This window comes from Ovis canadensis, chromosome 25, assembly GCF_042477335.2.
Source record: "Ovis canadensis isolate MfBH-ARS-UI-01 breed Bighorn chromosome 25, ARS-UI_OviCan_v2, whole genome shotgun sequence".
NCBI lineage: Eukaryota > Metazoa > Chordata > Mammalia > Artiodactyla > Bovidae > Ovis > Ovis canadensis.
In genome coordinates this window covers 1056894-1126314 of record NC_091269.1, presented here as the reverse complement: position 1 = coordinate 1126314, position 69421 = coordinate 1056894, and the positions used below count along the sequence as shown (strand labels likewise).

The 69421-nt window shown below is 54.1% G+C and overlaps 2 long non-coding RNA genes across 4 annotated transcripts; both read left to right on the top strand.

Annotated features, from left to right (window-relative positions):
• The first annotated feature begins 20310 nt into the window (after nucleotides 1-20310).
• On the top strand, nucleotides 20311-34819 carry LOC138430379 (uncharacterized). 2 transcript variants are annotated; one of them, XR_011253136.1, is made up of 5 exons: nucleotides 20311-20466; nucleotides 21969-22075; nucleotides 23797-23930; nucleotides 25975-26095; nucleotides 32086-34819. It is a non-coding gene; the product is annotated as an uncharacterized lncRNA (long non-coding RNA). The 2 variants fall into 2 exon arrangements; XR_011253137.1 differs by lacking the exon at nucleotides 21969-22075.
• An 11311-nt stretch (nucleotides 34820-46130) lies between these two features.
• LOC138430380 (uncharacterized) lies at nucleotides 46131-60639 on the top strand. 2 transcript variants are annotated; one of them, XR_011253138.1, is made up of 5 exons: nucleotides 46131-46286; nucleotides 47789-47895; nucleotides 49617-49750; nucleotides 51795-51915; nucleotides 57906-60639. It is a non-coding gene; the product is annotated as an uncharacterized lncRNA (long non-coding RNA). The 2 variants fall into 2 exon arrangements; XR_011253139.1 differs by lacking the exon at nucleotides 47789-47895.
• Nucleotides 60640-69421: the final 8782 nt, after the last annotated feature.

Here is a 69421-nt window from a genome sequence, read left to right as displayed (position 1 = left end):
CAAGTCTGGGCAAGGCTCGCCCAGGGCAGAGCAGCCTCGGGCCAGCAACTCTTCCAGATCGGGCCTCTGAGCAGAGCTGGAGCTCTGCCGTCCTGGAGGCGCGCTTGGCTCCACCCAAGTAGGACTTGAGCCAAAAGAGGCTGGGCTGCCTCTTCTTCCCTCGAGGAGGCTCGCCTCCCCGCCAGCTCTTCACACGGCTTCCAGGTGGGGGCGCTCTGCGCCTCCTGCAGGTCTTGGCTCAGGGGCTGCTTGCCCTGAGCTGGGGCTGTGGGCGGGAGCCCAGGCACGCAGGGGCAGGCCCCAACCAGCTGCACACGTCTCTGCTGGGGAGGAGAGCGCTAGGGAAGCTACGTGTGTGAGGGAGCTGCTGGGCGCCCAGGGAGTCAGCCTCCGGGTGTGCAGGGCTGCAGAACCCAGCCAGGGGCCCTGGAAGCCTGGTGCACTCCGTGCAGTGCTGAGTCTGGGCGGCCAAGCAACCGCTGGAGGAGCCCTGCATTGCCCTTCTCTTTCCTCGCACAGAGCTCTTCCTGCTTGAGCCCTTGGCAGTGTGCAAGCCACCGGCCCCTAACCCCTCCCAAAGGAAGCCAGGGGCCTAGGTTCAAAGGCAAGGCAGGAGCGGAGCTGAGGCCAGGAAGGCGCCAGTGGCGTTTCCCAGCCTTGCGCAGCCGGCTCCTTCCTGGGCAGGAAGCCTAGAAGCGAGGCAAGTCTGGGCAAGGCTCGCCCAGGGCAGAGCAGCCTCGCGCCACCACCTCTGCCAGATCGGGCCTATGAGCAGAGCTGGAGCTCTGCCGACCTGGAGGCGCACTCGGCTCCAGCCAAGTAGGGCTTGAGCCAAACGAGGCTGGGCTGCCTCTTCTTCCCTCGAGGAGGCTCGCCTCCCCGCCAGCTGTTCACCCGGCTTCCAGGTGGGGGCGCTCTGGGCCTCCTACAATTCATGGCTCAGGGGCTCCTTACCCTGAGCTGGGGCTGTGGACGGGAGCCCAGGCACGCAGGGGCAGGCCCCAACCAGCTGCACAGGTCTTTGCTGGGGAGGAGAGCGCTAGGGAAGCTACGTGTGTGAGGCAGCTGCTGGGCGCCCATGGAGTCATCCTCCCGGTGTGCGGGGCTGCAGACCCCAGCCAGGGGCCCTGGGAGCCTGGTGCACTCCCTGGGGCGCTGAGTCTGGGCGGCCAAGCAACCGCTGGAGGAGCCCTGCTCTAGCCCTTCCTTTCCCTGGCACAGAGCTCTTCCTGCTGAGGCCCTTGGCAGTGTGCAAGCCACCGGCCCCTAAGCCCTCCCAAAGGACGCCAGGGGCCAAGGTGCAAAGGCAAGGCAAGAGCAGAGATGAGGCCAGGAAGGGGCCAATGGCGTCTCCCAGCCTCGCGCATCCTGCTCCTTCCTGTGCAGGAAGCCTAGCAGCGAGGCAAGTCTGGGCAAGGCTCGCCCAGGGCAGAGCAGCCTCGCGCCAGCAACTTTGCTTGATCGGGCCTCTGAGCAGAGCTGGAGCTCTGCCGTCCTGGAGGCGCACTCGGCTCCAGCCAAGTAGGGCTTGAGCCAAACGAGGCTGGGCTGCCTCTTCTTCCCTCTAGGAGGCTCACCTCCCCGCCAGCTGTTAACTCGGCTTCCAGGTGGGGGCGCTCTGCGCATCCTGCAGGTCTTGGCTCAGGGGCTGTTTGCCCTGAGCTGGGGCTGTGGGCGGGAGCCCAGGCACGCAGTGGCAGGCCCCAACCAGCTGCACACGTCTCTGCTGGGGAGGAGAGCGCTAGGGAAGCTACGTGTGTGAGGCAGCTGCTGGGCGCCCAGGGAGTCAGCCTCCGGGTGTGCGGGGCTGCAGACCCCAGCCAGGGGCCCTGGGAGCCTGGTGCATTCCGTTTGGCGCTGAGTCTGGGCGGCCAAGCAACCGCTGGAGGTGCCCTGCACTAGCCCTTCCTTTCCCTGGCACAGAGCTCTTCCTCCTGGAGCCCTTGGCAGTGTGCAAGCCACCGGCTCCTAAGCCCTCCCTAAGGACGCCTGGGGCCTAGGTGCAAAGGCAAGGCAGGAGCGGAGCTGCGGCCAGGAAGGCGCCAGTGGCGTTTTCCAGCCTCGCGCAGCGGGCTCCTTCCTGGGCAGGAAGCCTAGCAGCGAGGCAAGTCTGGGCAAGGCTCGCCCAGGGCAGAGCAGCCTCGCGCCAGCAACTCTGCCAGATCGGGCCTCTGAGCCGAGCTGCAGCTCTGCCGTCCTGGAGGCGCAATTGGCCCCAGCCAAGTAGGGCTTGAGCCAAACGAGGCTGGGCTGCCTCTTCTTCCCTCTAGGAGGCTCACCTCCCCGCCAGCTGTTCACTCGGCTTCCAGGTGGGGGCGCTCTGCGCCTCCTGCAGGTCTTGGCTCAGGGGATGCTTGCCCTGAGCTGGGCCTGTGGGCGGGAGCCCAGGAACTCAGGGGCAGGCCCCAACCAGCTGCACACGTCTCTGCTGGGGAGGAGAGCGCTAGGGAAGCTACGTGTGTGAGGCAGCTGCTGGGCGCCGAGGGAGTCAGCCTCCGGGTGTGCGGGGTTGCAGACCCCAGCCAGGGGCGCGGGGAGGCTGGTGCACTCCGTGGGTCGCTGAGTCTGGGCGGCCAAGGAACCGCTGGAGGAGCCCTGCTCTAGCCCTTCCTTTCCCTGGCACAGAGCTCTTCCTGCTGAGGCCCTTGGCAGTGTGCAAGCCACTGGCCCCTAAGCCCTCCCAAAGGACACCAGGGGCATAGGTGCAAAGGCAAGGCAAGAGCAGAGATGAGGCCAGGAAGGTGCCAATGGCGTCTCCCAGCCTCGCGCAGCCTGCTCCTTCCTGGGCAGGAAGCCTAGCAGCGAAGCAAGTCTGGGCAAGGCTCGCCCAGGGCAGAGCATCCTCGCGCCAGCAACTCTGCTTGATCGGGCCTCTGAGCAGAGCTGGAGCTCTGCCGTCCTGGAGGCGCACTCGGCTCCAGCCAAATAGGGCTTGAGCCAAACGAGGCTGGGCTGCCTCTTCTTCCCTCGAGGGGGCTCGCCTCCCCGCGAGCTGTTCACTCGGCTTCCAGGTGGGGGCGCTCAGCGACTCATGCAGGTCTTCGCTCAGGGGCTGCTTGCCCTGAGCTGGGGCTGTGGGCGGGAGCCCAGGCACCCAGGGGCAGGCCCCCACCAGCTGCACACGTCTCTGCTGGGGAGGAGAGCGCTAGGGAAGCTACGTGTGTGAGGCAGCTGCTGGGCGCCCATGGAGTCAGCCTCCGGGTGTGCGGGGCTGCAGGCAAGAGTCACGGTCCCTGGGAGGCTGGTGCACTCCGTTCGGCGCTGAGTCTGGGCGGCCAAGCAACCGCTGGAGTTGCCCTGCACTTGCCTTTCATTCCCTCTCACAGAGCTCTCCCTGCTGGAACCCTTGGCAATGTGCAAGCCACCGGCCCTTAAGCCCTCCCTAAGGACGCCTGGGGCCTAGGTGCAAAGGCAAGGCAGGAGCAGAGCTGAGGCCAGGAAGGGGCCAATGGCATCTCCCAGCCTCGCGCAGCCTGCTTCTTCCGGGCAGGAAGCCTAGCAGCGAGGCTAGTCTGGGAAAGGCTCGCCCAGGGCAGAGCAGCCTCGCCAGCAACTCTGCCTTATCGGGCCTCTGAGCAGAGATGGAGCTCTGCCGTCCTGGAGGCGCACTCGGCTCCAGCCAAGTAGGGCTTGAGCCAAACGAGGCTGGGCTGCCTCTTCTTCCCTCGAGGGGGCTCGCCACCCCGCCAGTTGTTCATTCGGCTTCCAGGTGGGGAGGCTCAGCGCCTCGTGCAGGTCTTCGCTCAGAGGCTGCTTGCCCTGAGCTTGGGCTGTGGACGGGAGCCCAGGCACGCAGGGGCAGGCCCCAACCAGCTGCACAGGTCTTTGCTGGGGAGGAGAGCGCTAGGGAATCTACGTGTGTGAGGCAGCTGCTGGGCGCCCATGGAGTCAGCCTCCAGGTGTGCGGGGCTGCAGACCACAGCCGGGGGCCCTGGGTTGCTGGTGCACTCGTTCGGCACTGAGTCTGGGCGGCCAAGCAACCGCTGGAGGTGCCCTGCACTTGCCTTTCCTTCCCTCTCACAGAGCTCTCCCTGCTGGAACCCTTGGCAGTGTGCAAGCCACCGGCTCCTAAGCCCTCCCTAAGGACGCCTGGTACCTAGGTGCAAAGGCAAGGCAGGAGCGGAAATGAAACCAGGAAGGCGCCAGTGGCGTCTCCCAGCCTCACGCAGCAGGCTCCTTCCGGGCAGGAAGCCTAGCAGCGAGGCAAGTCTGGGCAAGGCTCGCCCAGGGCAGAGCAGCCTCGCGCCAGCAACTCTGCCAGATCGGGCCTCTGAGCCGAGCTGGAGCTCTGCCATCCTGGAGGCGCACTCGGCTCCAGCCAAGTAGGGCTTGAGCCAAACGAGGCTGGGCTGCCTCTTCTTCCCTCTAGGAGGCTCACCTCCCCGCCAGCTGTTAACTCGGCTTCCAGGTGGGGGCGCTCTGCGCATCCTGCAGGTCTTGGCTCAGGGGCTGTTTGCCCTGAGCTGGGGCTGTGGGCGGGAGCCCAGGCACGCAGTGGCAGGCCCCAACCAGCTGCACACGTCTCTGCTGGGGAGGAGAGCGCTAGGGAAGCTACGTGTGTGAGGCAGCTGCTGGGCGCCCAGGGAGTCAGCCTCCGGGTGTGCGGGGCTGCAGACCCCAGCCAGGGGCCCTGGGAGCCTGGTGCATTCCGTTTGGCGCTGAGTCTGGGCGGCCAAGCAACCGCTGGAGGTGCCCTGCACTAGCCCTTCCTTTCCCTGGCACAGAGCTCTTCCTCCTGGAGCCCTTGGCAGTGTGCAAGCCACCGGCTCCTAAGCCCTCCCTAAGGACGCCTGGGGCCTAGGTGCAAAGGCAAGGCAGGAGCGGAGCTGCGGCCAGGAAGGCGCCAGTGGCGTTTTCCAGCCTCGCGCAGCGGGCTCCTTCCTGGGCAGGAAGCCTAGAAGCGAGGCAAGTCTGGGCAAGGCTCGCCCAGGGCAGAGCAGCCTCGCGCCAGCAACTCTGCCAGATCGGGCCTCTGAGCCGAGCTGCAACTCTGCCGTCCTGGAGGCGCACTTGGCCCCAGCCAAGTAGGGCTTGAGCCAAACGAGGCTGGGCTGCCTCTTCTTCCCTCTAGGAGGCTCACCTCCCCGCCAGCTGTTCACTCGGCTTCCAGGTGGGGGCGCTCTGCGCCTCCTGCAGGTCTTGGCTCAGGGGCTGCTTGCCCTGAGCTGGGGCTGTGGGCGGGAGCCCAGGAACTCAGGGGCAGGCCCCAACCAGCTGCACACGTCTCTGCTGGGGAGGAGAGCGCTAGGGAAGCTACGTGTGTGAGGCAGCTGCTGGGCGCCGAGGGAGTCAGCCTCCGGGTGTGCGGGGTTGCAGACCCCAGCCAGGGGCGCGGGGAGGCTGGTGCACTCCGTGGGTCGCTGAGTCTGGGCGGCCAAGGAACCGCTGGAAGAGCCCTGCTCTAGCCCTTCCTTTCCCTGGCACAGAGCTCTTCCTGCTGAGGCCCTTGGCAGTGTGCAAGCCACTGGCCCCTAAGCCCTCCCAAAGGACACCAGGGGCATAGGTGCAAAGGCAAGGCAAGAGCAGAGATGAGGCCAGGAAGGGGCCAATGGCGTCTCCCAGCCTCGCGCAGCCTGCTCCTTCCTGGGCAGGAAGCCTAGCAGCGAAGCAAGTCTGGGCAAGGCTCGCCCAGGGCAGAGCAGCCTCGCGCCAGCAACTCTGCTTGATCGGGCCTCTGAGCAGAGCTGGAGCTCTGCCGTCCTGGAGGCGCACTCGGCTCCAGCCAAATAGGGTTTGAGCCAAACGAGGCTGGGCTGCCTCTTCTTCCCTCGAGGGGGCTCGCCTCCCCGCGAGCTGTTCACTCGGCTTCCAGGTGGGGGCGCTCAGCGACTCATGCAGGTCTTCGCTCAGGGGCTGCTTGCCCTGAGCTGGGGCTGTGGGCGGGAGCCCAGGCACTCAGGGGCAGGCCCCAACCAGCTGCACACGTCTCTGCTTGGGAGGAGAGCGCTAGGGAAGCTACGTGTGTGAGGCAGCTGCTGGGAGCCCAGGGAGTCAGCCTCCGGGTGTGCGGGGCTGCAGACCCCAGCCAGGGGCCCTGGGAGCCTGGTGCACACCGTTTGGCGCTGAGTCTGGGCGGCCAAGCAACCGCTGGAGGTGCCCTGCACTAGCCCTTCCTTTCCCTGGCACAGAGCTCTTCCTCCTGGATCCCTTGGCAGTGTGCAAGACACCGGCCCCTAAGCCCTTCCAAAGGAAGCCAGGGGGCTAGGATCAAAGGCAAGGCAGGAGCGGAGCTGCGGCCAGGAAGGCTTCAGTGGCGTTTCCAAGCCTCGCGCAGCCGGCTCCTTCCTGGGCACGAAGCCTAGAAGCGAGGAAAGTCTGGGCAAGGCTCGCCCAGGGCAGAGCAGCCTCGCGCCAGCAACTCTGCCAGATCGGGCCTCTGAGCAGAGCTGGAGCTCTGCCGTCCTGGAGGCGCACTCGGCTCCAGCCAAGTAGGGCTTGAGCCAAACGAGGCTGGGCTGCCTCTTCTTCCCTCGAGGAGGCTCGCCTCCCCGCCAGCTGTTCACTCGGCTTCCAGGTGGGGGCGCTCTGGGCCTCCTACAATTCATGGCTCAGGGGCTCCTTACCCTGAGCTGGGGCTGTGGACGGGAGCCCAGGCACGCAGGGGCAGGCCCCAACCAGCTGCACACGTCTCTGCTGGGGAGGAGAGCGCTAGGGAAGCTACGTGTGTGAGGCAGCTGCTGGGCGCCCAGGGATTCAGCCTCCGGGTGTGCGGGGTTGCAGACCACAGCCAGGGGCCCTGGGAGGCTGGTGAACTCCGTGCGGCGCTGAGTCTGGGCGGCCAAGCAACCGCTGGAGGAGCCCTGCCCTAGCCCTTCCTTTCCCTGGCACAGAGCTCTTCCTGCTGAAGCCCTTCGCAGTGTGCAAGCCACCGGCCCCTAAGGCCTCCCAAAGGATGCCTGGGGCCTAGGTGCAAAGGCACGGAGCGAGGGGAGCTGAGGCCAGGAAGGCACCAGTGGCGTCTCCCAGCCTCGCGCAGCCTGCTTCTTCCGGGCAAGAAGCCTAGCAGCGAGGAAAGTCTGGGCAAGGCTCTCCCAGGTCAGAGCAGCCTCGCGCCAGCAACTCTGCCAGATCGAGCCTCTGAGCAGAGCCGGAGCTCTGCCGTCCTGGAGGCGCACGTGGCTCCAGCCAAGTAGGGCTTGAGCCACACGAGGCTGGGCTGCCTCTTCTTCCCTCGAGGAGGCTCGCCTCCCCGGCAGCTGTTCACTCGGCTTCCAGGTGGAGGCGCTCTGCGCGTCCTGCAGGTCCTGGCTCAGGGGCTGCTTGCCCTGAGCTGGGGCTGTGGGCGGGAGCCCAGACACGCAGGGGCAGGCCCCAACCAGCTGCACACGTCTCTGCTGGGGAGGAGAGCGCTAGGGAAGCTACGTGTGTGAGGCAGCTGCTGGGCGCCCAGGGAGTCAGCTTCCGGGTGTGGGGGGCTGCAGACCCCAGCCAGGGGCCCTGGGAGCCTGGTGCACTCCGTGCGGGGCTGAGTCTGGGCGGCCAAGCCACCGCTGGAGGAGCCCTACACTAAACCTTCCCTTCCCTCGCACAGAGGTCTTCCTGCTGGAGCCCTTGGCAGTGTGCAAGCCACCGGCCCCTAAGCCCTCCCAAAGGACCCCTGGGGCCTAGGTGCAAAGGGGAGGGGGGAGCCGAGCTGAGGCCAGGAAGGCGCCAGTGGCGTTTCCCAGCCTCGCGCAGCCGGCTCCTTCCTGGGCAGGAAGCCTAGAAGCGAGGCAAGTCTGGGCAAGGCTCGCCCAGGGCAGAGCAGCCTCGCACCACCAACTCTGCCAGATCGGGCCTCTGAGCAGAGCTGGAGCTCTGCCGTCCTGGAGGCGCACTCGGCTCCAGCCAAGTAGGGCTTGAGCCAAACGAGGCTGGGCTGCCTCTTCTTCCATCGAGGAGGCTCGCCTCCCCGCCAGCTGTTCACTCGGCTTCCAGGTGGGGGCGCTCTGGGCCTCCTACAAGTCATGGCTCAGGGGCTCCTTACCCTGAGCTGAGGCTGTGGACGGGAGCCCAGGCACGCAGGGGCAGGCCCCAACCAGCTGCACAGGTCTTTGCTGGGGAGGAGAGCGCTAGGGAAGCTACGTGTGTGAGGCAGCTGCTGGGCGCCCATGGAGTCAGCCTCTGGGTGTGCGGGGCTGCAGACCCCAGCCAGGGGCCCTGGGAGCCTGGTGAACTCCGTGCGGCGATGAGTCTGGGGGGCCAAGCAACCGCTGGAGGAGCCCTGCTCTAGCCCTTCCTTTCCCTGGCACAGAGCTCTTCCTGCTGAAGCCCTTGGCAGTGTGCAAGCCACCGGCCCCTAAGCCCTCCCAACGAACGCCTGGGGCCTAGGTGCAAAGGCAAGGCAAGAGCAGAGATGAGGCCAGGAAGGGGCCAATGGCGTCTCCCAGCCTCGCGCAGCCTGCTTCTTCCGGGCAGGAAGCCTAGCAGCGAGGCAAGTCTGGGCAAGGCTCGCCCAGGGCAGAGCAGCCTCGCGCCGGCAACTCTGCTTGATCGGGCCTCTGAGCAGAGCTGGAGCTCTGCCGTCCTGGAGGCGCACTCGGCTCCAGCCAAGTAGGGCTTGAGCCAAACGAGGCTGGGCTGCCTCTTCTTCCCTCGAGGAGGCTCGCCTCCCCGCCAGCTGTTCACTCGGCTTCCAGGTGGAGGCGCTCTGCGCGTCCTGCAGGTCCTGGCTCAGGGGCTGCTTGCCCTGAGCTGGGGCTGTGGGCGGGAGCCCAGGCACGCAGGGGCAGGCCCCAACCTGCTGCACACGTCTCTGCTGGGGAGGAGAGCGCTAGGGAAGCTACGTGTGTGAGGCAGCTGCTGGGCGCCCAGGGTGTCAGCTTCGGGGTGTGCGGGGCTGCAGACCCCAGCCAGGGGCCCTGGGAGCCTGGTGCACTCCGTGCGGGGCTGAGTCTGGGCGGCCAAGCAACCGCTGGAGGAGCACTGCACTGCCCTTCTCTTCCCTCGCACAGAGCTCTTCCTGCTTGAGCCCTTGGCAGTGTGCAAGCCACCGGCCCCTAAGCCCTCCAAAGGACGCCTGGGGCCTAGGTGCAAAGGCAAGGCAGGAGCGGAGCTGGGGCCAGAAAGGCGCCAGTGGCGTCTCCCAGCCTCGCGCAGCCTGCTTCTTCCGGGCAGGAAGCCTAGCAGCGAGGCTAGTCTGGGAAAGGCTCGCCCAGGGCAGAGCAGCCTCGCGCCAGCAACTCTGCCTTATCGGGCCTCTGAGCAGAGCTGGAGCTCTGCCATCCTGGAGGCGCACTCGGCTCCAGCCAAGTAGGGCTTGAGCCAAACGAGGCTGGGCTGCCTCTTCTTCCCTCGAGGGGGCTCGCCTCCCCGCCAGCTGTTCATTCGGCTTCCAGGTGGGGAGGCTCAGCGACTCGTGCAGGTCTTCGCTCAGGGGCTGCTTGCCCTGAGCTGGGGCTGTGGGCGGGAGCCCAGGCACTCAGGGGCAGTCCCCAACCAGCTGCACACGTCTCTGCTGGGGAGGAGAGCGCTAGGGAAGCTACGTGTGTGAGGCAGCTGCTGGGCCCCCAGGGAATCAGCCTCCGGGTGTGCGGGGCTGCAGACCCCAGCCAGGGGCCCTGGGAGCCTGGTGCACTCCGTTTGGCGCTGAGTCTGGGCGGCCAACCAACCACTGGAGGTGCCCTGCACTAGCCCTTCCTTTCCCTAACACAGAGCTCTTCCTGCTTGAGCCCTTGGCAGTGTGCAAGACACCGGCCCCTAAGCCCTTCCAAAGGAAGCCAGGGGCCTAGGTTCAAAGGCAAGGCAGGAGCGGAGCTGCGGCCAGGAAGGCGCCAGTGGCGTTTCCAAGCCTCGCGCAGCCGGCTCCTTCCGGGCAGGAAACCTAGCAGCGAGGCTAGTCTGGGAAAGGCTCGCCCAGGGCAGAGCAGCCTCGCGCCAGCAACTCTGCCAGATCGGGCCTCTGAGCAGAGCTGCAGCTGTGCCGTCCTGGAGGCGCACTCGGCTCCAGCCAAGTAGGGCTTGAGCCAAACGAGGCTGGGCTGCCTCTTCTTCCCTCTAGGAGGCTCACCTCCCCGCCAGCTGTCCACTCGGCTTCCAGGTGGGGGCGCTCTGCGCCTCCTGCAGGTCTTGGCTCAGGGGCTGTTTGCCCTGAGCTGGGGCTGTGAGCGGGAGCCCAGCACGCAGGGGCAGGCCCCAACCAGCTGCACACGTCTCTGCTGGGGAGGAGAGCGCTAGGGAAGCTACGTGTGTGAGGCAGCTGCTGGGCGCCCAGGGGGTCAGCCTCCGTGTGTGCAGGGTTACAGACCCCAGCCAGGGGCCCTGGGAGCCTGGTGCACTCCGTTTGGCGCTGAGTCTGAGCGGCCAAGCAACCGCTGGAGGAACCCTGCTCTAGCCCTTCCTTTCCCTGGCACAGAGCTCTTCCTGCTTGAGCCCTTGGCAGTGTGCAAGCCACCGGCCCCTAAGCCCTCCCAAAGGACGCCTGGGGCCTAGGTGCAAAGGCAAGGCAAGTGCAGAGCTGAGGCCAGGAAGGGGCCAATGGCGTCTCCCAGCCTCGCGCAGCCTGCTTCTTCCGGGCAGGAAGCCTAGCAGCGAGTCAAGTCTGGGCAAGGCTCGCCCAGGGCAGAGCAGCCTCGCGCCAGCAACTCTGCTTGATCGGGCCTCTGAGCAGAGCTGGAGCTCTGCCGTCCTGGAGGCGCACTGGGCTCCAGCCAAGTAGGGCTTAATCCAAACGAGGCTGGGCTGCCTCTTCTTCCCTCGAAGGGGCTCGGCTCCCCGCCAGCTGTTCACTCGGCTTCCAGGTGGGGGCGCTCAGCGACTCATGCAGGTCTTCGCTCAGGGGCTGCTTGCCCTGAGCTGGGACTGTGGGCGGGAGCCCAGGCACCCAGGGGCAGGCCCCCACCAGCTGCACACGTCTCTGCTGGGGAGGAGAGCGCTAGGGAAGCTACGTGTGTGAGGCAGCTGCTGGGCGCCCAGGGAGCCAGCCTCCGGGTGTGCGGGGCTGCAGAGAAGAGCCACGGGCCCTGGGAGGCTGGTGCACTCCGTGCGGCGCTGAGTCTGGGCGGCCAAGCAACCGCTGGAGGTGCCCTGCACTTGCCTTTCCTTCCCTCTCACAGAGCTCTCCCTGCTGGAACCCTTGGCAGTGTGCAAGCCACCGTCCCCTAAGTCCTCCCTAAGGACGCCTGGGGCCTAGGTGCAAAGGCAAGGCAGGGGCAGAGCTGAGGCCAGGAATGGGCCAATGGCGTCTCTCAGCCTCGCGCAGCCTGCTTCTTCCGGGCAGGAAGCCTAGCAGCGAGGAAAGTCTGGGCAAGGCTCGCCCAGGGCAGAGCAGCCTCGCGCCAGCAACTCTGCCAGATAGGGCCTCTGAGCAGAGCTGGAGCTCTGCCGTCCTGGAGGCGCACTGGGCTCCAGCCAAGTAGAGCTTGAGCCAAACGAGGCTGGGCTGCCTCTTCTTCCCTCGAGGAGGCTCGCCTCCCCGCCAGTTCTTCACTCGGCTACCAGGTGGGGGCGCTCTGCGCCTCCTGCAGGTCTTGGCTCAGGGGCTGCTTGTCCTGAGCTGGGGCTGTGGGCGGGTGCCCAGGCACGCAGGGGCAGGACCCAACCAGCCTCACACGTCTCTGCTGGGGAGGAGAGCGCTAGGGAAGCTACCTGTGTGAGGCAGCTGCTGGGCGCCCAGGGAGTCAGCCTCCGGGTGTGCGGGGCTGCAAACAAGAGCCACGGGCCCTGGGAGGCTGGTGCACTCCGTGCGGCGCTGAGTCTGGGCGGCCAAGCAACCGCTGGAGGTGCCCTGCACTTGCCTTTCCTTCCCTCTCACAGAGCTCTCCCTGCTGGAACCCTTGGCAGTGTGCAAGCCACCGGCCCCTAAGCCCTCCCTAAGGACCTGGGGCCTAGGTGCAAAGGCAAGGCAAGAGCAGAGCTGAGGCCAGGAAGGGGCCAATGGCATCTCCCAGCCTCGCGCAGCCTGCTTCTTCCGGGCAGGAAGCCTAGCAGCGAGGAAAGTGTGGGCAAGTCTCGCCCAGGGCAGAGCACCCTCGCGCCAGCAACTCTGCCAGATCGGGCCTCTGAGCAGAGGTGGAGCTCTGCCAACCTGGAGGCGCACTCGGCTCCAGCCAAGTAGGGCTTGAGCCAAACGAGGTTGGGCTGCCTCGTCTTCCCTCGAGGGACTCGCCTCCCCGCCAGCTGTTCATTCGGCTTCCAGGTGGGGAGGCTCAGCGACTCGTGCAGGTCTTCGCTCAGGGGCTGCTTGCCTTGAGCTGGGGCAGTGGGCGGGAGCCCAGGCACTCAGGGGCAGGCCCCAACCAGCTGCACACGTCTCTGCTGGGGAGGAGAGCGCTAGGGAAGCTCCGTGTGTGAGGCAGCTGCTGGGCGCCCAGGGAGTCAGCCTCCGGGTGTGCGGGGCTGCAGACAAGAGCCACGGTCCCTGGGAGGCTGGTGCACTCCGTTTGGCGCTGAGTCTGGGCGGCCAAGCAACCGCTGGAGGAGCCCTGCACTGCCCTTCTATTCCCGCGCAGAGAGCTCTTCCTGCTTGAGCCCTTGGCAGTGTGCAAGCCACCGGCCCCTAAGCCCTCCCAAAGGACTAATGGGGCCTAGGTGCAAAGGCAAGGCAGGAGTGGAGCTGAGGCCAGGAAGGCGCCAGTGGCGTCTCCCAGCCTCGCGAAGCCTGCTTCTTCCGGGCAGGAAGCCTAGCAGCGAGGCAAGTCTGGGCAAGGCTCGCCCAGGGCAGAGCAGCCTCGCGCCAGCAACTCTGCCAGATCGGGCCTCTGAGCAGAGCTGGAGCTCTGCCGTCCTGGAGGCGCACTCAGCTCCAGCCAAGTAGGCCTTGAGCCAAACGAGGCTGGGCTGCCTCTTCTTCCCTCGAGGAGGCTCGCCTCCCAGCAAGTTCTTCACTCGGCTACCAGGTGAGGGCGCTCTGCGCCTCCTGCAGGTCTTGGCTCAGGGGCTGCTTGTCCTGAGCTGGGGCTGTGGGCGGGAGCCCAGGCACTCAGGGGCAGGACCCAACCAGCTGCACACGTCTCTGCTGGGGAGGAGAGTGCTAGGGAAGCTACGTGTGTGAGGCAGCTGCTGGGCGCCCAGCGAGTCAGCCTCCGGGTGTGCGGGGCTGCAGAGAAGAGCCACGGGCCCTGGGAGGCTGGTGCACTCCGTGCGGCGCTGAGTCTGGGCGGCCAAGCAACCGCTGGAGGTGCCCTGCACTTGCCTTTCCTTCCCTCTCACAGAGCTCTCCCTGCTGGAACCCTTGGCAGTGTGCAATCCACCGGCCCCTAAGCCCTCCCTAAGGACGCATGGGGCCTAGGTTCAATGGCAAGGAGCGAGGGGAGCTGAGGCCAGGAAGGCACAAGTGGCGTCTCCCAGCCTCGCGCAGCCTGCTTCTTCCGGGTAAGAAGCCTAGCAGCGAGGAAAGTCTGGGCAAGGCTCGCCCAGGGCAGAGCAGCCTCGCGCCAGCAACTCTGCTTGATCGGGCCTCTGAGCAGAGCTGGAGCTCTGACGTCCTGGAGGCGCACTCGGCTCCAGCCAAATAGGGCTTGAGCCAAACGAGGCCGGGCTGCCTCTTCTTCCCTCGAAGGGGCTCGGCTCCCCGCCAGCTGTTCACTCGGCTTCCAGGTGGGGGCGCTCAGCGACTCATGCAAGTCTTCGCTCAGGGGCTGCTTGGCTGAGCTGGGGCTGAGGGCGGGAGCCCAGGCACCCAGGGCAGGCCCCCACCAGCTGCACACGTCTCTGCTGGGGAGGAGAGCGCTAGGGAAGCTACGTGTGTGAGGCAGCTGCTGGGCGCCCAGGGAGTCAGCCTCCGGGTGGGCGGGGCTGCAGACCCCAGCCAGGGGCCCTGGGAGCCTGGTGCACACCGTGCATCACTGAGTCTGTGCGGCCAAGCAACCTCTGGCGGAGCCCTGCACTAGCCCTTCCTTTCCCTGGCACAGAGTTCTTCCTGCTGAAGCCCTTGGCAGTGTGCAAGCCACCGGCCGGTAAGCCCTCCCAAAGGACGCCTGGGGCCTAGGTGCAAAGGCAAGGAGCGAGGGTAGCTGAGGCCAGGAAGGCGCCAGTGGCGTCTCCCAGCCTCGCGCAGCCTGCTTCTTCCGGGCAAGAAGCCTAGCAGCCAGGAAAGTCTGGGCAAGGCTCGCCCAGGGCAGAGCAGCCTCGGGCCAGCAACTCTGCCAGATCGAGCCTCTGAGCAGAGCTGGAGCTCTGCCGTCCTGGAGGCACACTCGGCTCCAGCCAAGTAGGGCTTGAGCCAAACGAGGCTGGGCTGCCTCTTCTTCCCTCGAGGAGGCTCGCCTCCCCGCCAGCTGTTCACTCGGCTTCCAGGTGGAAGCGCTCTGCGCGTCCTGCAGGTCCTGGCTCAGGGGCTGCTTGCCCTGAGCTGGGGCTGTGGGCGGGAGCCCAGACTCGCAGGGCCAGGCCCCAACCAGCTGCACACGTCTCTGCTGGGGAGGAGAGCGCTAGGGAAGCTCCGTGTGTGAGGCAGCTGCTGGGCGCCCAGGGAGTCAGCCTCCGGGTGTGCGGGGCTGCAGACCCCAGCCAGGGGCCCTGGGAGCCTGGTGCACACCGTGCAGCACTGAGTCTGTGCGGCCAAGCAACCTCTGGCGGAGCCCTGCACTAGCCCTTCCTTTCCCTGGCACAGAGTTCTTCCTGCTGAAGCCCTTGGCAGTGTGCAAGCCACCGGCCGGTAAGCCCTCCCAAAGGACGCCTGGGGCCTAGGTGCAAAGGCAAGGAGCGAGGGTAGCTGAGGCCAGGAAGGCACCAGTGGCGTCTCCCAGCCTCGCGCAGCCTGCTTCTTCCGGGCAAGAAGCCTGGCAGCCATGAAAGTCTGGGCAAGGCTCGCCCAGGGCAGAGCAGCCTCGGGCCAGCAACTCTGCCAGATCGAGCCTCTGAGCAGAGCTGGAGCTCTGCCGTCCTGGAGGCACACTCGGCTGCAGCCAAGTAGGGCTTGAGCCAAACGAGGCTGGGCTGCCTCTTCTTCCCTCGAGGAGGCTCGCCTCCCCGCCAGCTGTTCACTCGGCTTCCAGGTGGAAGCGCTCTGCTCGTCCTGCAGGTCCTGGCTCAGGGGCTACTTGCCCTGAGCTGGGGCTGTGGGCGGGAGCCCAGACACGCAGGGCCAGGCCCCAACCAGCTGCACACGTCTCTACTGGGGAGGAGAGCGCTAGGGAACCTACGTGTGTGAAGCAGCTGCTGGGCGCCCAGGGAGTCAGCCTCCGGGTGTGCGGGGCTGCAGACAAGAGCCACGGTCCCTGGGAGCCTGGTGCACTCCGTGCGGCGCTGAGTCTGGGCGGCCAAGCAACCGCTGGAGGTGCCCTGCACTAGCCCGTCCTTTCCCTGGCACAGAGCTCTTCCTCCTGGAGCCCTTGGCAGTGTGCAAGCCACCGGCCCCTAAGCCCTCCCAAAGGACGCCTGGGGCCTAGGTGCAAAGGCATGGCAAGAGCAGAGATGAGGCCAGGAAGGGGCCAATGGCGTCTCCCAGCCTGGCGCAGCCTGCTTCTTCCGGACAGGAAGCCTAGCAGCGAGGCAAGTCTGGGCAAGGCTCGCCCAGGTCAGAGCAGCCTCGCGCCAGCAACTCTGCTTGATCGGGCCTCTGAGCAGAGCTGGAGCTCTGCCGCCCTTGAGGCGCACTCGGCTCCAGCCAAGTAGGGCTTAAGCCAAACGAGGCTGGGCTGCCTCTTCTTCCCTCGAGGGGGCTCGGCTCCCCGCCAGCTGTTCACTCGGCTTCCAGGTGGGGGCGCTCAGCGACTCATGCAGGTCTTGGCTCAGGGGCTGCTTGCCCTGAGCTGGGGCTGTGGGCGGGAGCCCAGGCACCCAGGGGCAGGCCCCCACCAGCTGCACACGTCTCTGCTGGGGAGGAGAGCGCTAGGGAAGCTACGTGTGTGAGGCACCTGCTGGGCCCCCAGGGAGTCAGCCTCCTGGTGTGCGGGGCTGCAGACCCCAGCCAGAGGCCCTGGGAGCCTGGTGCACTCCGTGCAGCACTGAGTCTGTGCGGCCAAGCAACCTCTGGCGGAGCCCTGCACTAGCCCTTCCTTTCCCTGGCACAGAGTTCTTCCTGCTGAAGCCCTTGGCAGTGTGCAAGCCACCGGCCCCTAAGCCCTCCCAAAGGACGCCTGGGGCCTAGGTGCACAGGCGAGGGGGGAGCCGAGCTGAGGTCAGGCAGGCGCCAGTGGCGACTCCCAGCCTCGCGCAGCCTGCTCCTTCCTGGGCAGGAAGCCTAGCAGCGAGTCAAGTCTGGGCAAGGCTCGCCCAGGGCAGAGCAGCCTCGCGCCAGCAACTCTGCCAGATCGGGCCTCTGAGCAGAGCTGGAGCTCTGCCGTCCTGGAGGCACACTCGGCTCCAGCCAAGTAGGGCTTGAGCCAAACGAGGCTGGGCTGCCTCTTCTTCCCTCGAGGGGGCTCGCCTCCCCGGCAGCTGTTCACTCGGCTTCCAGGTGGGGGCGCTCTTCGCCTCGTGCAGGTCTTGGCTCAGGGGCTGCTTGCCCTGAGCTGGGGCTGTGGGCCGGAGCCCAGGCACCCAGGGGCAGGCCCCCACCAGCTGCACACGTCTCTGCTGGGGAGGAGAGCGCTAGGGAATCCAAGTGTGTGAGGCAGCTGCTAGGCGCCCAGGGAATCAGCCTCCAGGTGTGCGGGGCAGCAGACCCCAGCCAGGGGCCCTGGGAGCCTTGTGCACTCCGGGCGGCACTGAGTCTGGGCGGCCAAGCAACCGCTGGAGGAGCCCTGCACTTGCCCTTCCTTTTCCTGGCACAGAGCTCTCCCTGCTGGAGCCCTTGGCAGTGTGCAAGCCACCGGCCCTTTAGCCCTTCCCAAGGATGCCTGGGGCCTAGGTGCAAAGGCAAGGCAGGAGCGGAGCTGAGGCCAGGAAGGCGCCAGTGCCGTCTCCCAGCCTCGCGCAGCCTGCTTTTACTGCTGGAGCCCTTGCCTCTGCGGCACTCAGTAGCCCCTAATCGCGACTCCAATCCCCGATCTCCACCCTGACCTCAAAACCCTATATCCCAAACCCGTAAACTGAATGCCTAGATCGAATCCCCAAACAGTGAACCTGAAACCTGATACCTTAACCCTAACCCGACCTCAAACCAAAACACCTACCCCTTAATCCCAAACCCAAACTCCAATCTCCAAACCGCAACCCCAAACCGCAAACCTCTAACCCCGAAGCCGAACCCCATACCCCAAACCCCAAGCCCCTATTCAGAACAAGAACCCCCAAACTCCGAACCCCAAACCCCTAACTCGAACACCATACCATGAACCCCAACCCATTTCCCGAATCCAAATCTCTAACCCCAAGCACCGAACTCCAAACCTGAACCCGAATCCCCTAACCCAATCCCCTACCTGAACCCTTTACCATAACCCGAAAACAAAACACCAAACCCCTAACCCATAACCTGAACTGCAACCCCGTACCCTAAAACAGAAGCCCCTGTCACTAACCCCTAACCAGAACAGCGAACCCCTTAACCGAACCTCAAACGCCGAACCCCAAACCCCTAACCTGATCCGTGAACCCCTAACTCGAACCCGAACCCCTAACCCGAGCCCCAAACCCAAACCCCGACCCCCAAACCCCATACCACAAACCCCGAACCATGTTGCCCAAACCCCGAATCCATAACTCAAACTCCGAACCCCAAATCTGGAACCCGAACCCCCAACCCCAAACCGCTAACACGAACCCCACACCCAGACCGCACACCCCTAATGCCTTACCGGAAACGCAAACCCATAAAGTGAACCCCAAACCCTGAACCCAAACCCCTAACCCGTACCCCACACCCCACACCCCCAACCCAAACCCCAAACCCCTAACCCAAACTGCGAACACCTAACCCGAATTCTAAACCCCGAAACCCAAACCCCAAAACCCAACCCTCAAACCCAAACTCCAAACCCCTGATCCGAACCCCAAACCCCAAACCCCTAGCCGGAACCCCAAACCTCAAACCCCAAACCGCACACCCCAAACCCCTAAGCCGAACCCCGAACTCCCAACCCCTAACTCCTAACCTGAACAGCAAAACTCGAAACTGCACCTCACACCCCCATCCCCAAACCCTGAACCCAAACCCCCGAAGCCCAAACCCCAAACCTCAAATCTTGACCCCCGATCCACAAATCTCACTTACTGAACCTCTAATCGGAACCCCCAACCCCAATCCTCGAATCCCAATTCCCGAACCCCAAACCCAAACCCCAAACCCCTAATCCGTAACCCAAACTGCAAACCCAAAAACCGAACCCCAAACCCCCAACCCACAACCCTGAACCCAAACCCCAAACCCATAACTGGAACCCCAAACCACGAACCCCTGACCCAAATCCCAGACTCCAAACCCCAAATCCCTAACCCCTAACCAAATCCGCGAACCCCTATCCCAAACTGCGAACCCCAAACCCCAACCCTCAACCCCTAACCTGAAACACGAACCCCAAACCTCGAACTCCAAACCCCAAACCCGAACCCCGAACCCCTAACCAGAACCCCAAACCCAAACCGCGAACCCCAAAACCCAAACCCATAACCCGAATCCCAAACCCAAAACCCCTAACCCGAATCCCAAACCTCCAACCCAAACCGCGAACCCCAAACCCCAAACCCTTCACCCTAACCTCAAACCCAAACCCGAACTGTGAACCCCTAACCCAATCCGAGAGCCCCTAACCTGATCCCCAAACCCCAAACCCAAACCTCAAACCACAAACCCAAACCGCGAACCCCAAACCCTTTACCTGAACCTCAAACCCCAAACCCAAACTGCGAACCCCGAACCTGAACTGAGAACCCATAACCTGATCCCCAAATCTGAAACGCGAACCCCTAACCCGAACCCCAAACCCCAAACCCAAACCGCGAACCCCTAACCCGAACCCCGAACCCCAAACCCCTAAGCTGAACCTTGAACCCCTAATCGGAACCCCAAACTTCAAACTAGAACCGCGAACCCCTAACCCCAAACGCTGAACCCCAAACCACAAACACGAACCCTGAACCCGAACCCTAAGTAGAGAGGGGATTCCCCGCACCCGAACTCTGAACCTGAACCCTAACAAGTTGGGGGGATGCCAGAACCCTAAACCTAACCCTAACAATAAAACTCTAACATAAACATAAACTTTTCTGGCCTAAGCCCCGCCCCTTGCTGTCCCTCACCCCCTAAAAGCAAACGAGGCAAAACTGGGACTTGAATGCCTGACCTACAGAGCCAAGTTGGATGTTTAACTGGTTGTCAGCCTAACCGCTTCGCTAGAGAGGATTACTGGGTTTTGTCTTGCTCCCAGGCGCTCTTCAAGCCTCACCCCGCCACTGCAGGCTAATAAAGAACTATGGACCCTATTAGCGCTCACTTTAGCTGTAACCCTAGAGCTAATGCCAACCCTAACCGTAACCCGAACCCTGACCCTGACATGAACCCTAACCCAAACCCGAACTCTAAGAAGAGGGGGGTCCCCGAATTCTAACCTGAACCCGAACCCTAACAAGTGGGGGGGGTTGCCCGAACCCTAACCCTAAGCTTAACAATAAACCTCTAAAATAAAAAAATTTTCTGGTCTAAGCCCTGGCTCTTGCAGTCCCCTGCCCCTTAAAAGCGAAAAGGTCAGACTGGAGACTTGAACTCCTGATTTACAGGCCATAGCCTACCTGCCTAGTGGCCCACCTAACCCCTATGCTACAGAGGCTTGCTGCTTTCAGCAGGGCTCCCGAACCCTCTTCAAGCCTCAGCCCGCCAGGGCAGGCTAATAAAGAACTATGGGCCCTATTAGGGCTCACTTTAAGCTGTAACCCCAACACTAATGCTAACCCTAACCGTAACCCGAACCCTGACCCTGACATGAACCCTAACCCAAACCCGAACTCTTAGAAGAGGGGGGATCCCCAAATTCTAACCCTAACCCTGAACCCGAACCTGAACAAGTTGGGGGGTTGCCCGAACCCTAACCCTAAGCTAAACAATAAACCTCTAAAATAAAAATAAACGTTTCTGGTCTAAGTCCCGCCTGTTGCTGTCCCCCGCCCCCTAAGAGCAAAAGAGTTAAGCTGCAGACTTGAACTCCTGACTTACAGACCATCATCTGCCTGCTCACCAGCGCACCTAACCGCTACGCTACAGAGGCTTGCTGTTCTAACAGAGCTCCCGGACCCTCTTCAAGCCTCTGCCCGCCAGGGTCTGGCTCTATAGACTATCATGGCTGTCCTAGGTCATCTTTGCTTTCTATAGTCATAGTTTTATCCCTAAATCATAGACAGATCAGCTGAGAAAAAGCTTGGATTGTCTCGGTGGGGTGGATTTGCTTGTCCTTGTGTTTCACCTGGAGGCAGTCGCGGTCCCGCGGGCCTGTCCTGGAAGGGGGCGTGGGGGTGGGGCGCACCGTGAGCGCGTCGGGGGCGGGGCGAGCCTGGGCTGCTGGTCAGGAGCGCGGCTCACGTGAGCGGGTCTGGGGCGGGATGAACATGGCGGCGCGTCGGGGGCCAGGGCTCTCAGGGCTCGCCATTGCAGCTGGGAATGCTCGTTTCGTGGGCTCCTGGGTCCCCGTCGATTGGCATCCAGCGAGCAGAGCGCAGGGCTGTGGGCCACAGGTAAGGGAACTCGGACTGGGCGGAGCAGGGAACCATGTATTCTGCCCTCTTTGTTTGCAGTCTCGGAGCCGACTAAAATGGCGGTCGCAGAAAAGCCTCGCCTTTGGGGCCAAGGGTTTTACTGCTTTACCCCTTTGCATAAAGCTCAGACCCGCGCGGTTTTCCCAAGCAGCCTAGTGTATTGCTTCCTACAGGCCTGGAGAGGATAACAGGCAGGAAGACCAGGGGTCTCCAGACAGAGAAAATAGACTGCAAGTGTCAGACGTTTTTTTCTCTCTCTTAAGAGGCCGGAGGAGACAAAAGAGTGCTGCATTTTTTTTTCTCCATGTTGATACAAATTTAAAAGGTTTCTCAGAAATTTCTGTGTTGCCATGACCACTCCTGGCTCCACCTGAATTTAACTTTCCTCAAACCTTGAACTAAGCAATGCATTTTTCTTATGGAAATGTTTGTCTTAAGGTATGCTAATGTACTATGTATTTACCCAAGGCTCTGTCTTCAGGTCAGTTTCCCCTAAAGGCTCAGAAAAAACTTGACAAACCAGTATGTTTTACTCATACCTTGTTCTCTTAATCTATGTGAATGAAACTATATATTTGCTTGGAAATCTGCCTTTCTTCAAGATTCATGTCCATCATTTTATGGCCTGGGATGACTCATCTGCTGCCAATGTTATCTCAATGCATGCTGTGGGTGAGGGGCCTGGTGCCATTCTCTGACACATTGTCTTTCTTTCATTAGCAGACTGCTAGTGGCTCTATAACATCTGGCTAAAGACTAGCAGGGGGTACTCTTCCCCCTTTTACTGTCTACGTCAGCAGCTCTCTCGATCTCTTTTATATTTTAATAAAACTTTTTAACAGAAAACCTCTGAGCCATCAAGCTTCGTCACTTGCCCTGGATTGAATTCTCCTCTGGAGTCCAAGAATGCTGGCATCTTTTGTGGTTTAGCAACCACCTTTCAGCCTTTTGAAATTCATATTGAATCTTCATTTCAGATTGAAGATGCATTCCATGGTATTGCCAACTGAAGCCTTTTCATCGCTATGGCATATCTGTCCATGTCTTTAGGGTATTTTTCAGCAATCATGTATCATTTCCAGTGTGCCAGTCTTGTTATCCTCATTCTGTCCATAGCAAAGTCTTTTATTAATGTTGACATGACTGAAAGGGAATCGTTTGTTTAAATTCCTTTTCAGATTGTTATTTGCTGGTGTATACAGATAACACTGTGTCATCATTCATTTGTATCAGTTTGGACAGCTTGATAGTTGTCTTTAGTTTCTTTAATTTCTCATAATTTAAGATGACCCTGTCTCATATATTTACAGTCTCACCCCTAGTCTCAGTCATTTCTTCAAAGAACTGTCCTTTTTTTAAACATTACATTATTTTTGACTGTGCTGGGTCTTTATTGCTCGTTTGTCTAGTTGTAGTGAGCAGAGGCTACCCTCTAGTTGCTGTGCCATGGCTTCTCATTGCAGTGCTTTCTCTGTTTGCAGAACTTGGGCTCTGGAGCATGCAAACTTCAAGAGCTGTTCAAGGGCTTCATTGCCCCTGGGCGTGTGGAATCTCCTACACAGGAATTGAACCCGTGTTCCCTGCATCGGTAGGCAGATTCTTTACCACCGGGCCATTGGAGATGTTTCCTGTTCCCTTTTATTAGAGAATGATATTTAAAACATACATGTAGGAGCTCAATATGCTCAGCTGACAATACATGGATATATATATATATATATATATATATACATGTATTCCAGCTCACCTTTGAACATATTCAGTTAAAGGTAATTTGTGATGTCTCCAACCTGATCCACCACGACATGGACATTGTAACGTTTCCTTTTGTTTATCTGTAACTTTGCATTCCAATGGTAAGATACCTGGCTTCCACCGCTTGTCATACACAGAATTCAGTGCTTGTCCCACGTGGTTACTGAAAAAAAAACTGTCAGATTGTCTTTCAAAGGGGGCTCTGCATGCATTGCACCAGTATCTTGAGTATGTTTTTGTATGATAGTTTACTATCAGTATACCCTCAGTGGCCAGGTGTCTATTTCAGTCGCTACCAATTATGAATGGGCTTGTTTGCTCTAGTGTTCTTGGACAATTCGAATACAGTTTCTTTGTCAGATATGCATTGTTTTAGGAAAACAGTTTTATTGATTGTTGGCTGTGTTGCCTCTTTGTGTGTGGGCTTTTCTCTAGTTTTGGTGAGCATGGGCCATAACTAGTGGTTTGCAGGCTTCTCACTGCAGTGTCTCCTCTTGTTGAGGGGCACAGGCTCACGGGCTTCAGTGGCTGCAGCATGTGAACTCGGCATCGTGGCTTCCAGGATCTAGAGCACAGGCTCGCTCGGCTGTTGTGGCACACGGGCTCCATAGGATGTGGGATCTTCCCATCCTAGGGATCGCACATGCATCTCCAGCACCGGGGGGTGGATTCTTTACTATGGAACCACCAGGGCATATTTTAGACTAGTTTTCCACACATGTATCTAGTGAAAGAGGCCAGGATCAAGAGGCATGGCAGCTGGGAATCCTCAGCCCCAGCTCTGGTGTGCTATCCAAAGCTCTGGGGCCTTTGGTGAGCAGCTCAGCTTCCCTGGGACTGTTTCCTCCCATCAGAAATGCCCTGCTTTTGGACTGTAGCCCACCAAGCTCCTCTGTCCCTGGGATTTCTGAGACCAGAGTACTGCAGGTGGTGCCATTTCCTTCTCTGCTGCTGCTGCTGCTGCTGCTGCTGCTGCTGCTGCTGCTGCTGCTGCTGCTGCTGCTGCGTCGCTTCAGTCGTGCCTGACTCTGCGCGATCCCATAGACAGCAGCCTACCAGGCTCCTCTGTCCCTGGGATTCTCCAGGCAAGAACACTGGAGTGGGTTGCCATGTCCTTCTCCAGTGCATGAAAGTGAAAAGTGAAAGTGAAGCCACTCAGTGAAGTCGTGTCCGTCTCTTAGTGACCCCGGGGTTGCAGCCTACCAGGCTCCTCTGTCCGTGGGATTCTCCAGGCAATGGTACTGGAGTGGGCTGCCATTGCCTTCTCTGATTTCCTTCTCTGCAAGATAGCGTTTTGAAGATATTTTCTCCTGGATATTGCTTTTGATGAAGGAAGGGGGATCCCTTTCAGGGCTTGAGAGTGAGTTCTTGTCTGACACTGGGCAATGAGTTGTCTGAGGAGAGGAGTGCTGTCCAAGCGAGAGGCTTTATTGGGAAGGGCTGCCAGGGTGGAGGGCAGGAGGGTGAGGGAAACGGAGAGAACCACTCTGTCACGTGGCTCACAGTCTCAGGTTTTATGGTCATCGGGCTCATTTCTGGTTTGTCTCTTGCCAGGCATTCTGAATTGGGATCCTTCTTGGGGGCACACGCATCACTCAGCTGAGATGGATTCCAGCGAAGTGGATCCTGGGAGGTTGGTAGGACCTCTGAACTGGAGCCTCCCATCTCCTGACCTCTCCAGAATTCTGGTTGGTGGTAGCTTGTTCGTTCCTTGTTCCTTCCCAGGACCTCCTGTTGTAAGATGATTCCTGCAAGTGTTTTCTTTTCTCTGTTGCCTGGCCAGGGTGGGTGGTCCGTGGTTCATTTAACAGTTTGTTTTTGGTTCTCTCGAGTAAGGTCCTCCACAGGGTAAATGTATGAAATGATAAAAGGCAATGTTTTAAATAATTTATATTCATAATTTGGTAAGTTGGCTTGTTTTGTGTATGTTAGACCTGATCACCAGACCAACGGTCATGTAGAACTTTTGCAGTTTTCTAAAATTCTATAGTTTTTTAAATGGAGTTACCTTGTTGCAAAGTTTGTGTTTATGTTCATATTTTTTTAAAGTTATTTCTTTTAGTTGATTGATCATTGCTTTACAATATTGGTTTGATTTGTCATACATCCACATGAATTAACCATAGGTGTACCTATGTCCTCTTGCTCTTGAATCTCCCTCCCACCTCGCACGCATTCCCACCTCTCCAGGTTACTACTGAGCCCCAGTTTGAGTTCCCTGAATCATACAGCAAATTCCCATTGGTTGTCTATTTACAAATGTAGGTGTACCTGCATCCATGCTGCTCTCTCCATTCATCTCACCCTCTCCCTCTTGTTCCCCACCCTCGTCTGTAAGTCTGTTCTCTATGTCTGCACCTCCATTGCTGCTCTGTGAACAGACTCGTCAGTACCATCCTTCTAGATTCCATGTTTTTCTCTCTTTGACTGACTTCCCTCCCCTTTATTAGAACAAACTCAAATGTGTTCCTTTTTATGGCTGCATTCCATGCAGGCTCTGATTGTTCCTTAGCCATGTTTTGCGGAGGGTCATGGAGCTATTCTGCTCCATTTCAGTTTGGGCTTCCAGTCTGAGTGCTCGCAGCAGAGCTGCTTCTGGGTGAGCCCTCTGAGGTCTGTGAGCACCGGGCTGCCCGCTCTTCTCTTGTGGCCCGCAGGGGGCGCCAAAGGCCCCTCTGACCCGCGGGCGCAGGACGCTTTGCCTTTAGACTCTGCTCCGTGAGCAGCTGGCGGGAGCTTTGTCTCCTCAGGACCATCGGGGCTCAGGCTTCTGGATAACAGGGCTGCATCCAGGCTGAGAGGAGCAGGGTTGCCTCAGTGCCCACCAGCAGGGAGGCGCTGCAAGAGCGAAAAATGAGGATGGAGTAGACGTTTCCTGTGTCCAGCTGAGGGCTGACTGGAGGTCCATCTCAGAGGACTCAGGGGGAAAGAGCTCCGTGTGCAAAGCGGTGGGTTTTCAGTTAGATTTGCCTTAGATGATGTAGAGGATGAACACTGATGTTCTTCCGTGTAGGTGGCCATTTTCCTGTCACTGTTTCTTGAGAAGACTGTCCTTTCCTCTTCGCTCGTTCCTGGTTTGATTTTCAGGAACTGACCATGTACAGGTGGGTTCGTTTCTGGGCTCTCTATTCTCTCCTGGAGTCCATGTGTCTGTGTTCCTGCCAGTTCCTCACTGTGGTGGTCACTACAGCTCCGTGATGTAGTTTGAAGAGGGATAGGAAGATGCCTCCAGCTGTGTTCCTCTTTCTCAGAGTCTTTTTGGCCGTTTAAGGTCCTGTTCAACAGTAGCAGCCTAATATTAGGAATATTTCTATTTCTGTGAAAAATGCCATTGAATATTATTTTGTGATTGCAGTCCGTGTATTTGTTGATGACTTTGGTTGGAATGGACCTTTTAATTCCTCATTGTTCCAGTGCATGAGCGTGGAATAATTTTCTGTGTGTTTGTATTTTCTTTGGTTTCTTTATCAGTGCCTTCTAGTTTTCTGACTACTGGTTTTTTATGTTCTTGATTAAGTTTGTTGCTAGATGTTTTATTTAAGTGGGATTTTCTTAATATTTTTTTCTGATTGTTATTAGTGTATAGAAATGCAAGTGATTTTTGGACTGTAAAGGGTAGTATTTTATGATTGTAAATTAATCCAAAATGATTCAGCTTTACTGAATGTAGTCTAACAACTTTTTGTGAAGTGATGTGGAACATTTTATCTGTAAGATCTGTTTCTCCTGCAGTAGGTCATCCAGAGGACCCAAGACATGGTGGTTACTAATAGACTTCCCACACTACTTCTTCATTCCACGTGGACTCCTTCACGGGCAGTGAGCATCGCAGCTTCCCTTGAACTTCATCTGGGTAAGTCTTGGCCTGTATCAGAAAGTTTCCTGCCTGTCTGCTCTAAATTTCTTTTGTGGTATTGACATGGTTGTTTTGAAACCTAGTATACTTTCCAGTCATTTAAAATGTACAGAAAATGCCTAGCAATGGGAACAAGTGCTAGCATTTGCCACATCATCTAAAATACTCTATGTGTTTTATCCAAAATGGGTACCTTCTGCAGAACCAGCACATAATCTCCAAAATCAGGAAATCATATGGTACCTACATTATAATGTAATCCACTGCCCCACTTCCACTTTTAGCAATTGTTCAAGTGTATGAATATATCTTTTGTTTCCATCGTCATCCTTTTTTCTTTATTTAGAGTGTTACTGAGATTTTCAGTTATTTGGACAAACTTGATGGATTGAAAGCAGACATGGTGAATAAGGGTTCTGGGTGGCCTTTTCTATGTGGATTTCTTTTTCACTGAAGATGGTTTTAATATTTATTCATGTGGTAACATGTATGAATCCTGCATTCTTTCTCCCCCCCCCCCCATAGTAATTAAAAATAAATAATATGCCATTTACCATTTAGATATTTGTAAGCATACAGTGTTGTAGCAGACAACCTTTTCTTGTTTTGCAAACCAGTTTAATAATGTGCACCTTGTGCGTGCTTTGGAGAAACTCAGGAAACTGAGTCAGTGACTGAAATGGCCCAAGATATCACCTTAGATTCCATCTTCATCTGAAAACAAAACAGGCACTTTCTGGTGGTCCAGTGGCTGAGACTGGACACTCCCAAAGAAGGAGGCCCAGGTTCATTCCCTGATCCAAGAGCTAGATCTCCCATGCCACAAAGGAGAATTTGCATGTTGTAGCTAAATATCTGGCTTACCTCAATGAAGGTTGACCTGGCGCAGCCAAATTAAAAAAGAAACAAATATTTTACAGATACAACCAAAGGAAAGGAAGGGTATGGTTGTTGTGCAGATTTACGGCTTAGCTTTCCCTATCGATAGAAAAGAAAAAAGAGTTTCAAAAGACTGTGTCTCATCCTTCTATCTGGCATATAGAGAGGATTCCTTTGAAATGAGATTTCTCTGGTAAATGTGACTCACAGAAGAGCTGTCTTGAACTTGGGTTTCAGAGATGATCATGTGTCCTCTAAAAAAAAAAGTTAATTGGGTCCCACTAATTCTCATGCTGAGGTGGTATATTTTGTGGTAGCATTTGCTCCCCTTCACTTTGGATGTATCCCCATTTGTTTACACTGTCATCTACTGAAGACATCCTGATATTTGAAAGTTTTTAGTTATTACAAGTAGAGCTGTTGTATATAATCATGTGATACTTTTTGTCTGGACGTTTTCAAAGCTGTTTAGTAAGTGCTAGCCATATAGTATTCAGGTCACAGGTGAGCTTTGTTTAGCTGTGGAAAAATCCAGCTATGTTTCTCTGTGGCATGTGGGATCTTCTGGGGTAAGGGATCAAACTAGAGTGTCTTGCATTGTCAGGCAGATTCTTTACCACTGAGCCACCGGAGAAGTTGTGCCCTACCCCCGTTTTTTTTTTTTGAGTTTACTGGATCTAATAGGTGTGCAGTGCTACCTCACTGTTATTTTAGTTTGTAATTTCCTAATGATATGTGATTTTGAGTCTTTTTGATAGGCTTATTTGCTATCTTTATATTTTTGTAGGCCAGGTGTTTAGGTGTATACATTTTTTATGAGATTGTTCTAGATTTTTTGGTATATTTGGAGTACAATCCTTTATCAGATATGTATTTTATAAATATATTTTCCTGTGGCTTGTGTTTAAGTTTTGTGAATAAGGTTTTTCACAGTTTAAATGTCTAATTCTTTAAAGTTAATGTTATATATGTTTTATATCCTTTTTTGGATAGACTTTAGTGTGTTGTTGTTGTTGTTGTTAAATTTTATAAGCAGAAGTGAGGTACTGTAGATACAGTTTTAAGCTAAGCTGAGGTACCATAGATACAGTTTTGCCTTTTGTCTGTTAAGAAGTTTGAGTGAGTTTGGTGTACACTGTATATAACATTATGTCTACATTCATTTGACTGGATATAGCTTCCAATTATTTGTCTAATTGGTTTTGGAGATATCACGGGAAGTCAGTTTTTCCAAGGGAAACTGAGGTCCATGAAACATGAACTCTTTTCGATCGGTCGGAATCACTCTCTGCTATTTCTGACAGATTTGACTTGTTTGGATATCTCATATGAGTGGAATCACAGAACGTTTGTCTTTTCTTGGTCTGGTTTATTTCACATGATCTAATGACCATAAGGTTTGTCCACATTGTCGCATTGTCAGAATTACTGACTTTGAAGGGCCGAATCAGATTCCATTGTGTGTATACCACAGTTTGTTTATGGAATTGGCTGCCATGGACACTTAGATCACTTCTGTTTGTTTGCCAGTGTGAATCATGCTGTTGTGAGTATGACGGAAGAAGTATCCATTTTTTCAGCCCCCTTTCCCAATCCTTTTGGGTACATAGCTTGAATTGGAATCGAACTATGTATTTATTCCATGTGTTTGTTTTGGAGTCATTTCTGTAATGTCTTGCAGAGTGGCAGCACCATTTAATGTACTTTTTCGTATGGTGGAATACCGTTCAAGCTTCTGAATATACCTTGTGTTGCATATTCAGTCTCCCACCAACGGACACTTGAATGAGTTCTACCTTTGAGCTATTGTGAATGTCACTATGAGTATTTGTGTACCAGTTTTTGTTTGAATTATTAACAAGTACATTACTATATATAAAAGAAGCCACAAGGACCTACTGTACAGTTTAGGAAACTATTAAATATCTTATGATAATGTATAATGGAAGAGAATCTCAAAAGGAATATATGAAAAGCACATAGTAACCATGATATTTATTGTGCCAACACTATGAGTTATCATAGCACTACTCAACGTGTATTTATACATGTCAGTAAAATATTCACATCTGTAAGGATATTATAAAAAATTATATAAAAAATCAAGAATTCAAACAGAGATTAAATAAACTTCCTGTCATTGCTCATCATCATTTATACATTCATACTACCTGTAACACTCATTGTATAAGTGCTGGACTAGCAATTGATGTTCTCGTAAACCAAGAGATTGTGAAGGTGTAAGGAAATATAGCTTATTGAATTCCTTAATGAAGGATTATAGAACTCTATGTCCATGAAGTGAATGAAATTCCATTTTATTGAACCACATTCTTACTAGAGTGATGAGCTTCCACCCCACCCAACGTTAGTTCACAATGAAATCCTGCAGTCCTCTGGCCTCAATGTCTGCTTCCTGCTACCGAGAAAGAAAAGATGAGGAAGTCCTGACAAAACCGATGCTATTTTTCTTTTTCTGATTTGTATTTTATCGCAGGGCTTGGCAAAAAGAGGGCCCAACCTGTTTTTAGAGTTCCATCCCAAGGGTCCCTCTGGCATGTTCCCTATGTTGACAAAGTGCTGATTATTTTCAACAAAGGACAATGATCTGCACTTCACTATCTGTTGCTTGAGCTGGAATAGCGGGCATCCCTTGAAGTGCATTCCTTCATGCTGAAGTAGGCATCCCTGAAGCAATAGTATAAGAGGAACACATTTATCACGTAGACATCGCAGCCCATGCATTTGTAATAATTTTTCAGTTATACCCATCATCATCGGAGGAACTGACTTGTCCCAGTAACAACGAGAGTACCCAGTATAACAGTTCCTTGACTTATGAGTACTTCCTATGAGTACCCTTATGAGTACTTCTTCCAATGTTGTTTCTCCTACTTTGGTCATGAACAGTAGAAGCTGATGGCAGTGGTCCTTGAAATGTATGTCGATTCCTAGGTGGCACAGTTGATAAATAAAAAATCTGCCTACCAGTGCAGGAGGGGGAAGTGATGTGGGTTTGATCCCTGGTTCAGGAAGATAACAATTCATACACATGTTTTATGTGAACCAGTTTGATACTCATGAGTTTTTTCTTCTGTATACAGAAAAACAAATGCTGTTCAAGGACACTGAAAGAACCCTGATGTTGAAAATCAGATCTGTATTGTGAGCAATGCTTAGATATCCATGAGTCGAAGCATAGTATTATGCCTATCATCCTTGTATTTCTCTCAGTGAAATATGTTGAGGAAAACTCTTCATTCGTGGTCTAGATTCACGAAGAAGCTAAATAGCATTCATCCTTTATGTTGACAACTGTGAATTTAAATCTCCTGTGAATCCTATGTGACAACCACACATACCAACATGAGTTATCAGTATTATATCAATATTTTTAGTCCTATTGTATGTCAACTAAAAAAATCAGTATATAATTGTACATGAAGTCAAGACATAAAATCAGTGCAAATACAAAATGTTCCATCCTTTGAGAAAGGGAGAAAAACATCTCTGTGCTTAGCCTATTGCATTTTTATGTATTAGACCCTTAAGTAGTTTATTCACCACACCCTGTGAATGATTCACAAATCTTCAGAGAAGAAAGGATCATTTCTCTTGAACAATGAGTAGTTCAACTATTCTCAAAGCAAAGCCATAAGTGAGTCTTATTTTGGGTGAGACCATGAAAACTCAGCGTTTTCATTATGCTTGTGCTTATGATGGGAGGAGGTCTGAGAAAGCACTTCTGAAGGTTTATTCATACCAGTCGTTCTCATATGTATCGAGTCTTTAAAGGTCGAATCACCAAGGTGTTGCTTCTACACTTGTACTAGGCTGAGCAGCAACATTCCCTTTCTCCGTAAGTGCAGTAGACGTGTTCCCAACCTGTCTGTCTTCTGTCCTCTGGAGTATGCATTGCTTGAGCTCATCACAGCCTAGTAGATGGAAATCATCAGGATATTCTGGAAACCCTTTTTATTTCAGTCTGTTCAGGAGGTTACCACTGCTGCAAACCTCTGGATTTTACCAAGCGCTTTTAACAACCTCAGATGAAGGATATAAGTCAACACTGGTGACAGCCACGGGCTTCCATGGCCTATCCATGATTGTTGGCTTTGCTTTCATAATCATCCTGTTTCTTATACCAGCTAAACTGTCAGTGTATTTTTTAATTACCATTTTATCTTTGATGGTTTTTAGAGCTATTATGGATTTTCCTATATATCTTCACTTATCGGTGAGGGTCTTATGTTAGTAGTAGTTATGACAACTGACTTTCTGTCTGTTAGCTGTGGCAGAATAAAAAAAGAATGACCCACTGTATATTATTAATATTATGTATCAATATATTGTTAGTTTTATTGTTTGCAGTCATCCAATTCCAAGTTTCTGAAATAAACTTTCAGAAAAATCACATCCTTTTGAATGCCCATTTGACTGAATAGGAGCACGGAAATGTTCTTCCATAAAATTGTTTACAGTTTCCATTCCGTTTCTCCTGTTTGATGTAGATATTGGCCTTTGGTTCTATCAGTAGCTTTGCAAGTAAAAAAAAAAATTAATTAGAGCTCGTATGGTAATTTTACTGTTAGCAATAAGTTTAGCATAAAATGAACACAGAAGAGGTTACAGTAGACCAAATATGAAAGTCAGTTTAAAAGAAAACATAGTGTTGAATGTTTACAGTAGGAATATAGTTATGAAGTTCCTTTATTATTATTCTATCCTTTCCTTTTGTTTTGCAGGGGTGTTAATGTACAGATTCCAGTACTATGGCTAGAGCGAATAATAGTATCATTATTCTTGAGAGCAACTCTACTAAGTCTTCACGCTCATGTCACTCAAGGTTTTTTAATACCTATTATGTTAGTCGTGTTTGTAGTTTGTGAAGTCACATAAGTTGCATTCATTCAAGCAATAGTATCAAACAGCTATGGCATCAATTATAGATGTGAATCGATATCGAATGTGAATCCATTTCACTGTGACAAGTTATTATTGTAGATATTCTATTCATGCCAGTAACAAAGCTGTGCAGAAATAATACAATGTTTATTAAGAAAATAAGATTTACTAATTTGTTTTATTATTCTATTTCTTTTAAACAGATTTAATGACAACAGGCTCAACTTTTCATTCACTTGTATGACTATGAGCAGTTTGACCAAGTTGAAGAAGATGACTCGTTTGTAGTCTTCCTCATCAGCTCATTCCATCTACTGGCTTTAAAATCATTTAGTACAGAGCTCACCGTCTAGGTGTTCATCCAGTGTTTTGTTTGCTTATCATGCAGGATCATTTTAAAAGGAAAAGTATGTGTGTATGAGTTAGAGCTCTGATCCCAGGAGTCCATGTAGAAGCTTCCCCTGAGAAATGTATCGTTTTTGCACCAATGCTACTGAAATGTGTGAATGTGGTATACCACGCGTCCCAATAAGTGTAAACAGCGTCATAGGCTACTTATTTGAAATGACCAGTACTCATGACATTCCATTCAACTGAGGACTAAATATAGCCAACGTAGGCTGTGTTTGCCAAATAGACTTTGAAGTATTCTTCACACAGTCCTTCATCGATGCCAGTTTTCAGATCGAAGAAACCCTTGCTCCATGAAGTTTGTGAACACATATACTCATGTTTTGTTTGAGATTTTAAAGTCATTCTTCAGTTTTGTTGGAGGAATGGTTCTGTATATGCCCCGTGGATCCCCAAATCCACTGATGTTCATGTGTCTTGGGGCTTCCCAGGTGGTTCTAATGGTAAAGAACATGCAGAACATACCCATGCAGGAGACATGGGAGGTATGGATTCCATCCCTGGGGCAGGAAGATCTCCTGAGGGAGAGCATGGCAACCCCCTCCAGTATCTTTGCCTAGAGAATCTCATGGAGAGAGGAGCCTGGTGGGGCCTAGTCCATATGATCCCAAGGAGTTGGACACAATGTAAGTGACTTCGCACAGCACATGATTCGTTGTCATAGCTAATATAATGGAGATGACATAAAAAGAAGCACCAGCGGGCGAAAGTCAATATCCATCACTTTTAAACTTTGGAATGTATTGTGATATTTTACATCCATATTTGTATGACTTGATAGTTGGAGAATCGATGCATGTGAAGGCCTGGTTGTGTTATATGTATGTTGAGGGAAGATATATTTTTATGTGGTTTGACATATAGGTCCCATTTCATTCGTAGACATATGCATACTCATCACTTATCATCATTTTTTTTTTTTTTGAAAAGACCATTGTTTGGAAAGGTTGTTGTCTAACCATGAAAGATGCTTGAATTCTTGGGCTCCTTAGAGGAAGAATTCAACCCGGGGCCAGTGATGAGGCTTGATCAGTCAGAGCTTTTGTGTCCCAACGTTTTATTAAAGTATAAAAGAGAGAAAGCTTCTGACATAGACATCAGAAGGGGGCAGAAAGAGTGCCCCCCTACTCATCTTTGGCTGGATGTTATCTAGCTACTAGCAGTCTACTCATTAGAGAAAGGAATGGCAGCAGACCCCTCACCCACAAGATATATGGAGATGACCGTGGCACCAGGTGAGTCATCCTGGGCCATAAAACGATTGATATGAGCAAATGGATAGCTTCATTCACATAGATCAGGAGAGCCATGTATGAGTAAAGCATATTGGTTTGTCAAGTCAGTTCTGAGCCTTTAGGCAGAACCTACTTGAAGATAGAGTCTAGGGTAAATACATAGTACATTCACATAGCTTAAGGCAAACCTTTCCATGAGAAAAATGCCTTGGTCAGCTCAAAGTATGAGAAAAGTGAAGTTCAGGCGGAACCAGGTGTCATTATAGCAACACAGAATTGTAAGAGAAAATCTCTGTTTAAATTTGTATCAAGAAGGGGAAAAAAGATAACAGCTTGTTTCCTCCTGCCTCGGAAGTGACAGATAACAACTGTCTGACACTTGCACCCCATTTCCTCCCTTTGGAGACCCCTGGCCTTCCTGGCTGTTACCCTCTCAGTTTCATTCATTGAGCGTTTTCTGCCTTGTGAAACATTGGGCATAGAAGTATGTGTTTATTTAGGGGTATTTCATCCAATTTCATTTAAATGCATATGTGAATTAGAAAGTTTGACATGCTGTTGCTTTGTATACCGATTGGGAAATGTGAGCCTCCAAGCTTAATTTAGTTTTTCATGTTCATTTTTCTTTTTAGGGGTACAAAGAAAAATAATATGACTGTTAAGATCAGCTTTCGTATTTTTTGCCAAATATGAATTGGGATCACATCGATCAGAGATGAGTCTGTGCATGAAAGCCCTAATAACTAATGCTAATTGACTTCACTACCATGGGATGTTTTCATATCTATTGAGGATTTACTTCATGTATTTCGATTTTAACTTTCTGTCTTACAGCCTTGTTTGTAGATCAAAGCTATTTGAAATTGTCATCTGGTTTCAAATGGCTTGTGAGGTTATTCATGAGTGGTTCATAAAACCGAATGGATTGTACGTAGCCATACTTTGTTGTCATTCTATGAATTTGAAGAATGTCTGAAGAATGTCTGCAGTTATGCCTTAAAGATTCATACAATTGATGTCCAATATTTATCTCAATAGACTTGCTTTCAATTTGTAGTTTCCTATGCGTATGTCTTTCTTTATGGATTTGGGTAGAACTTGTATTGGAACACTGAAAAATCTGTGATATCAACCGTGCTGACCTTTCTGGTGGTCATCATTAAGATTTTCACGCTCTATGGATCCTAGTGGAAACAGGTGCTGTTCATCCTACTTTTGTGAAGATTGAACTCATCGTAGAAAGTGGAATTTGTTGAAATATTTATGGTATAAATAAATCTTGTCTCTATAATTACCCAGAGTCCTGGTGCGTATTTGATTGCTAAGTTATAAAATGTATGAGATAGATGTGATCCATCAATGGCGACTGGATAAGTGGTGGAGAGGTATTTTGGTGATGCAAGAGATTTAAATGATATGATCATAGTATTTATATCCCTTTTATGTGGATAATGGGTCTTGGATCCATGTTTGAAACCTTACAACCTCGTCTTTTGTTATGCATGGGAAGTGTCAAAAATGAAGAAGATGCGGGTAGGTACTTCAAGGGTAAGTATAGGGCTGAGGGCGTGACTATGATGTGGGTTAGGGTTAGGATGTGGATGGGGGTCGGGTTAGGGTAGGGTAAAGGTTAGAGTTCGTGGAACAGCCCTCCAAACTTGTTAGGGTGAGGGGTGAGGTGTGAGGGTTCAGGATGAGGGTGAGGGTAAGGATTCAGGGTGAGGGTTAGGATTCAGGATGAGGGTGAGGATTCAGGGAGAGGGTGAGGGTGAGGGTTCAGGGAGAGGGTGAGGGTGAGGGTTCAGGGTGAGGGCGTGGGTGAGGGTAAGGGTTCGGGGTGAGGGTTCAGAGTGAGCGTTCAGGGTGAAGGTGTGGGCCTCACATCTGATACAGGATTGTACTCCAAATATACCCATCCCTTCCCTTGAACAGACCTCTCACTATGGGAGCCCTTGGCAGTGTGGAACCCACCGGCCCCTAAGGCCTCCCAAAGGACGCCTGGGGCCTAGGTGCAAAGGCAATACAGGAGTGGAGCTGAGGCCAGGAAGGCGCCAGTGGCGTCTCCCAACTTCGCAAAGGCTGCTCCTTCCTGGGTAGGAAGCCTAGCAGCGAGGCAAGTCTGGGCAAGGTTTGCCCAGGGCAGAGCAGCCTCGCACCAGGAACTCTGCCAGATCGGGCCTCTGAGCAGAGCTGGAGCTCTGCCATCCTGGAGGCGCACTCGACTCCGCCCAAGCAGGGCTTGCAGCCTAAGGCGGCTGGGCTGCTTCGTCTTCCCCCTAGGAAGCTCGATTCCCGCATGCTGTTCACTCGGCTTCCAGGCGCCGGCTCCCTGCCCCTCCTTACGGTCTAGGATCAGGGGCTGCTTCCCCTGAGCTGGGGCTGTGGGCAGGAGCCCAGACACACAGGTGCAGGACTCAACCACCTGCACACGTCTCTGCTGGAGAGGAGAGCGCTAGGGAACCTACGTGTGTGAGGCAGCTACTGGGCGCCCACGGAGTCAGACTCGAGGTGTGCGGGGCTCCAGAGCCCCGCCAGGGGTCCAAGGAGCCTGGTGCTCACCGTGCGGCGCTGAGTCTGGGCTGTCAAGCAACCGCTGGAGGAGACCTGCACTTGCCCTTCCCTTGCCTCTGACAGAGCTCTCCCTGCTGGAGCCCTTGGCAGTGTGCAACCCACCGGCCCCTAAGCCATCCCCAAGGACGCCTGGTGCAAAGGCAAGGCAGGAGCAGAGCTGAGGTCAGGAAGGCGACAGTGGCATCTCCCAGGCTCAAGGAGCCTGCTCCTTCCATGGCAGGAAGCCTAGCAGCCAGGCAAGTCAGGGCAAGGCTCGGCCAGGGCAGAGCAGCCTCAGACCAGGAACTCTGCCAGATCGGGCCTCTGAGCAGAGCTGGAGATCTGCCATACTGGAGGCGCGCTCAGATCCAGCCAAGCAGGGCTTGAGCCGCACGTGGCTGGGCTGCCTCTTCTTACCTCGAGGAGGCTTGCCACCTTGAATGCTCTTCCTTCGGCTTCCAGGCGCGGAAGCTCTGTGCCTCCTGCAGGTCTTGGCTCAGGGGCTGCTTGCCCTGAGCTGGGGCTGTGGGCGGGAGTCAAGACACGCAGGGGCATACCCCAAACTGCTGCACACTTCTCTGCTGGGGAACAGAGCGCAAGGGAACGACATGTGAGAGGCAGCTGATCGGCACCCACGGAGTCAGCCTCCAGGTATGCCGGGATGGAGACCCCAGCCAAGGCCCTGGGAGGTGCGTTTCTTCGTGCGGCGCTGAGTCTCGGCGACCAAGCAACCGCTGGAGGATCCCTGCACTTGCCCTTCCCTTCCCTCTCACAGAGCTCGCCCTGCCTGAGCTCTTGGCAGTATGCAAGCCACCGGCCCCTAAGCATTACCCACGGACGCCTGGGGTCTAGGTTCAAAGGCAAGGCAGATGCGGAGCTGAGGTCAGGAAGGCGCCAGTGGCGTCTCCCAGGCTCACGCAGCCTGCTCCTTCCTGGGCAGGAAGCCTAGCAGTGAGGTAAGTCTGGGCAAGGCTCGCCCAGGGCAGAGCAGCCTCGCGCCAGCAACTCTGCCAGATCGGGACTCTGAGCAGAGCTGGAGCTCTGCCGTCCTGGAGGCACACTCGGCTCCAGCCAAGTAGGGCTTGAGACAAACGACGCTGGGCTGCCTCTTCTTCCCTCGAGGGCGCTCGCCTCCCCGCCAGCTGTTCACTCGGCTTCCAGGTGGGGGCGCTCAGCGACTCGTGCAAGTCTTGGCTCAGGGGCTGCTTGCCCTGAACTGGGGCTGTGGGCGGGAGCCCAGCCACGCAGGGGCAGGCCCCAACCAGCTGCACACGTCTCTGCTGGGGAGGAGAGCGCTAGGGTAGCTACGTGTGTGAGGCAGCTGCTGGGCGCCCAGTGAGTCAGCCTCCGGGTGTGCGGGGCTGCAGACCCCAGCCAGGGGCCCTGGGAGGCTGCTGCACTCCGTTCGGCGCTGAGACTGGGCGGCCAAGCAACCGCGGGAGGAGCCCGGCACTAGCCCTTCCTTTCCTTCGCACAGAGTTCTTCCTGCTGGAGCCCTTGGCAGTGTGCAAGCCACCGGCCCCTAAGCCCTCCCAATGGACGCCTGGGGACTAGGTGCAAGGGCAAGGCAGGAGCGGAGCTGAGGCCAGGAAGGCGCCAGTGGCGGCTCCCAGCCTCGCGCAGCCGGCTCCTTCCTGGGCAGGAAGCCTAGCAGCGAGGCAAGTCTGGGCAAGGCTCGCCCAGGGCAGAGCAGCCTCGCACCAGCAACTCTGCCAGATCGGGCCTCTGAGGAGAGCTGGAGCTCTGCCGTCCTGGAGGCGCACTCGGCTCCAGCCAAGTAGGCCTTGAGCCAAACGAGGCTGGGCTGCCTCTTCTTCCCTCGAGGAGGCTCGCCTCCCCGCCAGCTGTTCACTCGGCTTCCAGGTGGGGGCGCTCTGCGCCTCCTGCAGGTCTTGGCTCAGGGCTGCTTGCCCTGAGCTGGGGCTGTGGGCGGGTGCCCAGGCACGCAGGTGCAGGCCCCAACCAGCTGCACACGTCTCTGCTGGGGAGCAGAGCGCTAGGGAAGCTACGTGTGTGAGGCAACTGCTGGGCGCCCAGGGAGTCAGCCTCCGGGTGTGCGGGGCTGCAGACCCCAGCCAGGGGCCCTGGGAGCCTGGTGTACTCCGTGTGGCGCTGAGTCTGGGCGGCCAAGTAACCGCTGGAGGAGCCCGGCACTAGCCCTTCCTTTCCTTCGCACAGAGTTCTTCCTGGTGGAGCCCTTGGCAGTGTGCAAGCCACCGGCCCCTAAGCCCTCCCATGGACGCCTGGGGCCTAGGTGCAAAGGCAAGGCAGGAGCAGAGCTGAGGCCAGGAAGGGGCCAATGGCGTCTCCCAGCCTCGCGCAGCCTGCTTCTTCCGGGCAGGAAGCCTAGCAGCGAGGCTAGTCTGGGAAAGGCTCGCCCAGGGCAGAGCAGCCTCGCCAGCAACTCTGCCTTATCGGGCCTCTGAGCAGAGATGAAGCTCTGCCGTCCTGGAGGCGCACTCGGCTCCAGCCAAGTAGGGCTTGAGCCAAACGAGGCTGGGCTGCCTCTTCTTCCCTCGAGGGGGCTCGCCTCCCCGCCAGCTGTTCATTCGGCTTCCAGGTGGGGAGGCTCAGCGACTCGTGCAGGTCTTCGCTCAGGGGCTGCTTGCCCTGAGCTGGGGCTGTGGGCGGGAGCCCAGGCACTCAGGGGCAGTCCCCAACCAGCTGCACACGTCTCTGCTGGGGAGGAGAGCGCTAGGGAAGCTATGTGTGTGAGGCAGCTGCTGAGCGCCCAGGGAGTCAGCCTCCGGGTGTGCGGGGCTGGAGACCCCAGCCAGGGGCCCTAGGAGCCTGGTGCACTCCGTTTGGCGCTGAGTCTGGGCGGCAAAGCAACCGCTGGAGGTGCCCTGCACTAGCCCTTCCTTTCCCTGGCACAGAGCTCTTCCTCCTGGAGCCCTTGGCAGTGTGCAAGACACCGGCCCCTAAGCCCTTCCAAAGGAAGCCAGGGGCCTAGGTTCAAAGGCAAGGCAGGAGCGGAGCTGCGGCCAGGAAGGCGCCAGTGGCGTTTCCCAGCCTCGCGCAGCCGGCTCCTTCCTGGGCAGGAAGCCTAGAAGCGAGGCAAGTCTGGGCAAGGCTCGCCCAGGGCAGAGCAGCCTCGCGCCACCAACTCTGCCAGATCGGGCCTCTGAGCAGAGCTGGAGCTCTGCCGACCTGGAGGCGCACTCGGCTCCAGCCAAGTAGGGCTTGAGCCAAACGAGGCTGGGCTGCCTCTTCTTCCCTCGAGGAGGCTCGCCTCCCCGCCAGCTGTTCACCCGGCTTCCAGGTGGGGGCGCTCTGGGCCTCCTACAATTCATGGCTCAGGGGCTCCTTACCCTGAGCTGGGGCTGTGGACGGGAGCCCAGGCACGCAGGGGCAGGCCCCAACCAGCTGCACAGGTCTTTGCTGGGGAGGAGAGCGCTAGGGAAGCTACGTGTGTGAGGCAGCTGCTGGGCGCCCATGGAGTCAGCCTCCGGGTGTGCGGGGCTGCAGACCCCAGCCAGGGGCCCTGGGAGGCTGGTGCACTCCGTTCGGCACTGAGTCTGGGCGGCCAAGCAACCGCTGGAGGTGCCCTGCACTTGCCTTTCCTTCCCTCTCACAGAGCTCTCCCTGCTGGAACCCTTGGCAATGTGCAAGCCACCGGCTCCTAAGACCTCCCAAAGGACGCCTGGGGCCTAAGTGCAAAGGCAAGGCAGGAGCGGAAATGAGGCCAGGAAGGCGCCAGTGGCGTCTCCCAGCCTCGCGCAGCAGGCTCCTTCCGGGCAGGAACCCGAGCAGCGAGGCAAGTCTGGGCAAGGCTCGCCCAGGGCAGAGCAGGCTCGCACCAGCAACTCTGCCAGATCGGGCCTCTGAGCCGAGCTGGAGCTCTGCCGTCCTGGAGGCGCACTCGGCTCCAGCCAAGCAGGGCTTGAGCCAAACGAGGCTGGGCTGCCTCTTCTTCCCTCGAGGAGGCTCGCCTCCACGCCAGCTCTTCACTCGGCTTCCAGGTGGGGGCGCTCAGCAACTCATGCAGGTCTTCGCTCAGGGGCTGCTTGCCCTGAGCTGGGGCTGTGGGCGGGAGCCCAGGCACCCAGGGGCCGGCCCCCACCAGCTGCACACGTCTCTGCTGGGGAGGAGAGCGCTAGGGAAGCTACGTGTGTGAGGCAGCTGCTGGGCGCCCAGGGAGTCAGCCTCTGGGTGTGCGGGGCTGCAGACCCCAGCCAGGGGCCCTGGGAGCCTGTTGCACTCCGTGCAGCACTGAGTCTGTGCGGCCAAGCAACCTCTGGCGAAGCCCTGCACTAGCCCTTCCTTTCCCTGGCACAGAGTTCTTCCTGCTGAAGCCCTTGGCAGTGTGCAAGCCACCGGCCCGTAAACCCTCCCAAAGGACGCCTGGGGCCTAGGTGCAAATGCGAGGGGGGATCGGAGCTGAGGACAGGAGGGCGCCAGTGGGGACTCCCAGCCTCGCGCAGCCTGCTCCTTCCTGGGCAGGAAGCTTAGCAGAGAGGCAAGTCTGGGCAAAGCTCGCCCAGGGCAGAGCAGCCTCGCGCCAGCAACTCTGCCAGATCGGGCCTCTTAGCAGAGCTGGAGCACTGCCGTCCTGGAGGCGCACTCGGCTCCAGCCAAGGAGGACTTGGGCCAAAAGAGGCTGGGCTGCCTCTTCTTCCCTCGAGGAGGCTCGCCTCCCCGCCAGCTGTTCCCTCGGCTTCCAGGTGGGGGCGCTCTGGGCCTCCAACAGTTCTTGGCTCAGGGGCTCCTTACCCTGAGCTGGGGCTGTGGGTGGGAGCCCAGGCACGCAGGGGCAGGGCCCAACCAGCTGCACATGTCTCTGCTGGGGAGGACAGCGCTAGGGAAGATACGTGTGAGAGGCAGCTGCTTGGCGTCCAGGGAGTCAGCCTCCGTGTGTGCGGGGCTGCAGACCCCAGCCAGGGGCCCTGGGAGGCTGCTGCACTCCGTGCGAGGCTGAGTCTGGGCGGCCAAGCAACCGCTGGAGGAGCCCTGCACTGCCCTTCTATTCCCTCCCAGAGAGCTCTTCCTGCTTGAGCCCTTGGCAGTGTGCAAGCCACCGGCCCCTAAGCCCTCCCAAAGGACTAATGGGGCCTAGGTGCAAAGGCAAGGCAGGAGTGCAGCTGAGGCCAGGAAGGCGCCAGTGGCATATCCCAGGCTCGCGAAGCCTGCTTCTTCCGGGCAGGAAGCCTAGCAGAGAGGCAAGTCTGGGCAAGGCTCGCCCAGGGCAGAGCAGCCTCGCGCCAGCAACTCTGCCAGATCGGGCCTCTGAGCAGAGCTGGAGCTCTGCCGTCCTGGAGGCGCACTCGGCTCCAGCCAAGTAGGCCTTGAGCCAAACGAGGCTGGGCTGCCTTTTCTTCCCTCGAGGAGGCTCGCCTCCCCGCCAGCTCTTCACTCGGCTACCAGGTGAGGGCGCTCTGCGCCTCCTGCAGGTCTTGGCTCAGGGGCTGCTTGTCCTGAGCTGGGGCTGTGGGCGGGTGCCCAGGCACTCAGGGGCAGGACCCAACCAGCTGCACACGTCTCTGCTGGGGAGGAGAGCGCTAGGGAAGCTACGTGTGTGAGGCAGCTGCTGGGCGCCCAGCGAGTCAGCCTCCGGGTGTGCGGGGCTGCAGACAAGAGCCACGGGCCCTGGGAGGCTTGTGCACTCCGTTCGGCGCTGAGTCTGGGCGGCCAAACAACCGCTGGAGGTGCCCTGCACTTGCCTTTCCTTCCCTCTCACAGAGCTCTCCCTGCTGGAACCCTTGGCAGTGTGCAAGCCACCGGCCCCTAAGCCCTCCCTAAGGATCTGGGGCCTAGGTGCAAAGGCAAGGCAGGAGCAGAGCTGAGGCCAGGAAGGGGCCAATGGCGTCTCCCAGCCTCGCGCAGCCTGCTTCTTCCGGGCAGGAAGCCTAGCAGCGAGGAAAGTCTGGGCAAGGCTCGCCCAGGGGAGCAGCCTCGCGCCAGCAACTCTGCCAGATAGGGCCTCTGATCAGAGCTGGAGCTCTGCCGTCTTGGAGGCGCACTGGGCTCCAGCCAAGTAGGGCTTGAGCCAAAGGAGGCTGGGCTGCCTCTTCTTCCCTCGAGGAGGCTCGCCTCCCCGCCAGTTCTTCACTCGGCTACAAGGTGGGGGCCCTCTGCGCCTCCTGCAGGTCTTGACTCAGGGGCTGCTTGTCCTGAGCTGGGGCTGTGGGCGGGTGCCCTGGCACGCAGGGGCAGGACCCAACCAGCTGCACACGTCTCTGCTGGGGAGGAGAGCGCTAGGGAAGCTACGTGTGTGAGGCAGCTGCTGGGCGCCCAGGGAGTCAGCCTCCGGGTGTGCGGGGCTGCAAACAAGAGCCACGGGCCCTGGGAGGCTGGTGCACTCCGTTCGGCGCTGAGTCTGGGCGGCCAAGCAACCGCTGGAGGAGCCCTGCACTTGCCCTTCCTTTCCCTGGCACAGAGCTCTCCCTGCTGGAGCCCTTGGCAGTGTGCAAGCCACCGGCCCTTTAGCCCTTCCCAAGGATGCCTGGGGCCTAGGTGCAAAGGCAAGGCAGGAGCGGAGCTGAGGCCAGGAAGGCGCCAGTGCCGTCTCCCAGCCTCGCGCAGCCTGCTTTTACTGCTGGAGCCCTTGCCTCTGCGGCACTCAGTAGCCCCTAATCGCGACTCCAATCCCCGATCTCCACCCTGACCTCAAAACCCTATATCCCAAACCCGTAAACTGAATGCCTAGATCGAATCCCCAAACAGTGAACCTGAAACCTGATACCTTAACCCTAACCCGACCTCAAACCAAAACACCTACCCCTTAATCCCAAACCCAAACTCCAATCTCCAAACCGCAACCCCAAACCGCAAACCTCTAACCCCGAAGCCGAACCCCATACCCCAAACCCCAAGCCCCTATTCAGAACAAGAACCCCCAAACTCCGAACCCCAAACCCCTAACTCGAACACCATACCATGAACCCCAACCCATTTCCCGAATCCAAATCTCTAACCCCAAGCACCGAACTCCAAACCTGAACCCGAATCCCCTAACCCAATCCCCTACCTGAACCCTTTACCATAACCCGAAAACAAAACACCAAACCCCTAACCCATAACCTGAACTGCAACCCCGTACCCTAAAACAGAAGCCCCTGTCACTAACCCCTAACCAGAACAGCGAACCCCTTAACCGAACCTCAAACGCCGAACCCCAAACCCCTAACCTGATCCGTGAACCCCTAACTCGAACCCGAACCCCTAACCCGAGCCCCAAACCCAAACCCCGACCCCCAAACCCCATACCACAAACCCCGAACCATGTAGCCCAAACCCCGAATCCATAACTCAAACCCCGAACCCCAAATCTGGAACCCGAACCCCCAACCCCAAACCGCTAACACGAACCCCACACCCAGACCGCACACCCCTAATGCCTTACCGGAAACGCAAACCCATAAAGTGAACCCCAAACCCTGAACCCAAACCCCTAACCCGTACCCCACACCCCACACCCCCAACCCAAACCCCAAACCCCTAACCCAAACTGCGAACACCTAACCCGAATTCTAAACCCCGAAACCCAAACCCCAAAACCCAACCCTCAAACCCAAACTCCAAACCCCTGATCCGAACCCCAAACCCCAAACCCCTAGCCGGAACCCCAAACCTCAAACCCCAAACCGCACACCCCAAACCCCTAAGCCGAACCCCGAACTCCCAACCCCTAACTCCTAACCTGAACAGCAAAACTCGAAACTGCACCTCACACCCCCATCCCCAAACCCTGAACCCAAACCCCCGAAGCCCAAACCCCAAACCTCAAATCTTGACCCCCGATCCACAAATCTCACTTACTGAACCTCTAATCGGAACCCCCAACCCCAATCCTCGAATCCCAATTCCCGAACCCCAAACCCAAACCCCAAACCCCTAATCCGTAACCCAAACTGCAAACCCAAAAACCGAACCCCAAACCCCCAACCCACAACCCTGAACCCAAACCCCAAACCCATAACTGGAACCCCAAACCACGAACCCCTGACCCAAATCCCAGACTCCAAACCCCAAATCCCTAACCCCTAACCAAATCCGCGAACCCCTATCCCAAACTGCGAACCCCAAACCCCAACCCTCAACCCCTAACCTGAAACACGAACCCCAAACCTCGAACTCCAAACCCCAAACCCGAACCCCGAACCCCTAACCAGAACCCCAAACCCAAACCGCGAACCCCAAAACCCAAACCCATAACCCGAATCCCAAACCCAAAACCCCTAACCCGAATCCCAAACCTCCAACCCAAACCGCGAACCCCAAACCCCAAACCCTTCACCCTAACCTCAAACCCAAACCCGAACTGTGAACCCCTAACCCAATCCGAGAGCCCCTAACCTGATCCCCAAACCCCAAACCCAAACCTCAAACCACAAACCCAAACCGCGAACCCCAAACCCTTTACCTGAACCTCAAACCCCAAACCCAAACTGCGAACCCCGAACCTGAACTGAGAACCCATAACCTGATCCCCAAATCTGAAACGCGAACCCCTAACCCGAACCCCAAACCCCAAACCCAAACCGCGAACCCCTAACCCGAACCCCGAACCCCAAACCCCTAAGCTGAACCTTGAACCCCTAATCGGAACCCCAAACTTCAAACTAGAACCGCGAACCCCTAACCCCAAACGCTGAACCCCAAACCACAAACACGAACCCTGAACCCGAACCCTAAGTAGAGAGGGGATTCCCCGCACCCGAACTCTGAACCTGAACCCTAACAAGTTGGGGGGATGCCAGAACCCTAAACCTAACCCTAACAATAAAACTCTAACATAAACATAAACTTTTCTGGCCTAAGCCCCGCCCCTTGCTGTCCCTCACCCCCTAAAAGCAAACGAGGCAAAACTGGGACTTGAATGCCTGACCTACAGAGCCAAGTTGGATGTTTAACTGGTTGTCAGCCTAACCGCTTCGCTAGAGAGGATTACTGGGTTTTGTCTTGCTCCCAGGCGCTCTTCAAGCCTCACCCCGCCACTGCAGGCTAATAAAGAACTATGGACCCTATTAGCGCTCACTTTAGCTGTAACCCTAGAGCTAATGCCAACCCTAACCGTAACCCGAACCCTGACCCTGACATGAACCCTAACCCAAACCCGAACTCTAAGAAGAGGGGGGTCCCCGAATTCTAACCTGAACCCGAACCCTAACAAGTGGGGGGGGTTGCCCGAACCCTAACCCTAAGCTTAACAATAAACCTCTAAAATAAAAAAATTTTCTGGTCTAAGCCCTGGCTCTTGCAGTCCCCTGCCCCTTAAAAGCGAAAAGGTCAGACTGGAGACTTGAACTCCTGATTTACAGGCCATAGCCTACCTGCCTAGTGGCCCACCTAACCCCTATGCTACAGAGGCTTGCTGCTTTCAGCAGGGCTCCCGAACCCTCTTCAAGCCTCAGCCCGCCAGGGCAGGCTAATAAAGAACTATGGGCCCTATTAGGGCTCACTTTAAGCTGTAACCCCAACACTAATGCTAACCCTAACCGTAACCCGAACCCTGACCCTGACATGAACCCTAACCCAAACCCGAACTCTTAGAAGAGGGGGGATCCCCAAATTCTAACCCTAACCCTGAACCCGAACCTGAACAAGTTGGGGGGTTGCCCGAACCCTAACCCTAAGCTAAACAATAAACCTCTAAAATAAAAATAAACGTTTCTGGTCTAAGTCCCGCCTGTTGCTGTCCCCCGCCCCCTAAGAGCAAAAGAGTTAAGCTGCAGACTTGAACTCCTGACTTACAGACCATCATCTGCCTGCTCACCAGCGCACCTAACCGCTACGCTACAGAGGCTTGCTGTTCTAACAGAGCTCCCGGACCCTCTTCAAGCCTCTGCCCGCCAGGGTCTGGCTCTATAGACTATCATGGCTGTCCTAGGTCATCTTTGCTTTCTATAGTCATAGTTTTATCCCTAAATCATAGACAGATCAGCTGAGAAAAAGCTTGGATTGTCTCGGTGGGGTGGATTTGCTTGTCCTTGTGTTTCACCTGGAGGCAGTCGCGGTCCCGCGGGCCTGTCCTGGAAGGGGGCGTGGGGGTGGGGCGCACCGTGAGCGCGTCGGGGGCGGGGCGAGCCTGGGCTGCTGGTCAGGAGCGCGGCTCACGTGAGCGGGTCTGGGGCGGGATGAACATGGCGGCGCGTCGGGGGCCAGGGCTCTCAGGGCTCGCCATTGCAGCTGGGAATGCTCGTTTCGTGGGCTCCTGGGTCCCCGTCGATTGGCATCCAGCGAGCAGAGCGCAGGGCTGTGGGCCACAGGTAAGGGAACTCGGACTGGGCGGAGCAGGGAACCATGTATTCTGCCCTCTTTGTTTGCAGTCTCGGAGCCGACTAAAATGGCGGTCGCAGAAAAGCCTCGCCTTTGGGGCCAAGGGTTTTACTGCTTTACCCCTTTGCATAAAGCTCAGACCCGCGCGGTTTTCCCAAGCAGCCTAGTGTATTGCTTCCTACAGGCCTGGAGAGGATAACAGGCAGGAAGACCAGGGGTCTCCAGACAGAGAAAATAGACTGCAAGTGTCAGACGTTTTTTTCTCTCTCTTAAGAGGCCGGAGGAGACAAAAGAGTGCTGCATTTTTTTTTCTCCATGTTGATACAAATTTAAAAGGTTTCTCAGAAATTTCTGTGTTGCCATGACCACTCCTGGCTCCACCTGAATTTAACTTTCCTCAAACCTTGAACTAAGCAATGCATTTTTCTTATGGAAATGTTTGTCTTAAGGTATGCTAATGTACTATGTATTTACCCAAGGCTCTGTCTTCAGGTCAGTTTCCCCTAAAGGCTCAGAAAAAACTTGACAAACCAGTATGTTTTACTCATACCTTGTTCTCTTAATCTATGTGAATGAAACTATATATTTGCTTGGAAATCTGCCTTTCTTCAAGATTCATGTCCATCATTTTATGGCCTGGGATGACTCATCTGCTGCCAATGTTATCTCAATGCATGCTGTGGGTGAGGGGCCTGGTGCCATTCTCTGACACATTGTCTTTCTTTCATTAGCAGACTGCTAGTGGCTCTATAACATCTGGCTAAAGACTAGCAGGGGGTACTCTTCCCCCTTTTACTGTCTACGTCAGCAGCTCTCTCGATCTCTTTTATATTTTAATAAAACTTTTTAACAGAAAACCTCTGAGCCATCAAGCTTCGTCACTTGCCCTGGATTGAATTCTCCTCTGGAGTCCAAGAATGCTGGCATCTTTTGTGGTTTAGCAACCACCTTTCAGCCTTTTGAAATTCATATTGAATCTTCATTTCAGATTGAAGATGCATTCCATGGTATTGCCAACTGAAGCCTTTTCATCGCTATGGCATATCTGTCCATGTCTTTAGGGTATTTTTCAGCAATCATGTATCATTTCCAGTGTGCCAGTCTTGTTATCCTCATTCTGTCCATAGCAAAGTCTTTTATTAATGTTGACATGACTGAAAGGGAATCGTTTGTTTAAATTCCTTTTCAGATTGTTATTTGCTGGTGTATACAGATAACACTGTGTCATCATTCATTTGTATCAGTTTGGACAGCTTGATAGTTGTCTTTAGTTTCTTTAATTTCTCATAATTTAAGATGACCCTGTCTCATATATTTACAGTCTCACCCCTAGTCTCAGTCATTTCTTCAAAGAACTGTCCTTTTTTTAAACATTACATTATTTTTGACTGTGCTGGGTCTTTATTGCTCGTTTGTCTAGTTGTAGTGAGCAGAGGCTACCCTCTAGTTGCTGTGCCATGGCTTCTCATTGCAGTGCTTTCTCTGTTTGCAGAACTTGGGCTCTGGAGCATGCAAACTTCAAGAGCTGTTCAAGGGCTTCATTGCCCCTGGGCGTGTGGAATCTCCTACACAGGAATTGAACCCGTGTTCCCTGCATCGGTAGGCAGATTCTTTACCACCGGGCCATTGGAGATGTTTCCTGTTCCCTTTTATTAGAGAATGATATTTAAAACATACATGTAGGAGCTCAATATGCTCAGCTGACAATACATGGATATATATATATATATATATATATATACATGTATTCCAGCTCACCTTTGAACATATTCAGTTAAAGGTAATTTGTGATGTCTCCAACCTGATCCACCACGACATGGACATTGTAACGTTTCCTTTTGTTTATCTGTAACTTTGCATTCCAATGGTAAGATACCTGGCTTCCACCGCTTGTCATACACAGAATTCAGTGCTTGTCCCACGTGGTTACTGAAAAAAAAACTGTCAGATTGTCTTTCAAAGGGGGCTCTGCATGCATTGCACCAGTATCTTGAGTATGTTTTTGTATGATAGTTTACTATCAGTATACCCTCAGTGGCCAGGTGTCTATTTCAGTCGCTACCAATTATGAATGGGCTTGTTTGCTCTAGTGTTCTTGGACAATTCGAATACAGTTTCTTTGTCAGATATGCATTGTTTTAGGAAAACAGTTTTATTGATTGTTGGCTGTGTTGCCTCTTTGTGTGTGGGCTTTTCTCTAGTTTTGGTGAGCATGGGCCATAACTAGTGGTTTGCAGGCTTCTCACTGCAGTGTCTCCTCTTGTTGAGGGGCACAGGCTCACGGGCTTCAGTGGCTGCAGCATGTGAACTCGGCATCGTGGCTTCCAGGATCTAGAGCACAGGCTCGCTCGGCTGTTGTGGCACACGGGCTCCATAGGATGTGGGATCTTCCCATCCTAGGGATCGCACATGCATCTCCAGCACCGGGGGGTGGATTCTTTACTATGGAACCACCAGGGCATATTTTAGACTAGTTTTCCACACATGTATCTAGTGAAAGAGGCCAGGATCAAGAGGCATGGCAGCTGGGAATCCTCAGCCCCAGCTCTGGTGTGCTATCCAAAGCTCTGGGGCCTTTGGTGAGCAGCTCAGCTTCCCTGGGACTGTTTCCTCCCATCAGAAATGCCCTGCTTTTGGACTGTAGCCCACCAAGCTCCTCTGTCCCTGGGATTTCTGAGACCAGAGTACTGCAGGTGGTGCCATTTCCTTCTCTGCTGCTGCTGCTGCTGCTGCTGCTGCTGCTGCTGCTGCTGCTGCTGCTGCTGCTGCTGCGTCGCTTCAGTCGTGCCTGACTCTGCGCGATCCCATAGACAGCAGCCTACCAGGCTCCTCTGTCCCTGGGATTCTCCAGGCAAGAACACTGGAGTGGGTTGCCATGTCCTTCTCCAGTGCATGAAAGTGAAAAGTGAAAGTGAAGCCACTCAGTGAAGTCGTGTCCGTCTCTTAGTGACCCCGGGGTTGCAGCCTACCAGGCTCCTCTGTCCGTGGGATTCTCCAGGCAATGGTACTGGAGTGGGCTGCCATTGCCTTCTCTGATTTCCTTCTCTGCAAGATAGCGTTTTGAAGATATTTTCTCCTGGATATTGCTTTTGATGAAGGAAGGGGGATCCCTTTCAGGGCTTGAGAGTGAGTTCTTGTCTGACACTGGGCAATGAGTTGTCTGAGGAGAGGAGTGCTGTCCAAGCGAGAGGCTTTATTGGGAAGGGCTGCCAGGGTGGAGGGCAGGAGGGTGAGGGAAACGGAGAGAACCACTCTGTCACGTGGCTCACAGTCTCAGGTTTTATGGTCATCGGGCTCATTTCTGGTTTGTCTCTTGCCAGGCATTCTGAATTGGGATCCTTCTTGGGGGCACACGCATCACTCAGCTGAGATGGATTCCAGCGAAGTGGATCCTGGGAGGTTGGTAGGACCTCTGAACTGGAGCCTCCCATCTCCTGACCTCTCCAGAATTCTGGTTGGTGGTAGCTTGTTCGTTCCTTGTTCCTTCCCAGGACCTCCTGTTGTAAGATGATTCCTGCAAGTGTTTTCTTTTCTCTGTTGCCTGGCCAGGGTGGGTGGTCCGTGGTTCATTTAACAGTTTGTTTTTGGTTCTCTCGAGTAAGGTCCTCCACAGGGTAAATGTATGAAATGATAAAAGGCAATGTTTTAAATAATTTATATTCATAATTTGGTAAGTTGGCTTGTTTTGTGTATGTTAGACCTGATCACCAGACCAACGGTCATGTAGAACTTTTGCAGTTTTCTAAAATTCTATAGTTTTTTAAATGGAGTTACCTTGTTGCAAAGTTTGTGTTTATGTTCATATTTTTTTAAAGTTATTTCTTTTAGTTGATTGATCATTGCTTTACAATATTGGTTTGATTTGTCATACATCCACATGAATTAACCATAGGTGTACCTATGTCCTCTTGCTCTTGAATCTCCCTCCCACCTCGCACGCATTCCCACCTCTCCAGGTTACTACTGAGCCCCAGTTTGAGTTCCCTGAATCATACAGCAAATTCCCATTGGTTGTCTATTTACAAATGTAGGTGTACCTGCATCCATGCTGCTCTCTCCATTCATCTCACCCTCTCCCTCTTGTTCCCCACCCTCGTCTGTAAGTCTGTTCTCTATGTCTGCACCTCCATTGCTGCTCTGTGAACAGACTCGTCAGTACCATCCTTCTAGATTCCATGTTTTTCTCTCTTTGACTGACTTCCCTCCCCTTTATTAGAACAAACTCAAATGTGTTCCTTTTTATGGCTGCATTCCATGCAGGCTCTGATTGTTCCTTAGCCATGTTTTGCGGAGGGTCATGGAGCTATTCTGCTCCATTTCAGTTTGGGCTTCCAGTCTGAGTGCTCGCAGCAGAGCTGCTTCTGGGTGAGCCCTCTGAGGTCTGTGAGCACCGGGCTGCCCGCTCTTCTCTTGTGGCCCGCAGGGGGCGCCAAAGGCCCCTCTGACCCGCGGGCGCAGGACGCTTTGCCTTTAGACTCTGCTCCGTGAGCAGCTGGCGGGAGCTTTGTCTCCTCAGGACCATCGGGGCTCAGGCTTCTGGATAACAGGGCTGCATCCAGGCTGAGAGGAGCAGGGTTGCCTCAGTGCCCACCAGCAGGGAGGCGCTGCAAGAGCGAAAAATGAGGATGGAGTAGACGTTTCCTGTGTCCAGCTGAGGGCTGACTGGAGGTCCATCTCAGAGGACTCAGGGGGAAAGAGCTCCGTGTGCAAAGCGGTGGGTTTTCAGTTAGATTTGCCTTAGATGATGTAGAGGATGAACACTGATGTTCTTCCGTGTAGGTGGCCATTTTCCTGTCACTGTTTCTTGAGAAGACTGTCCTTTCCTCTTCGCTCGTTCCTGGTTTGATTTTCAGGAACTGACCATGTACAGGTGGGTTCGTTTCTGGGCTCTCTATTCTCTCCTGGAGTCCATGTGTCTGTGTTCCTGCCAGTTCCTCACTGTGGTGGTCACTACAGCTCCGTGATGTAGTTTGAAGAGGGATAGGAAGATGCCTCCAGCTGTGTTCCTCTTTCTCAGAGTCTTTTTGGCCGTTTAAGGTCCTGTTCAACAGTAGCAGCCTAATATTAGGAATATTTCTATTTCTGTGAAAAATGCCATTGAATATTATTTTGTGATTGCAGTCCGTGTATTTGTTGATGACTTTGGTTGGAATGGACCTTTTAATTCCTCATTGTTCCAGTGCATGAGCGTGGAATAATTTTCTGTGTGTTTGTATTTTCTTTGGTTTCTTTATCAGTGCCTTCTAGTTTTCTGACTACTGGTTTTTTATGTTCTTGATTAAGTTTGTTGCTAGATGTTTTATTTAAGTGGGATTTTCTTAATATTTTTTTCTGATTGTTATTAGTGTATAGAAATGCAAGTGATTTTTGGACTGTAAAGGGTAGTATTTTATGATTGTAAATTAATCCAAAATGATTCAGCTTTACTGAATGTAGTCTAACAACTTTTTGTGAAGTGATGTGGAACATTTTATCTGTAAGATCTGTTTCTCCTGCAGTAGGTCATCCAGAGGACCCAAGACATGGTGGTTACTAATAGACTTCCCACACTACTTCTTCATTCCACGTGGACTCCTTCACGGGCAGTGAGCATCGCAGCTTCCCTTGAACTTCATCTGGGTAAGTCTTGGCCTGTATCAGAAAGTTTCCTGCCTGTCTGCTCTAAATTTCTTTTGTGGTATTGACATGGTTGTTTTGAAACCTAGTATACTTTCCAGTCATTTAAAATGTACAGAAAATGCCTAGCAATGGGAACAAGTGCTAGCATTTGCCACATCATCTAAAATACTCTATGTGTTTTATCCAAAATGGGTACCTTCTGCAGAACCAGCACATAATCTCCAAAATCAGGAAATCATATGGTACCTACATTATAATGTAATCCACTGCCCCACTTCCACTTTTAGCAATTGTTCAAGTGTATGAATATATCTTTTGTTTCCATCGTCATCCTTTTTTCTTTATTTAGAGTGTTACTGAGATTTTCAGTTATTTGGACAAACTTGATGGATTGAAAGCAGACATGGTGAATAAGGGTTCTGGGTGGCCTTTTCTATGTGGATTTCTTTTTCACTGAAGATGGTTTTAATATTTATTCATGTGGTAACATGTATGAATCCTGCATTCTTTCTCCCCCCCCCCCCATAGTAATTAAAAATAAATAATATGCCATTTACCATTTAGATATTTGTAAGCATACAGTGTTGTAGCAGACAACCTTTTCTTGTTTTGCAAACCAGTTTAATAATGTGCACCTTGTGCGTGCTTTGGAGAAACTCAGGAAACTGAGTCAGTGACTGAAATGGCCCAAGATATCACCTTAGATTCCATCTTCATCTGAAAACAAAACAGGCACTTTCTGGTGGTCCAGTGGCTGAGACTGGACACTCCCAAAGAAGGAGGCCCAGGTTCATTCCCTGATCCAAGAGCTAGATCTCCCATGCCACAAAGGAGAATTTGCATGTTGTAGCTAAATATCTGGCTTACCTCAATGAAGGTTGACCTGGCGCAGCCAAATTAAAAAAGAAACAAATATTTTACAGATACAACCAAAGGAAAGGAAGGGTATGGTTGTTGTGCAGATTTACGGCTTAGCTTTCCCTATCGATAGAAAAGAAAAAAGAGTTTCAAAAGACTGTGTCTCATCCTTCTATCTGGCATATAGAGAGGATTCCTTTGAAATGAGATTTCTCTGGTAAATGTGACTCACAGAAGGGCTGTCTTGAACTTGGGTTTCAGAGATGATCATGTGTCCTCTAAAAAAAAAAGTTAATTGGGTCCCACTAATTCTCATGCTGAGGTGGTATATTTTGTGGTAGCATTTGCTCCCCTTCACTTTGGATGTATCCCCATTTGTTTACACTGTCATCTACTGAAGACATCCTGATATTTGAAAGTTTTTAGTTATTACAAGTAGAGCTGTTGTATATAATCATGTGATACTTTTTGTCTGGACGTTTTCAAAGCTGTTTAGTAAGTGCTAGCCATATAGTATTCAGGTCACAGGTGAGCTTTGTTTAGCTGTGGAAAAATCCAGCTATGTTTCTCTGTGGCATGTGGGATCTTCTGGGGTAAGGGATCAAACTAGAGTGTCTTGCATTGTCAGGCAGATTCTTTACCACTGAGCCACCGGAGAAGTTGTGCCCTACCCCCGTTTTTTTTTTTTGAGTTTACTGGATCTAATAGGTGTGCAGTGCTACCTCACTGTTATTTTAGTTTGTAATTTCCTAATGATATGTGATTTTGAGTCTTTTTGATAGGCTTATTTGCTATCTTTATATTTTTGTAGGCCAGGTGTTTAGGTGTATACATTTTTTATGAGATTGTTCTAGATTTTTTGGTATATTTGGAGTACAATCCTTTATCAGATATGTATTTTATAAATATATTTTCCTGTGGCTTGTGTTTAAGTTTTGTGAATAAGGTTTTTCACAGTTTAAATGTCTAATTCTTTAAAGTTAATGTTATATATGTTTTATATCCTTTTTTGGATAGACTTTAGTGTGTTGTTGTTGTTGTTGTTAAATTTTATAAGCAGAAGTGAGGTACTGTAGATACAGTTTTAAGCTAAGCTGAGGTACCATAGATACAGTTTTGCCTTTTGTCTGTTAAGAAGTTTGAGTGAGTTTGGTGTACACTGTATATAACATTATGTCTACATTCATTTGACTGGATATAGCTTCCAATTATTTGTCTAATTGGTTTTGGAGATATCACGGGAAGTCAGTTTTTCCAAGGGAAACTGAGGTCCATGAAACATGAACTCTTTTCGATCGGTCGGAATCACTCTCTGCTATTTCTGACAGATTTGACTTGTTTGGATATCTCATATGAGTGGAATCACAGAACGTTTGTCTTTTCTTGGTCTGGTTTATTTCACATGATCTAATGACCATAAGGTTTGTCCACATTGTCGCATTGTCAGAATTACTGACTTTGAAGGGCCGAATCAGATTCCATTGTGTGTATACCACAGTTTGTTTATGGAATTGGCTGCCATGGACACTTAGATCACTTCTGTTTGTTTGCCAGTGTGAATCATGCTGTTGTGAGTATGACGGAAGAAGTATCCATTTTTTCAGCCCCCTTTCCCAATCCTTTTGGGTACATAGCTTGAATTGGAATCGAACTATGTATTTATTCCATGTGTTTGTTTTGGAGTCATTTCTGTAATGTCTTGCAGAGTGGCAGCACCATTTAATGTACTTTTTCGTATGGTGGAATACCGTTCAAGCTTCTGAATATACCTTGTGTTGCATATTCAGTCTCCCACCAACGGACACTTGAATGAGTTCTACCTTTGAGCTATTGTGAATGTCACTATGAGTATTTGTGTACCAGTTTTTGTTTGAATTATTAACAAGTACATTACTATATATAAAAGAAGCCACAAGGACCTACTGTACAGTTTAGGAAACTATTAAATATCTTATGATAATGTATAATGGAAGAGAATCTCAAAAGGAATATATGAAAAGCACATAGTAACCATGATATTTATTGTGCCAACACTATGAGTTATCATAGCACTACTCAACGTGTATTTATACATGTCAGTAAAATATTCACATCTGTAAGGATATTATAAAAAATTATATAAAAAATCAAGAATTCAAACAGAGATTAAATAAACTTCCTGTCATTGCTCATCATCATTTATACATTCATACTACCTGTAACACTCATTGTATAAGTGCTGGACTAGCAATTGATGTTCTCGTAAACCAAGAGATTGTGAAGGTGTAAGGAAATATAGCTTATTGAATTCCTTAATGAAGGATTATAGAACTCTATGTCCATGAAGTGAATGAAATTCCATTTTATTGAACCACATTCTTACTAGAGTGATGAGCTTCCACCCCACCCAACGTTAGTTCACAATGAAATCCTGCAGTCCTCTGGCCTCAATGTCTGCTTCCTGCTACCGAGAAAGAAAAGATGAGGAAGTCCTGACAAAACCGATGCTATTTTTCTTTTTCTGATTTGTATTTTATCGCAGGGCTTGGCAAAAAGAGGGCCCAACCTGTTTTTAGAGTTCCATCCCAAGGGTCCCTCTGGCATGTTCCCTATGTTGACAAAGTGCTGATTATTTTCAACAAAGGACAATGATCTGCACTTCACTATCTGTTGCTTGAGCTGGAATAGCGGGCATCCCTTGAAGTGCATTCCTTCATGCTGAAGTAGGCATCCCTGAAGCAATAGTATAAGAGGAACACATTTATCACGTAGACATCGCAGCCCATGCATTTGTAATAATTTTTCAGTTATACCCATCATCATCGGAGGAACTGACTTGTCCCAGTAACAACGAGAGTACCCAGTATAACAGTTCCTTGACTTATGAGTACTTCCTATGAGTACCCTTATGAGTACTTCTTCCAATGTTGTTTCTCCTACTTTGGTCATGAACAGTAGAAGCTGATGGCAGTGGTCCTTGAAATGTATGTCGATTCCTAGGTGGCACAGTTGATAAATAAAAAATCTGCCTACCAGTGCAGGAGGGGGAAGTGATGTGGGTTTGATCCCTGGTTCAGGAAGATAACAATTCATACACATGTTTTATGTGAACCAGTTTGATACTCATGAGTTTTTTCTTCTGTATACAGAAAAACAAATGCTGTTCAAGGACACTGAAAGAACCCTGATGTTGAAAATCAGATCTGTATTGTGAGCAATGCTTAGATATCCATGAGTCGAAGCATAGTATTATGCCTATCATCCTTGTATTTCTCTCAGTGAAATATGTTGAGGAAAACTCTTCATTCGTGGTCTAGATTCACGAAGAAGCTAAATAGCATTCATCCTTTATGTTGACAACTGTGAATTTAAATCTCCTGTGAATCCTATGTGACAACCACACATACCAACATGAGTTATCAGTATTATATCAATATTTTTAGTCCTATTGTATGTCAACTAAAAAAATCAGTATATAATTGTACATGAAGTCAAGACATAAAATCAGTGCAAATACAAAATGTTCCATCCTTTGAGAAAGGGAGAAAAACATCTCTGTGCTTAGCCTATTGCATTTTTATGTATTAGACCCTTAAGTAGTTTATTCACCACACCCTGTGAATGATTCACAAATCTTCAGAGAAGAAAGGATCATTTCTCTTGAACAATGAGTAGTTCAACTATTCTCAAAGCAAAGCCATAAGTGAGTCTTATTTTGGGTGAGACCATGAAAACTCAGCGTTTTCATTATGCTTGTGCTTATGATGGGAGGAGGTCTGAGAAAGCACTTCTGAAGGTTTATTCATACCAGTCGTTCTCATATGTATCGAGTCTTTAAAGGTCGAATCACCAAGGTGTTGCTTCTACACTTGTACTAGGCTGAGCAGCAACATTCCCTTTCTCCGTAAGTGCAGTAGACGTGTTCCCAACCTGTCTGTCTTCTGTCCTCTGGAGTATGCATTGCTTGAGCTCATCACAGCCTAGTAGATGGAAATCATCAGGATATTCTGGAAACCCTTTTTATTTCAGTCTGTTCAGGAGGTTACCACTGCTGCAAACCTCTGGATTTTACCAAGCGCTTTTAACAACCTCAGATGAAGGATATAAGTCAACACTGGTGACAGCCACGGGCTTCCATGGCCTATCCATGATTGTTGGCTTTGCTTTCATAATCATCCTGTTTCTTATACCAGCTAAACTGTCAGTGTATTTTTTAATTACCATTTTATCTTTGATGGTTTTTAGAGCTATTATGGATTTTCCTATATATCTTCACTTATCGGTGAGGGTCTTATGTTAGTAGTAGTTATGACAACTGACTTTCTGTCTGTTAGCTGTGGCAGAATAAAAAAAGAATGACCCACTGTATATTATTAATATTATGTATCAATATATTGTTAGTTTTATTGTTTGCAGTCATCCAATTCCAAGTTTCTGAAATAAACTTTCAGAAAAATCACATCCTTTTGAATGCCCATTTGACTGAATAGGAGCACGGAAATGTTCTTCCATAAAATTGTTTACAGTTTCCATTCCGTTTCTCCTGTTTGATGTAGATATTGGCCTTTGGTTCTATCAGTAGCTTTGCAAGTAAAAAAAAAAATTAATTAGAGCTCGTATGGTAATTTTACTGTTAGCAATAAGTTTAGCATAAAATGAACACAGAAGAGGTTACAGTAGACCAAATATGAAAGTCAGTTTAAAAGAAAACATAGTGTTGAATGTTTACAGTAGGAATATAGTTATGAAGTTCCTTTATTATTATTCTATCCTTTCCTTTTGTTTTGCAGGGGTGTTAATGTACAGATTCCAGTACTATGGCTAGAGCGAATAATAGTATCATTATTCTTGAGAGCAACTCTACTAAGTCTTCACGCTCATGTCACTCAAGGTTTTTTAATACCTATTATGTTAGTCGTGTTTGTAGTTTGTGAAGTCACATAAGTTGCATTCATTCAAGCAATAGTATCAAACAGCTATGGCATCAATTATAGATGTGAATCGATATCGAATGTGAATCCATTTCACTGTGACAAGTTATTATTGTAGATATTCTATTCATGCCAGTAACAAAGCTGTGCAGAAATAATACAATGTTTATTAAGAAAATAAGATTTACTAATTTGTTTTATTATTCTATTTCTTTTAAACAGATTTAATGACAACAGGCTCAACTTTTCATTCACTTGTATGACTATGAGCAGTTTGACCAAGTTGAAGAAGATGACTCGTTTGTAGTCTTCCTCATCAGCTCATTCCATCTACTGGCTTTAAAATCATTTAGTACAGAGCTCACCGTCTAGGTGTTCATCCAGTGTTTTGTTTGCTTATCATGCAGGATCATTTTAAAAGGAAAAGTATGTGTGTATGAGTTAGAGCTCTGATCCCAGGAGTCCATGTAGAAGCTTCCCCTGAGAAATGTATCGTTTTTGCACCAATGCTACTGAAATGTGTGAATGTGGTATACCACGCGTCCCAATAAGTGTAAACAGCGTCATAGGCTACTTATTTGAAATGACCAGTACTCATGACATTCCATTCAACTGAGGACTAAATATAGCCAACGTAGGCTGTGTTTGCCAAATAGACTTTGAAGTATTCTTCACACAGTCCTTCATCGATGCCAGTTTTCAGATCGAAGAAACCCTTGCTCCATGAAGTTTGTGAACACATATACTCATGTTTTGTTTGAGATTTTAAAGTCATTCTTCAGTTTTGTTGGAGGAATGGTTCTGTATATGCCCCGTGGATCCCCAAATCCACTGATGTTCATGTGTCTTGGGGCTTCCCAGGTGGTTCTAATGGTAAAGAACATGCAGAACATACCCATGCAGGAGACATGGGAGGTATGGATTCCATCCCTGGGGCAGGAAGATCTCCTGAGGGAGAGCATGGCAACCCCCTCCAGTATCTTTGCCTAGAGAATCTCATGGAGAGAGGAGCCTGGTGGGGCCTAGTCCATATGATCCCAAGGAGTTGGACACAATGTAAGTGACTTCGCACAGCACATGATTCGTTGTCATAGCTAATATAATGGAGATGACATAAAAAGAAGCACCAGCGGGCGAAAGTCAATATCCATCACTTTTAAACTTTGGAATGTATTGTGATATTTTACATCCATATTTGTATGACTTGATAGTTGGAGAATCGATGCATGTGAAGGCCTGGTTGTGTTATATGTATGTTGAGGGAAGATATATTTTTATGTGGTTTGACATATAGGTCCCATTTCATTCGTAGACATATGCATACTCATCACTTATCATCATTTTTTTTTTTTTTGAAAAGACCATTGTTTGGAAAGGTTGTTGTCTAACCATGAAAGATGCTTGAATTCTTGGGCTCCTTAGAGGAAGAATTCAACCCGGGGCCAGTGATGAGGCTTGATCAGTCAGAGCTTTTGTGTCCCAACGTTTTATTAAAGTATAAAAGAGAGAAAGCTTCTGACATAGACATCAGAAGGGGGCAGAAAGAGTGCCCCCCTACTCATCTTTGGCTGGATGTTATCTAGCTACTAGCAGTCTACTCATTAGAGAAAGGAATGGCAGCAGACCCCTCACCCACAAGATATATGGAGATGACCGTGGCACCAGGTGAGTCATCCTGGGCCATAAAACGATTGATATGAGCAAATGGATAGCTTCATTCACATAGATCAGGAGAGCCATGTATGAGTAAAGCATATTGGTTTGTCAAGTCAGTTCTGAGCCTTTAGGCAGAACCTACTTGAAGATAGAGTCTAGGGTAAATACATAGTACATTCACATAGCTTAAGGCAAACCTTTCCATGAGAAAAATGCCTTGGTCAGCTCAAAGTATGAGAAAAGTGAAGTTCAGGCGGAACCAGGTGTCATTATAGCAACACAGAATTGTAAGAGAAAATCTCTGTTTAAATTTGTATCAAGAAGGGGAAAAAAGATAACAGCTTGTTTCCTCCTGCCTCGGAAGTGACAGATAACAACTGTCTGACACTTGCACCCCATTTCCTCCCTTTGGAGACCCCTGGCCTTCCTGGCTGTTACCCTCTCAGTTTCATTCATTGAGCGTTTTCTGCCTTGTGAAACATTGGGCATAGAAGTATGTGTTTATTTAGGGGTATTTCATCCAATTTCATTTAAATGCATATGTGAATTAGAAAGTTTGACATGCTGTTGCTTTGTATACCGATTGGGAAATGTGAGCCTCCAAGCTTAATTTAGTTTTTCATGTTCATTTTTCTTTTTAGGGGTACAAAGAAAAATAATATGACTGTTAAGATCAGCTTTCGTATTTTTTGCCAAATATGAATTGGGATCACATCGATCAGAGATGAGTCTGTGCATGAAAGCCCTAATAACTAATGCTAATTGACTTCACTACCATGGGATGTTTTCATATCTATTGAGGATTTACTTCATGTATTTCGATTTTAACTTTCTGTCTTACAGCCTTGTTTGTAGATCAAAGCTATTTGAAATTGTCATCTGGTTTCAAATGGCTTGTGAGGTTATTCATGAGTGGTTCATAAAACCGAATGGATTGTACGTAGCCATACTTTGTTGTCATTCTATGAATTTGAAGAATGTCTGAAGAATGTCTGCAGTTATGCCTTAAAGATTCATACAATTGATGTCCAATATTTATCTCAATAGACTTGCTTTCAATTTGTAGTTTCCTATGCGTATGTCTTTCTTTATGGATTTGGGTAGAACTTGTATTGGAACACTGAAAAATCTGTGATATCAACCGTGCTGACCTTTCTGGTGGTCATCATTAAGATTTTCACGCTCTATGGATCCTAGTGGAAACAGGTGCTGTTCATCCTACTTTTGTGAAGATTGAACTCATCGTAGAAAGTGGAATTTGTTGAAATATTTATGGTATAAATAAATCTTGTCTCTATAATTACCCAGAGTCCTGGTGCGTATTTGATTGCTAAGTTATAAAATGTATGAGATAGATGTGATCCATCAATGGCGACTGGATAAGTGGTGGAGAGGTATTTTGGTGATGCAAGAGATTTAAATGATATGATCATAGTATTTATATCCCTTTTATGTGGATAATGGGTCTTGGATCCATGTTTGAAACCTTACAACCTCGTCTTTTGTTATGCATGGGAAGTGTCAAAAATGAAGAAGATGCGGGTAGGTACTTCAAGGGTAAGTATAGGGCTGAGGGCGTGACTATGATGTGGGTTAGGGTTAGGATGTGGATGGGGGTCGGGTTAGGGTAGGGTAAAGGTTAGAGTTCGTGGAACAGCCCTCCAAACTTGTTAGGGTGAGGGGTGAGGTGTGAGGGTTCAGGATGAGGGTGAGGGTAAGGATTCAGGGTGAGGGTTAGGATTCAGGATGAGGGTGAGGATTCAGGGAGAGGGTGAGGGTGAGGGTTCAGGGAGAGGGTGAGGGTGAGGGTTCAGGGTGAGGGCGTGGGTGAGGGTAAGGGTTCGGGGTGAGGGTTCAGAGTGAGCGTTCAGGGTGAAGGTGTGGGCCTCACATCTGATACAGGATTGTACTCCAAATATACCCATCCCTTCCCTTGAACAGACCTCTCACTATGGGAGCCCTTGGCAGTGTGGAACCCACCGGCCCCTAAGGCCTCCCAAAGGACGCCTGGGGCCTAGGTGCAAAGGCAATACAGGAGTGGAGCTGAGGCCAGGAAGGCGCCAGTGGCGTCTCCCAACTTCGCAAAGGCTGCTCCTTCCTGGGTAGGAAGCCTAGCAGCGAGGCAAGTCTGGGCAAGGTTTGCCCAGGGCAGAGCAGCCTCGCACCAGGAACTCTGCCAGATCGGGCCTCTGAGCAGAGCTGGAGCTCTGCCATCCTGGAGGCGCACTCGACTCCGCCCAAGCAGGGCTTGCAGCCTAAGGCGGCTGGGCTGCTTCGTCTTCCCCCTAGGAAGCTCGATTCCCGCATGCTGTTCACTCGGCTTCCAGGCGCCGGCTCCCTGCCCCTCCTTACGGTCTAGGATCAGGGGCTGCTTCCCCTGAGCTGGGGCTGTGGGCAGGAGCCCAGACACACAGGTGCAGGACTCAACCACCTGCACACGTCTCTGCTGGAGAGGAGAGCGCTAGGGAACCTACGTGTGTGAGGCAGCTACTGGGCGCCCACGGAGTCAGACTCGAGGTGTGCGGGGCTCCAGAGCCCCGCCAGGGGTCCAAGGAGCCTGGTGCTCACCGTGCGGCGCTGAGTCTGGGCTGTCAAGCAACCGCTGGAGGAGACCTGCACTTGCCCTTCCCTTGCCTCTGACAGAGCTCTCCCTGCTGGAGCCCTTGGCAGTGTGCAACCCACCGGCCCCTAAGCCATCCCCAAGGACGCCTGGTGCAAAGGCAAGGCAGGAGCAGAGCTGAGGTCAGGAAGGCGACAGTGGCATCTCCCAGGCTCAAGGAGCCTGCTCCTTCCATGGCAGGAAGCCTAGCAGCCAGGCAAGTCAGGGCAAGGCTCGGCCAGGGCAGAGCAGCCTCAGACCAGGAACTCTGCCAGATCGGGCCTCTGAGCAGAGCTGGAGATCTGCCATACTGGAGGCGCGCTCAGATCCAGCCAAGCAGGGCTTGAGCCGCACGTGGCTGGGCTGCCTCTTCTTACCTCGAGGAGGCTTGCCACCTTGAATGCTCTTCCTTCGGCTTCCAGGCGCGGAAGCTCTGTGCCTCCTGCAGGTCTTGGCTCAGGGGCTGCTTGCCCTGAGCTGGGGCTGTGGGCGGGAGTCAAGACACGCAGGGGCATACCCCAAACTGCTGCACACTTCTCTGCTGGGGAACAGAGCGCAAGGGAACGACATGTGAGAGGCAGCTGATCGGCACCCACGGAGTCAGCCTCCAGGTATGCCGGGATGGAGACCCCAGCCAAGGCCCTGGGAGGTGCGTTTCTTCGTGCGGCGCTGAGTCTCGGCGACCAAGCAACCGCTGGAGGATCCCTGCACTTGCCCTTCCCTTCCCTCTCACAGAGCTCGCCCTGCCTGAGCTCTTGGCAGTATGCAAGCCACCGGCCCCTAAGCATTACCCACGGACGCCTGGGGTCTAGGTTCAAAGGCAAGGCAGATGCGGAGCTGAGGTCAGGAAGGCGCCAGTGGCGTCTCCCAGGCTCACGCAGCCTGCTCCTTCCTGGGCAGGAAGCCTAGCAGTGAGGTAAGTCTGGGCAAGGCTCGCCCAGGGCAGAGCAGCCTCGCGCCAGCAACTCTGCCAGATCGGGACTCTGAGCAGAGCTGGAGCTCTGCCGTCCTGGAGGCACACTCGGCTCCAGCCAAGTAGGGCTTGAGACAAACGACGCTGGGCTGCCTCTTCTTCCCTCGAGGGCGCTCGCCTCCCCGCCAGCTGTTCACTCGGCTTCCAGGTGGGGGCGCTCAGCGACTCGTGCAAGTCTTGGCTCAGGGGCTGCTTGCCCTGAACTGGGGCTGTGGGCGGGAGCCCAGCCACGCAGGGGCAGGCCCCAACCAGCTGCACACGTCTCTGCTGGGGAGGAGAGCGCTAGGGTAGCTACGTGTGTGAGGCAGCTGCTGGGCGCCCAGTGAGTCAGCCTCCGGGTGTGCGGGGCTGCAGACCCCAGCCAGGGGCCCTGGGAGGCTGCTGCACTCCGTTCGGCGCTGAGACTGGGCGGCCAAGCAACCGCGGGAGGAGCCCGGCACTAGCCCTTCCTTTCCTTCGCACAGAGTTCTTCCTGCTGGAGCCCTTGGCAGTGTGCAAGCCACCGGCCCCTAAGCCCTCCCAATGGACGCCTGGGGACTAGGTGCAAGGGCAAGGCAGGAGCGGAGCTGAGGCCAGGAAGGCGCCAGTGGCGGCTCCCAGCCTCGCGCAGCCGGCTCCTTCCTGGGCAGGAAGCCTAGCAGCGAGGCAAGTCTGGGCAAGGCTCGCCCAGGGCAGAGCAGCCTCGCGCCAGCAACTCTGCCAGATCGGGCCTCTGAGGAGAGCTGGAGCTCTGCCGTCCTGGAGGCGCACTCGGCTCCAGCCAAGTAGGCCTTGAGCCAAACGAGGCTGGGCTGCCTCTTCTTCCCTCGAGGAGGCTCGCCTCCCCGCCAGCTGTTCACTCGGCTTCCAGGTGGGGGCGCTCTGCGCCTCCTGCAGGTCTTGGCTCAGGGCTGCTTGCCCTGAGCTGGGGCTGTGGGCGGGTGCCCAGGCACGCAGGTGCAGGCCCCAACCAGCTGCACACGTCTCTGCTGGGGAGCAGAGCGCTAGGGAAGCTACGTGTGTGAGGCAACTGCTGGGCGCCCAGGGAGTCAGCCTCCGGGTGTGCGGGGCTGCAGACCCCAGCCAGGGGCCCTGGGAGCCTGGTGTACTCCGTGTGGCGCTGAGTCTGGGCGGCCAAGTAACCGCTGGAGGAGCCCGGCACTAGCCCTTCCTTTCCTTCGCACAGAGTTCTTCCTGGTGGAGCCCTTGGCAATGTGCAAGCCACCGGCCCCTAAGCCCTCCCATGGACGCCTGGGGCCTAGGTGCAAAGGCAAGGCAGGAGCAGAGCTGAGGCCAGGAAGGGGCCAATGGCGTCTCCCAGCCTCGCGCAGCCTGCTTCTTCCGGGCAGGAAGCCTAGCAGCGAGGCTAGTCTGGGAAAGGCTCGCCCAGGGCAGAGCAGCCTCGCCAGCAACTCTGCCTTATCGGGCCTCTGAGCAGAGATGAAGCTCTGCCGTCCTGGAGGCGCACTCGGCTCCAGCCAAGTAGGGCTTGAGCCAAACGAGGCTGGGCTGCCTCTTCTTCCCTCGAGGGGGCTCGCCTCCCCGCCAGCTGTTCATTCGGCTTCCAGGTGGGGAGGCTCAGCGACTCGTGCAGGTCTTCGCTCAGGGGCTGCTTGCCCTGAGCTGGGGCTGTGGGCGGGAGCCCAGGCACTCAGGGGCAGTCCCCAACCAGCTGCACACGTCTCTGCTGGGGAGGAGAGCGCTAGGGAAGCTATGTGTGTGAGGCAGCTGCTGAGCGCCCAGGGAGTCAGCCTCCGGGTGTGCGGGGCTGGAGACCCCAGCCAGGGGCCCTAGGAGCCTGGTGCACTCCGTTTGGCGCTGAGTCTGGGCGGCAAAGCAACCGCTGGAGGTGCCCTGCACTAGCCCTTCCTTTCCCTGGCACAGAGCTCTTCCTCCTGGAGCCCTTGGCAGTGTGCAAGACACCGGCCCCTAAGCCCTTCCAAAGGAAGCCAGGGGCCTAGGTTCAAAGGCAAGGCAGGAGTGGAGCTGTGGCCAGGAAGGCGCCAGTGGCGTTTCCCAGCCTCGCGCAGCCGGCTCCTTCCTGGGCAGGAAGCCTAGAAGCGAGGCAAGTCTGGGCAAGGCTCGCCCAGGGCAGAGCAGCCTCGCGCCACCAACTCTGCCAGATCGGGCCTCTGAGCAGAGCTGGAGCTCTGCCGACCCGGAGGCGCACTCGGCTCCAGCCAAGTAGGGCTTGAGCCAAACGAGGCTGGGCTGCCTCTTCTTCCCTCGAGGAGGCTCGCCTCCCCGCCAGCTGTTCACCCGGCTTCCAGGTGGGGGCGCTCTGGGCCTCCTACAATTCATGGCTCAGGGGCTCCTTACCCTGAGCTGGGGCTGTGGACGGGAGCCCAGGCACGCAGGGGCAGGCCCCAACCAGCTGCACAGGTCTTTGCTGGGGAGGAGAGCGCTAGGGAAGCTACGTGTGTGAGGCAGCTGCTGGGTGCCCATGGAGTCAGCCTCCCGGTGTGCGGGGCTGCAGACCCCAGCCAGGGGCCCTGGGAGGCTGGTGCACTCCGTTCGGCACTGAGTCTGGGCGGCCAAGCAACCGCTGGAGGTGCCCTGCACTTGCCTTTCCTTCCCTCTCACAGAGCTCTCCCTGCTGGAACCCTTGGCAATGTGCAAGCCACCGGCCCTTAAGCCCTCCCTAAGGACGCCTGGGGCCTAGGTGCAAAGGCAAGGCAGGAGCAGAGCTGAGGCCAGGAAGGGGCCAATGGCATCTCCCAGCCTCGCGCAGCCTGCTTCTTCCGGGCAGGAAGCCTAGCAGCGAGGCTAGTCTGGGAAAGGCTCGCCCAGGGCAGAGCAGCCTCGCCAGCAACTCTGCCTTATCGGGCCTCTGAGCAGAGATGGAGCTCTGCCGTCCTGGAGGCGCACTCGGCTCCAGCCAAGTAGGGCTTGAGCCAAACGAGGCTGGGCTGCCTCTTCTTCCCTCGAGGGGGCTCGCCACCCCGCCAGTTGTTCATTCGGCTTCCAGGTGGGGAGGCTCAGCGCCTCGTGCAGGTCTTCGCTCAGGGGCTGCTTGCCCTGAGCTTGGGCTGTGGACGGGAGCCCAGGCACGCAGGGGCAGGCCCCAACCAGCTGCACAGGTCTTTGCTGGGGAGGAGAGCGCTAGGGAAGCTACGTGTGTGAGGCAGCTGCTGGGCGCCCATGGAGTCAGCCTCCAGGTGTGCGGGGCTGCAGACCACAGCCGGGGGCCCTGGGTTGCTGGTGCACTCGTTCGGCACTGAGTCTGGGCGGCCAAGCAACCGCTGGAGGTGCCCTGCACTTGCCTTTCCTTCCCTCTCACAGAGCTCTCCCTGCTGGAACCCTTGGCAGTGTGCAAGCCACCGGCTCCTAAGCCCTCCCTAAGGACGCCTGGTACCTAGGTGCAAAGGCAAGGCAGGAGCGGAAATGAAACCAGGAAGGCGCCAGTGGCGTCTCCCAGCCTCACGCAGCAGGCTCCTTCCGGGCAGGAAGCCTAGCAGCGAGGCAAGTCTGGGCAAGGCTCGCCCAGGGCAGAGCAGCCTCGCGCCAGCAACTCTGCCAGATCGGGCCTCTGAGCCGAGCTGGAGCTCTGCCATCCTGGAGGCGCACTCGGCTCCAGCCAAGTAGGGCTTGAGCCAAACGAGGCTGGGCTGCCTCTTCTTCCCTCTAGGAGGCTCACCTCCCCGCCAGCTGTTAACTCGGCTTCCAGGTGGGGGCGCTCTGCGCATCCTGCAGGTCTTGGCTCAGGGGCTGTTTGCCCTGAGCTGGGGCTGTGGGCGGGAGCCCAGGCACGCAGTGGCAGGCCCCAACCAGCTGCACACGTCTCTGCTGGGGAGGAGAGCGCTAGGGAAGCTACGTGTGTGAGGCAGCTGCTGGGCGCCCAGGGAGTCAGCCTCCGGGTGTGCGGGGCTGCAGACCCCAGCCAGGGGCCCTGGGAGCCTGGTGCATTCCGTTTGGCGCTGAGTCTGGGCGGCCAAGCAACCGCTGGAGGTGCCCTGCACTAGCCCTTCCTTTCCCTGGCACAGAGCTCTTCCTCCTGGAGCCCTTGGCAGTGTGCAAGCCACCGGCTCCTAAGCCCTCCCTAAGGACGCCTGGGGCCTAGGTGCAAAGGCAAGGCAGGAGCGGAGCTGCGGCCAGGAAGGCGCCAGTGGCGTTTTCCAGCCTCGCGCAGCGGGCTCCTTCCTGGGCAGGAAGCCTAGAAGCGAGGCAAGTCTGGGCAAGGCTCGCCCAGGGCAGAGCAGCCTCGCGCCAGCAACTCTGCCAGATCGGGCCTCTGAGCCGAGCTGCAACTCTGCCGTCCTGGAGGCGCACTTGGCCCCAGCCAAGTAGGGCTTGAGCCAAACGAGGCTGGGCTGCCTCTTCTTCCCTCTAGGAGGCTCACCTCCCCGCCAGCTGTTCACTCGGCTTCCAGGTGGGGGCGCTCTGCGCCTCCTGCAGGTCTTGGCTCAGGGGCTGCTTGCCCTGAGCTGGGGCTGTGGGCGGGAGCCCAGGAACTCAGGGGCAGGCCCCAACCAGCTGCACACGTCTCTGCTGGGGAGGAGAGCGCTAGGGAAGCTACGTGTGTGAGGCAGCTGCTGGGCGCCGAGGGAGTCAGCCTCCGGGTGTGCGGGGTTGCAGACCCCAGCCAGGGGCGCGGGGAGGCTGGTGCACTCCGTGGGTCGCTGAGTCTGGGCGGCCAAGGAACCGCTGGAAGAGCCCTGCTCTAGCCCTTCCTTTCCCTGGCACAGAGCTCTTCCTGCTGAGGCCCTTGGCAGTGTGCAAGCCACTGGCCCCTAAGCCCTCCCAAAGGACACCAGGGGCATAGGTGCAAAGGCAAGGCAAGAGCAGAGATGAGGCCAGGAAGGGGCCAATGGCGTCTCCCAGCCTCGCGCAGCCTGCTCCTTCCTGGGCAGGAAGCCTAGCAGCGAAGCAAGTCTGGGCAAGGCTCGCCCAGGGCAGAGCAGCCTCGCGCCAGCAACTCTGCTTGATCGGGCCTCTGAGCAGAGCTGGAGCTCTGCCGTCCTGGAGGCGCACTCGGCTCCAGCCAAATAGGGTTTGAGCCAAACGAGGCTGGGCTGCCTCTTCTTCCCTCGAGGGGGCTCGCCTCCCCGCGAGCTGTTCACTCGGCTTCCAGGTGGGGGCGCTCAGCGACTCATGCAGGTCTTCGCTCAGGGGCTGCTTGCCCTGAGCTGGGGCTGTGGGCGGGAGCCCAGGCACTCAGGGGCAGGCCCCAACCAGCTGCACACGTCTCTGCTTGGGAGGAGAGCGCTAGGGAAGCTACGTGTGTGAGGCAGCTGCTGGGAGCCCAGGGAGTCAGCCTCCGGGTGTGCGGGGCTGCAGACCCCAGCCAGGGGCCCTGGGAGCCTGGTGCACACCGTTTGGCGCTGAGTCTGGGCGGCCAAGCAACCGCTGGAGGTGCCCTGCACTAGCCCTTCCTTTCCCTGGCACAGAGCTCTTCCTCCTGGATCCCTTGGCAGTGTGCAAGACACCGGCCCCTAAGCCCTTCCAAAGGAAGCCAGGGGGCTAGGATCAAAGGCAAGGCAGGAGCGGAGCTGCGGCCAGGAAGGCTTCAGTGGCGTTTCCAAGCCTCGCGCAGCCGGCTCCTTCCTGGGCACGAAGCCTAGAAGCGAGGAAAGTCTGGGCAAGGCTCGCCCAGGGCAGAGCAGCCTCGCGCCAGCAACTCTGCCAGATCGGGCCTCTGAGCAGAGCTGGAGCTCTGCCGTCCTGGAGGCGCACTCGGCTCCAGCCAAGTAGGGCTTGAGCCAAACGAGGCTGGGCTGCCTCTTCTTCCCTCGAGGAGGCTCGCCTCCCCGCCAGCTGTTCACTCGGCTTCCAGGTGGGGGCGCTCTGGGCCTCCTACAATTCATGGCTCAGGGGCTCCTTACCCTGAGCTGGGGCTGTGGACGGGAGCCCAGGCACGCAGGGGCAGGCCCCAACCAGCTGCACACGTCTCTGCTGGGGAGGAGAGCGCTAGGGAAGCTACGTGTGTGAGGCAGCTGCTGGGCGCCCAGGGATTCAGCCTCCGGGTGTGCGGGGTTGCAGACCACAGCCAGGGGCCCTGGGAGGCTGGTGAACTCCGTGCGGCGCTGAGTCTGGGCGGCCAAGCAACCGCTGGAGGAGCCCTGCCCTAGCCCTTCCTTTCCCTGGCACAGAGCTCTTCCTGCTGAAGCCCTTCGCAGTGTGCAAGCCACCGGCCCCTAAGGCCTCCCAAAGGATGCCTGGGGCCTAGGTGCAAAGGCACGGAGCGAGGGGAGCTGAGGCCAGGAAGGCACCAGTGGCGTCTCCCAGCCTCGCGCAGCCTGCTTCTTCCGGGCAAGAAGCCTAGCAGCGAGGAAAGTCTGGGCAAGGCTCTCCCAGGTCAGAGCAGCCTCGCGCCAGCAACTCTGCCAGATCGAGCCTCTGAGCAGAGCCGGAGCTCTGCCGTCCTGGAGGCGCACGTGGCTCCAGCCAAGTAGGGCTTGAGCCACACGAGGCTGGGCTGCCTCTTCTTCCCTCGAGGAGGCTCGCCTCCCCGGCAGCTGTTCACTCGGCTTCCAGGTGGAGGCGCTCTGCGCGTCCTGCAGGTCCTGGCTCAGGGGCTGCTTGCCCTGAGCT